General features: G+C 39.7%; 1 protein-coding gene across 2 annotated transcripts; it reads right to left on the bottom strand.

The window, feature by feature from the left end:
• Nucleotides 1-25,731: 25,731 nt before the first annotated feature.
• Nucleotides 25,732-56,678, bottom strand: SLC13A1 (solute carrier family 13 member 1). Of its 2 annotated transcripts, none has more exons than XM_075742995.1 (15): nucleotides 56,571-56,678; nucleotides 54,525-54,653; nucleotides 53,663-53,799; nucleotides 47,445-47,632; nucleotides 46,789-46,846; nucleotides 46,633-46,699; nucleotides 46,065-46,228; nucleotides 41,131-41,250; nucleotides 39,816-39,914; nucleotides 39,625-39,726; nucleotides 33,089-33,192; nucleotides 32,114-32,223; nucleotides 31,308-31,469; nucleotides 30,235-30,372; nucleotides 25,732-30,133 (listed from the first exon to the last, which is right to left on the bottom strand). In XM_075742995.1, exons 1-15 carry the CDS (start codon nucleotides 56,667-56,669, stop codon nucleotides 29,990-29,992), a joined length of 1,821 nt encoding a protein of 606 aa, XP_075599110.1. In that variant the 5' UTR covers nucleotides 56,670-56,678; the 3' UTR covers nucleotides 25,732-29,989. The 2 variants fall into 2 exon arrangements, with proteins under 2 accessions (XP_075599110.1, XP_010302062.2); XM_010303760.2 differs by having other exon boundaries at nucleotides 46,065-46,225.
• Nucleotides 56,679-72,089: the final 15,411 nt, after the last annotated feature.

The raw sequence follows: 72,089 nt of genomic DNA, 5'->3' as shown, positions 1-72,089 counted from the left end.
CTTTAAGTGGAGATCAGGGGTGTCAGCCCATTTGGATTATATGCGATGCACTCTGCTTTTCTTTTGGTGCTAGTTTCAAACAGCTGGATTCTGCATCTGGGAAGAAACAGAATTATTATTTTTTAAAACTACATATGCCTGTCACACTCTCTTTGAAATGCTAATGGCACTAGAACTAAGAACTCATTTTCTATTCTGACAGACAAATGATTAAATCAGCCTATCTATCCCTTTTCTGCCTCTATTTGAGCTGTCCAGTGGCCATGATGCTTTGGCAATGAAATCAGATTTTAGAGGAGACATCTGATCATGGGGGAGATTTCCTTTGTGCAGACACACATGTGAATCTTTATACAGAATAAAGAATTGGCTCTGGAGTACTACATGTAGCAAAGTAGGAGGCTGATTAAGTCTTCTGTGATAAAAGAGTTAAACTTCTCTAAATAAAGTGTTGTTTATTTTCTGTCAGGCATGAAAATATCACTCTGCCTTTTCTTTGTCAGGTCTGTGAACATGTATTTCCCAGTGTACATCAAATATGCAGTTCAGTGTGATCTAGGATTTTGGCTCAAAAGCCATATTTCCTCAGGATGGTAAACCTTTTCTACTGCTTTCTAAGAGGCTTTCCTTGCTTTTATATAATGCATGGAGTTCTGGAAACAGTCCTTGAAAACAAATTCATCTTTTAATGAGGAACATAGGTAGCTGATACAAAATTTCAAACAGAATATTGATAATTAAACTGTTCATAAGAATAAGAGTGAATTTCACCTATGGAGTGCCATATGAGACCATTTAAATTCCAAGCATAACTGCAGAACTAGAATTTGAACTGTGCCAGAACAGGGAATTCCCCCTCCTGTGAAGATCTGCAAGGGAAAAGAAGGAGCTTGTTTGAAAAACTGTCTCTAGTCCCTTTCAATATTAAGAGTAGTAATTCATAGAATCATAGAATGGTTTGGGTTGGAAGGTACCTTAAAGATCATCTAGTTCCAACCCCCATGCTGCGGGCAGGGACACCCTCCACTAGACCACATTGCCCAAAGCCTCATCCAACCTGGCCTTGAACACTTCCAGGGATGGGGCCTCCACAACCTCTCTGGGCAACCTGTTCCAGTGCCTCACCACCCTCACAGTAAAGAATTTCTTTCTAACATCTAATCTAAATCGACCCTCCTTCAGCTTAAACCCATTACCCCTTGTCCTGTCACTACACTCCCTGATAAACAGTCCCTCACCATCTTTCCTGTAGGCCCCTTCAGGTACTGGTAGGCCACAATTAGATCTCCCCGGAGCCGCCTTTTCTCCAGGCTGAACAACCCCAACTCTCTCAGCCTGTCCTCACAGGAGAGGTGCTCCAGCCCTCTGATCAGCTTCGTGGCCCTCCTCTGGACTCTCTCCAACACCCCTTGAAAATGTAAATTAATTTACGGCAGTTGCTATAAGTTTAGAAATGATCGGCAACAAGACGTGTGTGTGTGAGTGTATATGTGTAGGAGGCAGGCAGAAAGGGAGCAACAAGGTGTAATTCATACTCAGAAATGTAGGTCTGGAGTGCGCCAATTAGACTAATGAGTCTGACTCTCCCCTGTCATTTTCCCCTCTCCTTTCCCACTGCAAACCCACAAAAATTTCTCCAGTTCTATAACAATTTTAAGACTTCTAGTATAAAAGACATAAAATCTCAAAAATTTTGAGTGTGCTAGGGAAAGAGTGCAGGGGAGCTCAAGTACATTTCCAGTGTCACGTTAGTCTCCCATCATCTCAGTTTACTTGGCATATATCTGTTGGAAATATAAGTAACTATACTTTAACTACAGGGGGGTTTATTCTGCTTAAAATAAAATAGATCAGTAAGCATTTCTATGCATTTCTTGTAGACTATCATCTACAAGAAGCCATGCTTTATTTAGAAGTTTATAGGATTAGTCTTTTGATAGCACAAAGCTAGATATCTCAGCCATGGCACACGTAATTTTCTACAGAAACTTTTTGCAGGAAGCCTTTCAGCCTGGTGACTTATTTTGCACAAATTTTTAGCTGCCTGAAATCTTTTTTCAGTTGTGTCTCCTTAAAGCTTGCAAATACACAAAGTATTATGTCTGGAATATCTAGCGACTGATGCGTTGTATTTCCTCCAGCCCACCAGTGCCTTCATTTTCCAGTGCATCAGCTAGTTTCATTTAACTTTTCACAGTAAAAGGAAAACCCATTAAAAATGTTTTTATTGTTTGTAGCAGAGTCTGTTACCTAATTTCATCAGCCTTGATAATTCTGTCTACCTTATTAATCCAATCAGGATGTAGCCAATTTTTTCTCCTGTTTCATATGAGCTCTTAACTGTAAATATCAGTGAGGAGAGTGTTTAGCTAGTTCAGTTTTGCTCTAAAATTCTAAAAGTAAAAAAAAAAAATTATTTAAAATTAATCTATGTTATAGCTCTCTTCTTGATTTCAAATCTTGGCATTTAAAATCAATTTGATGTTTCATGCTTTTAAAAAGAGCATTATTATGAAACAAGGCAATAACTTCAAAGCTATTATGATAAGATCCATAATCCTGGGGCAATTTCAGTTTGCTTATGTTGGAAGCATTTTAGTACATTGCAAGTTCTAATAAAACTCTTGCATTTGTGATTTATCATACCTCGAGCTACATGAAGATCTAATAATTTCTCCAGAGATGATTAAGTAGTATACACAGTTGTGTTTAACCAGTTCCATGGGTAAAGCATGTACATGAGGAAGAGATATTTCGAACCATCATGACAATCTGAAAAAGGCATCATCATCTTGGTCATATATACTCTCAAAATAAAACAAAAACAGGCTTGAGAAATCATCCGTTTTTTTACTTAGGTACCCAAACCTTAGACCTTTAATTCTAAGCTAGATATCCTAGGCTGCCTTAACCATCTAGACACACAAATATGCAAGCAGCAGTCTAAGCTACATCTCTAGGATAAGCCCAATAAACCATCAACAGGAGGTGTCTCTTTTTATCTTTCAGTTAGAAACAGAGCACAATATCAGCTGAGACTTAGGTGTCTAACTTAGAGATGTCACAAATAAACTTTAAATAAAATAATAAAAATAAAATAAAATAAAATAAAATAAAATAAAATAAAATAAAATAAAATAAAATAAAATAAATGTTATCTTTACTGAACAGATTTATGAAAACTGCTTTTTACATCTGGGTCTCTGATACATCCTCCAAATCTAGATCTTCAAAGGGTCTTCTGAAGGTCAGAGGGGGAGTTCATCTTTAGTATCTTGGTCCATGAGTGGTTTAAATCACCATCTACTAAAGTATAAGTTTTTAAATTTAGAACTGATAAAGTCTTAAATTGCAAAGGTATTACTGATCTGTCTGGCATTCCTATTATTAGTCTGTTTGTCCTTTGGCTTATTTTTGAGAAAAAATACTGCCAAACTTTTCTTTCAACTTTTCCAGGAAGTAAGCTTTTTCATTCCAAGAATGTTTTTGTGACATCAAAAGAATTTCTTTTACAAGCTCAGGATAAACAGTTGATATCTTGAATTTTTTTGGCACAATGATAATCATATTTGTATTTGTTTGTTTGTTTGTGTCAATCAAAATATACCATTCCAGCTGACTCTGAATGGTTTTTAGATATTCGTTCATTTTTAACATCTCTCTTGTTAGCTTAAATTATGAAGCTAAATATAATTTCAAACTGGGAAACTGGACTTTGTATTTTTGTAGAAGAAATTGGATCGGTAAATGTCAATACTGCTCCTTTTCAATAAAATGCTATTTTTCTGAGAACAAAGCATATCATCCCCACAATACCCAACTTCTTTTACTATCTTGTTTTCCAGTACACAGGTGTGTGACATCCTATTCTTAGCTGGAAAGAATAAAAAAGCTCTGTCCTACTCCCCTGTCTTTGACAGTCCTAACAAAGGCTGTGTGATAGTAACAGACAGTGACTCTTTACGTGATGTCAATGATGTACCCTGTGAGGATGTACTGCCTGCTAATGAAAGGCAGAAAGGGAAACTAGAGTAGAAAATAACAATAATAGATCTTGCTAGATGCAGAAATGGAATCACACAGCAGAAATGCGCAGAGATCAAGGATCTTACAATCAGACACAAAATCTTTACTTTCATAACCACAGGTTGTTGCTTCTCCCATTCTCAAATAGGCAGATACATACAACAGACCTAGAGGAGCCGTAAATAAAGGATAAATCTAATCTAGCTAGGCTTCATTAGATAGGCAAGGAGACAGATTGTCTTATAAAGTCTCTGATTTCCTGAGATTTTTATAGACAAAACTGCTTGGGAAGTAACATGCATTCATGGCATTGATAGCTGCGGATTGAACTGTGGTCTCATGGATATCTGGAATGCATTTTTCATGGCCTGATGCTTGTACCTCACTGTACAACCTTAGGTTATCTAACAGCTTGACCTTAAAGAGAAATGGAGTTGATCCCTCATATACTACTCTCTGGGAAGTTTGCAAGAAATTTGTCAAAATGTAGTGATAAAGGCTTTATAAATGAAATTAGAGATAATGTAGATGAGATAGATAGACTGGGTTTAACTTTAGCAGATGCAATACGACATTCTCAAGGGCAGAAATAATAGTGTTTAAGCAATATCTGTGATTACCTATGCCGAGAGAAAAAGGATAAAGACCTGACAGGGAATATATTAGGTGAAGACTCTTATCATCAATTGACTCTTAAGAGTCAAAGTGAAGGTTTTGCACCTTGCAAAAATAGGCCTCTACCCTAAAGCTACCTTGGTATATTCAGGCTCAGATCTCATTTCAGGGTGAGGATCATTCAAGGGAAAAAAAATCAAAAAATCTTCAGAATACAAATATCACTTGCCAGTTTTTCACAGGGGAAAAACGCCTTCTTTAGTTCAGTAATCTGGGTAATTTCCTCCCTCTTCTCTCCTTACAAATTTTAGAAGAGCAAAAACTGTAAGCAACCTGGAAAACTCCCAAAACAAAAGAACGTCTGCAAAACTCCTTTGCTACTTGTTTCCTGGCTTATGCGAATTCTGAGGTTTGTTAATCATTAGCAAAGGTTAAGTATGTTTTTGTTACTTAGCAACCATGATTAGTTTTTAAAAGTTTTGTTTCAAATTTTATCATGTATTTATCCATGTTTTTCTCTGTTCCTTTGCTTCTCACTGGAATTCAAACTCAAGAAAGTTTGAATGCAGCCAGACATCTGAACTCACAAACTTTGCTCCTACCTGCTTGCAATAAACATGGAAAATCAGGACTAAAATACAAACCAGAGCAACAGAGCCATTGCTATCTCATGTAGAATCATAGAACCATAGAATCATCGAATGGTTTGGGTTGGAAGGGACCTTAAAGATCACATACTTCCAGCCCCCATCCATCTACATGAGGATCTACACTTAGCTGTTTTTCAGTGTGCACTCTTATGGCTTAGGCAGAGAAAATAACCTAGAGCAAATCACCACGGTATTTTCAGTCTTTGTTTTATTTGTTTTCCTTTTCAGTGTTTTGGTTGTGGTGGAGCTTGGTACTTTATCAGCTTCAACCTAAAAATGGAAGCCTGAAATGAGTGGTATTTTCAAAATTAATTCTGAAAAGTGTGATTAATTTGGGGATCAGTTACAATATTAGTCCTGCTCTATTTAGCTTATGTTTTTGTATATTTTATCTTCAGAACCTAGTGCAATATGAACTATAAAGCTTGTGTGCCCAAAGGCTTACCCGTTTTTTCCAAGTATGTCAGTTACTATAATAAAAGACGTTACTTGTGTCTAAAACCTTTGCTTTGCTTCCCATTTTAACATATTAAAAGTTGACATCCTAGCTTAGCTAAAATCAATAGGAACTTTCCTATTGAGTCTCCCAGGGTCAAAATTTTACTCTGTATGTGAAAAAAACAAAGGCAATTGTAAAAAACCTCATACCCTGAAGATATGAAATGCTAAAGTAGCCAGCTATCACAGCTGCTGAGCTCTTGTTTCTCCCTGGAAGCTGTGGAGCACAGCACGCACATGAGCTGCAAACTGCCAAGGCCTCTGGCTGCCCAGGAGCTCCGTTCTTGGGAGCTGGTAGAGCAGAATTTACCTGGAGGTCAGCAGTTCTCGTTGTTTGTACTTTTTAACTTCAGTGGTGTTCAGCAACCATTGTGAATGCAGTATGGTACAAGGCACTGCAAATGTACTGATGTAGTGAAATGGGTGCTTATTTTGGAATTTTCGCTGTGCTTGTAATGCATCTATTTCTGCTTATAGCAAGGAGGCAAGCCTGAAGAAATACTGGAAGCCAAGAAGCGCAATTTTGTGAGCGCTTTGGTATATGTCCTCAGTCTTGGTCTGTGCTGGAATGTATTGTTCTAACTAGAGTGAAGGTGAAATTTCAGATTCTCATGCAGCCAACACAGAAGTGGATTCCACTTGCCATGGCAAATAAACCAGTCTGTTTCAAACCCGCGTAGATATCTGGAAAGCTTTGGAACATAAGGTTATAGTCACAGGATGAGGAATATAAAAAAAGGTAGAACTAGAAGTACAGGAGGATCTTTTGCCAAACTTTTATTTCCCTCTCTTTTTGAGAAGATTTCTGTTCTTACTCAATTTACTATAAGCAAAAAGGACAGCTGCCTGAGCCTGACATCATGGGAAGCAACGGTGAAAATCCACAAATGTTGGTGTAGGCTGACAAGAGTGGATGTCTTGGCCTCTACCCGAGGCATTCAAGAGCCCAATTCGGGCCCTAATGATTGTGTCTTCAACCTTCCCACTCTAGAAATGGCTTTTAATTCTCCACTCCACCTTGGTTCAGAGTGTGATTTTTTTTTTTTCAAAGTGAAAAATCCTAGATGAAGCTCAGTGCAGAGGCACAGCGAAGAAGCAGCAGCAGCCTGCAGAAGGGCACTAGCATGGGGCAGCCAGCCTTCTGCTGCTTCCCAGCCACGGCCCTCTTGGCAAGAGCCCGCAGAGGCACCACTAGCATGCAAGCCTGCTTGCTCTGCAGAGTTTTGTACGCCTCACCTGGGTGTACTTGAAGACCAACTGCTGCCCTGCATCTCTTCTCAAAGCCTGGGAAGCGTCAGGCAGGCGTCCACACTTCTCACTCCTCCTTGAGCAGGACTGTACCTCCAGGAAAACAGAGAAATATCTAGGGTGTGGGACATATGCATGGGAGGTTCTTGCTTAACTCTAGGAGTGTTCCACGGATATGTCCCCAGATGGGTAACAACCTGCTGCATAAGCCACCCTAGTTTGTCGATCAATTTTTTTATCCCAGTATTCATTTGCATTGTCTTTGGATTAGTCAGACCCAGAAAACTGACTTAATGCTTTTAATGTGCTTGTGTTTTTCTTCTACACAAAAAAAAAAAATTATGACATTTTCTAGATTTAATCACCAGATTAAGTGCATTTTCCAGAGTTTCCCAAATTTACTTTCAGAAACAGCAACTGACATTTCCTTAAAAAAAAAATAATAAGGGGGAGGAGAAAGAAAACCATCCCTGAGCTGACAGAATGCAACAGTAGGAGGCAAGCATTCAGCTGGCAGTTACTTACTTCCTGGCATGCAATTTTAATTAAGGAGTCAGCATGTCTGCTACACAAGCCCACAGGAGGCAGTAACTAAAAATGACTGGGAAAATGTCCATGGATAAAAAGGTAGGAGAAAGAAACAATGACACTGTATTTCAGGAAGCTAATTGAATATGTTCATCCCTACTTTTCTCTAGATAAGACCTATTACCAAAGGAAAAGCAAGCACAATTTGCTGTATCACAGAATGCACAGGAATATCTATTTTGCAGTGTATAGTCAGAGATTCACTATTGATCAAAGATAATTCAAAGATAGCATCTTTTTTTTTTTTTTTTTTTTTTCCCCCCCAGGTAGGTCTGGATTTGCATCAGTTTTCAGATCTGTGCAATAAGGTTTTGTCTTTCTTTTTATGCTAGAGACATTGTATTCACAGCAATTATGCCTTTCACCAAGTAGTTAAACTGCCCAGTGCATAAGAAGCAGAAATGACCTGTTCAGGAGTCACGTTCTGAGTTATCAATTCATATTTTAAAATTGAAGCCACACCAGAGATCTTTCTTTCCTTAGACCATAGCTGTAGTGATTACCTAGCTAAGTAAGTCAGCAAGTACATTGCTTTAAATCACTTCCAGTAATTTTTCATAAATACATTTTTTTCCCTTGGTATGATGATTTCTTCTTCTCACAGAGCCAATCATCAGGACACAGAGGCTGATTCATATCCTGTACTTGCAACAACCATTATTAATCGTACAAATATCTTTCCAAAGAGGTACTGTGAAATCCTGCGCTGAAATCTCATTGTTGGCTCTTACTTTCTCTTCTGGTAAATATTCAAATGTAACACTGAGGAATAAAGAGGAGGGAGCTCATGTACCTGCCTTGTTTTATATCTATACACATCAGTCTGAAAGGGCTGGAACTAAAAATAATTTGTGCAGGAAAAGCAAATTAATATGATATGACTTAAAATTAGAGCTATGGGTTCTGTGGAGAAAAGAACTGGTCAGCTAATCTCAGTCTTTCTGTCTTTCTGTCACTTTCACTTATTAAGAGCTCTTCGGCTAGCAGGTATATAATTTGAGTTTATGGTTAAATAAATTGCTGGGTGAGTGTTAGAGAAGTGCAATGAAGTCAGGACGGAATGAAAAAATCTTTCAAACTTTTTTCGTGTTTTTTATAAGTGCCATTTAATTGGCTCATTATGGGTCAAAAAATTATTTCTGAGAGAATGTAACTTGGGATGAAACACTAAACAATCAGTAATGACTTTCTCACTCCTGTTGAACTGCCTTTATGACTCAGGATTGATAGGATAGCGTTCGGAGCAAGCTGGGACCACGGTGTGAGTTGTGTGAGGCTGTACACATCTCTGTCTGTTCTGTTTCTCTGCAACCCCGGAGACCAAAAAGATTCTAATGTCATTACTTAAGATTTTGATGTCTTGCTCATATGAACAAAATTCATGAGAAAGGATTTGGGTTTTTTTCCTTTTCTTTTTGTCTTAAGCTAACCTACAGGGAGAAATTTTCTTTTCCTTTTACTGAGCAGAGGAGAAAATATCCTTGACTTTTTCTTTTCTCATAACCCTGAGAAATCCAGACACTGATAGAGTAGCCTGAAGATTTCTGTAATTTAAACCAACTGACAATGATCACTTCAGGAGCCACAGGCTCCCTGAAAATTGCCATCATTTACTGACTGTCAGTTGCTTGTCCTACCAGTCTTAAGCTACAAAATGCCCTAAAGGAATTGTAGGAAGGGATGAATAAAGACCCAGTAATAAGCTCTGTATCACTGCGGTATTCCCAGGAGAGTATTTGTAGCCAAAAAAAAAAAAACAAACTGGAGAAGGCAATAACCGGTAGCCCTAGGGCTACTAAGTTTTGCTCCCAGACCACAGCTGTGCCTGTTAGTATTGACAGGTCAGGGTCTGCACAGCCTGGCCATCCCCTGCAACCTGCCGGCACCTGCAGGGAACTTGGGGTTGATGACATCTGCCACCAGGTTTAACCAACCGACGTTTCTTGGCTCTTTGTGATAAATAGCTTGAGGCACTATTTTGAAGCAGGCTAAACTTTTAGCCATTTTACTGTTAAACAGCTGTGGCATCCTCTTGCCAGTCTCTCTCCCTTGCCTCTGGAAGGAGCCATTTCAGAGTGCTGAAACTGTACTCTGTAGGACAGCTGCTAAGTCAAACGAATCTTCTGGGGGCATCTCTCTCTCCCTCTCAACCGGAAAGGGACTCCAGGCAAGTGAATCAATTGAAACACCTATACTGGAGTTGGCTAAAATGAAACATAGTGAGACGAATTTCATGCAGAGAAAAATATCACTACATTTCAATACTGGACTTTTATATATCTCAGTTCCTACTTCAGCCTGTACTTTTGCTTGGTGAACCTCAGATTTTGATTTCCTTTGAACAACAGCCGAGGCTTTAAAGGTGAATTATTTATCTTGTACATGTAAAGAAGGGGAAAATGACCAAAAGAGGCTATAAAACTGCTTTTAATAAACTCATTTAAAAGCCTATAGTCTCTCTATCATTTTATATGAAGACATGAAAAAGTTTTTTAGATGAAATAAAGCTGCCTTCAGGCAGTTTTAATTTGCAATGGAAGAACTGATTCAACTGATCATGATATTGCAGACAGCGTGTTTCCTTGCTGCATGGCAGGCATAATATTTTTATATGGATGAGCTGTTCTTGATTAATTTCTTTGTGATAGAAGTCTCAGGTAGACCTCTGTAGGCATCAGAGCATGGTTGCACTGCGATTGCCTAAACACATGCTCACATACATGCTCGTTTATTGCATTTAATTGACAGTAGCTCATGGACAATGCTTCCTCCTGCTGAGGGCTGCAGAAAGAGACCCAGGCCATGATGGGGCAGAGAAGAGGTCCTGGCCCCTCTCAGCTCCCAAGTGCTCCTCCCCTGCACTGCACACAGAGCTTGCATAGGGGAGACAAGCTGGGAAAGGGAAAAGAGATCAGGTCTTGTGATACCAGGGATGGAGAGAGGTGGATGAGAAAGAAAAGAAAATTTGGAGGATAGGAAGTCCATGAAACAAAAGCTGAGTGCTCTCTCCAAGTCGACGTTAGGAGTCTGCGGGAGCCTGGGAGCAGGAAGAGCGCCCAATTAAATGCATCACTGGTGATGGACGTCCAGCAGGCTTGAAGAGTTCCCAACAGTCTGTATATATTGATTATTTCTCTAAGGCATATTCACAATATTGATGAAATTGTAAGGAAAATACTTCTTGTCAAACACTAGCATTCTTTTGCACTTTTCTAATGGAAAAGCAATTTGGACTTTTAAATGTATAAAATTTCAAGTGAACGTGCAAGAGCTATTTGTTCCTCTTCCAAATCTGGTATCACCCTTATCTCCAATTTGACTCTGCTAGAATCCCTTTCCAAGGATATTCCACGATATTACACAAACTCCCCTGCTTATTTCAGATTGCTTCCTAAACTCCCTACAATGAAACATACTAATTTTGGGGTATATAGCAGCAACTCATATCTGCCTCTGGACCTAGGTCATTAAATATTTAAATATTAATTCAGGTTATTTTTGTTCTAGTGCATTGTTTGTACAAAGTGTGTAAGCAGCCTAGAGGCTGGCCAAGAACAGAAACAAAATCAAAACACACATGAGGAACAGGGAGTCAAAGAAATAGGAAAACAGGAGAATAATTGCCTCTGGCCATTATTTTACAGTTTTTAGATTAAATAAGTTTTGAAAAAAATACTAGCTCATTTTCCACCTTACTTATATAACTACAGTCTCCGTAACTGTGAGGAAAGCAAAAACAACTGCGTGAGATGGTCTTGGAGCTTAAAAATGTCCTCACTGCTACTGAAAGAGAATATCTCTTATTACAGGTACTTAGGTTTGGTTTCTTAAAGCATTCATCCTGTCAGGCAGCTGGATCCTCTACAGAACAGGTGGAATTTAAAGGAACAAATACAGTCTTCAGAGTAAATTTATTCATAATAAATAGAAAGGAAAACACTTGGATAGGTTCCTAAATATGATGAACAGATTAAGATACTCTTGGGTATATCCAATTTATGTTATCTGTAAATTTTAGCTAGACAACTGCAACATTAAAAGCTCAATGGGCTTTAACTTGCCTGGTATCATTGGCTGCTATCCAGTAAAGCACTTACACATTGCTTAGTTTTAAGGACACGATGCCCTGGTTTCAAGCCAGAGTACCCAGCAGCATGTTGGAACAAACCAGTGACAAGCAGTTTGACAAGCCCTGCAACAAATACTGACCTGCTGCTTCTTAAAGACACTTGTATGTAGTTGATTCAAAAATGCTATTTTACTGAAATGTATTGAAGAATCACATCAATTATTCTTTTTTCTTTTTTTTTTTTCAGTGCTAAACACAGTTAGCAGAATCGTTGCTCTCTCTGCAGTCTAACATCCAGATAAATAATAATTCACTTCTTTTGAATCTGTATTTGATAAAGAGAACAGAATAAAAGGGAGTGCTAATGTGCATTTCTGTGATGTCAATATTTCATTGCTGCTCTTGATGATATATAGCCATAGCTTGTCAGATTAGGATTCCTGGAGATTCTGTCTGTGAATATATGCTTAGTTCTTCCACTTTGTTATGAATGTTATTAGATTTTCACATCTGTCATTTGCTTACCATAAATGCCAGCAGTTGCTTTTTCTCCCCTCCACACACTTTTTTTGAAGTAAAACGATACTTTTCTCATCCAGCTTCAACCCAAATGACTAGAATAACAACAAAAATACACCCTGCCACAACATTTTAATTTATTTCCAGTAAAACTCACAATTTAGAATATCTTTCTTTAGGTGAACACAAAACAATGAAACAGCCGTGCTCTTTCCAACCACCACCCAACGCATTGATGATAAGGGTTGTTAGTGCTACATATATTAAAGGGTAAACTCCTCTCTCCAGAATTTTTAAGAGCAAACAAGACAGAATGTTTGACCAGAAGTCACCTTTGGGTTTTACGTTCTGTAAGTTGCATTAATAGTATTTCCTTTCAATAGCTGACCACACAGCACAATCTTAAATTCTCGGAGATCAGTAATTCTTCCTATAGTACAAAGACACTGATCTGTCACAAAATGGGACTATTCATTTAAACCATATTCTGTGAATAAAGTATTTATTCACAAAACTCTGTCTTAGCTGGCCACCTGTGAGACCCTTTCAGATGGTTATTTTTACAATGGCCAGCTTCTCCTGGTACAATGTCTTGAAGAGATGTTTCAAGAAGACAGTGTCTTAAATAAGTCATAACTCTTTCTTTTATCTCCACATGCTAGCACTCCCATCTGTGTGGGAGATTTGCCCTGATACCAGCTGGCATTATTGTGGGTCGCATCAAAGGAAAAACAATAATGACCAAACAATAGGGAAATTTGGGATTTTTTGACTGTATGGCATTTTTGTAAAGCGAAGCATTCCTACTGTTTTGTGAGCATTTGAACAAGACCAACCAAACCCTAATCCAGTCTCCTGAGGGATCTCTAGACAATTACCTCCTCCTTTGTCCATGTGCTTGAACATTTATTTCAGGATAAACAGAGTGTGACAATACAGAGGAGAAGAATTTTTTTTTTCATAAAGAGTAGCTGGAAACTGAACTAGCTAGGAAAGCCAGCCAGCCAGTAGGGAAGCTTAGAACATTCCTTAGTTTAGGTGCTAAAAGGGATTTGAGGGTTTCTTTATCTATAAGCTTCAAAATGTGAGGTTTAGGGGTCATGCCTGGTCCTATTGGGCTCTACTGTCTCAAGAGAAGGCTATCATCTCACCTACAGGTAGTTTTCAGTCTGGGGAACAGTTAACCTTAGTTGACTTTGTTATTGCTGGACCTGGAAAATATACAATAATACCACATCATCATTTTTTGAGCAGGATGATAATTGTTACACTACTCCGTTATCAGCAGGTGGTATGCTATATTTCTTTACAGCCACATTCATGTCACAGTGTACATTGGGGTTGGGTAAGCAACTTCATATAAATCAGTCTTATGATCAGGTCATCTAAAGCCTGTTTAAATGGTTGAACAATTTGGCTACGGCAGACAAATCCTGAACTGACCATTAGTATTTGTTGCTGATGCATTATGCAGGTGTGTGATTAATTGTGGTGGTCTGCTTATGTGGAATAAAGTGGTAACATTTTGAGCTACAGCTGGATAGTGCTGCATTATTTTTTCCTAATTTTTCTGTCTATTTGAACCATGCCATACTTCTCAATAATACCTGGCTCTGCATTTTTTCTAGGTATTGAGTCCTTCTGACCAGGTTAAGAAATAAGTGTTTCCCCCTTTACTACTGAAGAGCTTCCACATTTCATCCTGAAGCTGGCTGCATTTTGCTAAAGCTGGAAAGTGGTATGTGTACTGAGTTATATTATTTCTACAGGGGAGAATTTTTATTTTATGTATAGATTTAACAGTGAAAGTTTCAACACATTATGCACCTTCTTATGACGTTCATAAATATTGATTTTTCTCTGGCTTTTCTCCTTGTTCCAGTGAAAATACTAATTCTAACTCTAATAATATTGAGCAACTTTTTTTGAATGTGAGCGATCTCCTAGAAGAAAGTGAGGAGGGATTTTTTTTCCATCATCTTTGATAGTGTTGGTACAGCAAAAAAAAAAAAAAAAAAAAAGGGCATTTGAGCTACTGGTTAGCATGAAGCAAAAGCAAAACATTGAAGAGAGGCCCATGTCTCCCATGTCAGAGTCCTCTTTTAGCCACTACACTGAACTTCTGTACAAGAACTCTTGCAATGAGAGTTGAGTGGTGAGTGCCATGCTGCTACATGAATATAATTTATTATTTGGTCACAGATCCATTAAACAGCTTCTGATGCAAATATATTTATAGCTGAGTATGTAATGTTGCATATTCACTTCACTGTGATTAGCTGAGCAATGCCAATTAAAACTGATAAAGTGTGTTGATGATTTAGTTTCATCTTGTATTTTTCTAACTGCTGCCTGCAGTCCAATTAGTGGCACAGACCATTAATAAATTTGAGGTCAAGTTATATTACCTGTCTTAAAAATAAGAAGGAAATGAGTAGAGGAATTGGAAATATCAGCAAGGCAAAGCTCAAGGACCCTAACAGATTTACTGACCTTTATTCTTGAGATGGGTTAGTAGTCATTATAGTGCTGTGAATGTTTCCTTAAATAATTTAGATGCCATTGCTTGCTTCTTGGAGGCACTTCATCAAGGTTCTGTGAAGCCAGCAAAGCATGGATAAATATGGACACTCCTCAGAAATAAAATAGACAAAATTGTCACTCCATTACATCCCAGGTAGACACCTTTAAGTTTCTGCTCAGCTGTTTAAAGAACTTCCAACATGCCTCTGAATATTTAGTTCAATAACGAGGTGCATCCTGAAGCAGAAAAACATGAAGTGACAAAAAAGCCCATTTATGTGTCTCTTCACAATGAGAATGTTTCTTCTATTTTCATTTTAGCAAAATTCCTTTAGCATATGTAGCCCAAAGAGAAAGAAATCAGGTAAAGAAAAGCCATAGCTTAAACCACATGGTGGCCATATGTGAAGTAAAAACAAAACCATAGAACTTAAGGTAAAATATTGAACTTGTAATTAAACTGTATTAAAATAAGTACCTCCTGTCTCCCTTAAAAATGAGTGACGAATCACACTTTTGTGTACATTTGAGGAACAGACTCATAAAGGGTACTTTTGAGTACAACATCTGGGTTCCCGTGGCTTTTGCAATGACAGGGTCCTGAAGTCTAGATATCCGATAGCGCCCACATTTCTGCTGCCTGACATGCATGAAGACACCAAGCTGAGCAGAAGCCATGAACTAGAACTCCTTACTGGTAGCTACTTACTGGGTCCCGCCTTTTCAGAATCCTCCCCAGCCAATATTGAAAATGCATTTGTGGTGGGTTGACCCTGGCTGAGGGCCAGGTGCCCACCAGAGCCGCTCTGTCACTCCCCTCTTTCATTAGACAGGGGAGAAAAGGTACAATGAAAGAAAACTTACGGGTCGAGATAAGGACAGGGAGAGATCATTCTCTAATTATCATCACGAGCAAAACAGACCGAACTTAGAGAGGAAATTCATCTTATTTATTACTAAGCAAAACAGAGTAGAGGAATGAGAAATAAAACCAAATCTTAAAACACCTCCCCCCACCCCTCCCATCTTCCCGGGCTCAACTTCACTCCCGGCTTCAACCTCCACCCCCCCAGCAGCACAGGGGGACGGGGAGTGGGGGTTATGGTCAGTTCATCACGCGGTGTTTCTGCCGCTTCTTCATCCTCGGGGGAGGACTCCTCTCATCGTTCCCCCGCTCCAGCGTGGGGTCCCTCTCACGGGCTACAGTCCTTCACGACCTTCTCCAACGTGAGTCTCCTCCACGGGGTGCAGACCTTCAGGAGCAAACTGCTCCAGCCTGGGTCCCCCACGGGGTCACAAGTCCTGTCAGCAAACCTGCTCTGGCGTGGGCTCCTCTCTCCACAGGTCCACAGGTCCTGCCAGGAGCTTGCTCCAGCGCGGGCTTCCCACGGGGTCACAGCCTCCTTCAGGTGCCTCCACCTGCTCCGGCGTGGGGTCCTCCACGGGCTGCAGGTGGAATCGCTACACCCCTCATCCTCCCTCCATGGGCTGCAGGGGGACAGCCTGCTTCACCATGGTCTTCTCTATGGGCTGCAGGGGAATCTCTGCTCCGGCGCCTGGAGCACCTCCTCCCCCTCCTTCTGCACTGACCTTGGTGTCTGCAAAACCAACACAGCATTACCAATAGCAAAGGACATAAAATATAAGACAAAAAATTGCTTAACAAATTAATGAGAAGGGATATAAAGTGTAGGCAATAACTTACAGGGAAGAGGAGCAATTAATGATGTCACCGAGAAGACAAAATCTTCTGTACTTTTACTTTTCATAGAATCATAGAATCATAGAATGGTTTGGGTTGGAAGGGACCTCAAAGATCATCTAGTTCCAACCCCCCTGCCATGGGCAGGGACACCCTCCACTGGACCACATTGCCTAAAGCCCCATCCAACCTGGCCTTGAACACTTCCAGGGATGGGGCATCCACAACATTTTTGGGCAACCTGTTCCAGTACCTCACCATTCTAACAGTAAAGAATTTCTTTCTAACATCTAATCTAAATCGACCCTCCTTCAGCTTAAACCCATTACCCCTTGTCCTGTCACTACACTCCCTGATAAACAGTCCCTCACCATCTTTCCTGTAGGCCCCTTCAGGTACTGGTAGGCCGCAATTAGATCTCCCCGGAGCCTTCTTTTCTCCAGGCTGAACAACCCCAACTCTCTCAGCCTGTCCTCATAGCAGAGGTGCTCCAGCTCTCCAATCAGCTTCGTAGCCCTCCTCTGGACTCTCTCCAACAGCTCCAGGTCTCTCCTGTACTGGGGCCCCCAGAGCTGGACGCAGTACTCCAGGTGGGGTCTCACATGAGCGGAGTAGAGGGGCAGGATCACCTCCCTTGACCTGCTGGTCACACCTCTTTTGATGCAGCCCAGGACACGGTTGGCTTTCTGGGCTGCAAGCGCACACTGCTGGCTCATGTGGAGCTTCTCATCAATCAATACCCCCAAGTCCTTCTCCTCAGGGCTGCTTTCAATCCATTCCTCTCCCAGCCTATAGTCGTGCTTGGGATTGTGCTGACCCACGTGCAGGGCCTTGCACTTGGCCTTGTTCAACTTCATGAGGTTCACACGGGCCCACCTCTCCAGCCTGTCAAGGTCCCTCTGGATGGCATCCCTTCCCTCCAGCGTGTTGACCACACCACACAGCTTGGTGTCATCGGCAAACTTGCTGAGGGTGCACTCGATCCCACTGTCCATGTCACCGACAAAGATGTTGAACAGATGTTGAACTTTTGTTTTAATTTTCATACAAAAGGTCAGTTGTGATCAGATGCTCAATACATGGAAATTATTAGGGGTATAGGAAGCAAGCCAGAGTAGGAAAAGAACAGATGAAACAACATTTGGATAGGTACAATGTACTCAGACCAGGGTTAACTGATCAAATTTGCCCTCTTGAGTACTTAAGGAATTAACATGAAACAACTTCTGAATAATTAGCGCTTGTTTGTGAGACCTCATAGCAGATGGTGAGGTCTGCCAGGAGTAAAGAAAGATCAACTAAATGTGTCAAACTCACTCTGATATCCAGAAAGCTACTGAAACAAGTAATGAAATAGTTTTAAATATTAAGAGGATAATAACTTGGTAAGAAACAGCCAACACTAATTTGTCAGGAGAAGTCATGTCAAAGAAAGCAATTCCTTCTCTGACTACCTAGTGACTTTGGTTGAGTAGATGAAGAAGCAATAAAAGTAATGTATCTTGGTTTTAGAAAGGCTTTTGTTTCATTACCTTCTCCTAAGCAAATTAGGGTGATCTAATCTACAAGAAAAGTATATAGTGTGGGCATACAACTCTACTCAGAATCTGCATGCAAAAAACAATGGGCACTTGCCAAAAAAGTGGAGCCATATATCCAATAGGTTACGTTGGAGAATATTGTGGTTCCAGGGTTTCAGTAACGTTAGTGTAATCTGTGATTTAGATCATGTGTGAGGGATTTGTACAATAAAATCTGCAGGTAACAGAAATGTCTTATGGGTTGTGAACTTTTTGGAGACAGGTTTAGAATCCAAAATTGTATTGCTAAATTGGGTAAATGAACTGAAATAATTAAAAAAAAAATTAATTTAGTTAAGTGCAGAAAACTGTGTTTAGCAAGGCAACATCAACTGTAAAGATAAAAATTGGGGACTTAGAATCATAGCATGGTTTGAGTTGGAAGGGACCTTAAAGATCACCTAGTCCAACCCCCCTACCATGGGCAGACACATCTTTCAGTAGGTCAGGTTGCTCAAAGCCCCATCTAACTGGACCTTGAACACTTCCAGGGAAGGGGAAGCAACAACTTCTCTGGGCAACCTGTTCCAGTCCCTCACCACCCTCATCATAAAGAATTTCTTCTTTATATCCAATCTAAATCTACCCTGTTTCAGTTTAAAGCCATTACCCCTTGTCCTATTACTACAGGCCTTGGTAAATAGTTTCTCTCCATCTTTCTTCTAAGCCCCTTTTATATACTGAAAGGCTGCTATAAGGTCTTCCCAGAGCCTTCTCTTCTCCAGGCTGAACAACCCCAACTCTCTCAGCCTGTCCTCATAGGAGAGGTGCTCCAGCCCTCTATCATGCTCCATGTCCTTCTTATACTGGGGACCTCAGAGCTGGATGCAGTACTCCAGGTCTCCCAAAAGCAGAATAAAGAGGGCAAATCACCAGCCTCAGCCTGCTGGCCATGCTTCTTTTTATGCAGCCCAGGATAGGATTCGTTTTGTGGGCTGCAAGTGCACATTGCTGGCTCATGTCCGAATATTCATCCACTAGTATTTCAAAGTCCTTCTCCTCAGAGCTGCTCTCAATACATTCATCCCCCACTCTGTATTGATACTGGGGACTGCCCCAACCCAGGTGTAGGACCTTGCACTTGGCCTTGTGGAACTTCATGAGGTTAAAGACTTCATTAAATCCTTCACGAAGTTAAGCGCTTCTTAACTGGACAGCAGCAGGACAGAAAAAGTCCAAAATCTGTAGTGGATCACAAACAGGGCTAGATGTGCCAGGAGGGGTTTAGACTGGGCATTAGAGAGCATTTCATTAATGAGAGTGTAGTCACACACTGGAACAGGCTTCCTAGAGAGGTGACTGATGCCCCAAGCCTGTCAGTGTTTAAGAGGCATTTGGACAATGTCCTTAATGACATGCTGTCACTTTTGGTCAGCCCTGAATCAGTCAGGCAGTTGGACTAGATGATCGTTGTAGGTCCCATGCAACTTGAATTGTCTATTCTGTTCTGTTCTGTTCTGTTCTGTTCTGTCCTATCCTATCCTATCCTATCCTATCCTATCCTATCCTATCCTATCCTATCCTATTCTTCTCCAAAAAGAATAATAATAAAAAACAAATCTTCATTTTGGGATGTATGAACAGAGGTGTGAGATTTAAAATATTTATTGCATTGCACTCAGAACTGATGGGGCCTTATCTAGATTTATCAGGTATATCTGCCTGTATTATTGGAACCACAGGGATCCCTACCTCTATGGGCACCCCCATGTTCAGGACGGATGTGACTATACTGCACAGTGTCCAGAAGTGGACAAAAAAAAGGTAACATGTTTAGAAAACAATGATTATAAACTGGAAAAGAACTGAGGTGATTTAGCAATGCAAAATGGTCAAATGTTGAAAACCCCACCAGTCAGACATCCTACTGAAAGATTTCCTCTATCAGTTAAATACTTAGACCTTGCTTAAAACATACAGGGCTTTTCGCATACTTCTGTGTCTATTTTTCTGGGTACCCCAGACCTCAGGCTACTGAATTTCAAAAAGGAGCTATGGCTGCCATACACAGATAATGACATGAGCAGTATAGCTAATCAGACTCACACACTGAGTGAGGTATAGATTGTCTCTTTGCACATGCTTGTTTTCTCTACCCATGACTGGCCATTGGCATCACGCCCAAGAACATATGGAAATATATTAGCTGTTTAGGCTAGAAAGCAGAAGTCTGAGTAAGGGACAGAATGGCAGCTCTAAGTGTTAAAAACAGAAAAAAAAAAAAAAAAATCCTTTATGGGGAACAATGATCAGTTGGTCACCACATCCTCTGGTGCTAGCTGAGATGTGATTAATTTATGCGAGAAAAATTTAGATTATGCATCAGGGATTAGAATCTGTATTATACAACTTCCCGTAATGTACTATCCAAAGTCTACTTTGTTGAATGATTCAGTAGATGAACTTGGCATTTATCTGAATGCAGATGTCTTTTCTCATTAGCTATTAATTTCTAGCTGGAGTGGTACCTCCTGAAGTTAATAGCAGCTTTATCACCTGCGAATGCTTATATGTTAACCAAATTCAAACCATTTAATTATTTTACCAGACTTTTTGCATTTACAGGTATTGTTAATACAATTTCATTACTGTCTTGGCTATAATTAAAATTACAAAGAAATATTTCCCCTTTGAATTTGTAGTAAGTAGCTACAAAACCATTTTGCTATTTCTATGCTTTGAGGTCTTAGTAGCCACAGGAAAAAAACATGAAAAAAGCCCAAACAAATTCCTCATTCCAATCAATCTTTAGCAATTTTCACAATTAAGAAAGAAGCCAATATAATGCTGGCAATGAATTGCTTGGTCCTGCTGAGATTCATCATTTTATCCTGGGGGAGCACATATTTTGGGAAACAGTTCTATTTAATTTGCAACCATAATCAAATGATGTGATTTTATTTACGTAGGAAAAGTGTGTGAATTTTATTTACAAATGGATTTCAGCAGGTTGTGGCTCAGAACCTTGGGTAATCACACTGAAAGGGCTTACAACTACTCTTATGAGTAAAATGAGTGGGATTTTCTATAGCTCTGATCCACTGCTAAATAGCTCAAAACTTCCATTGATGTTGTCTGTCACCAGTTTCTCAGAAGATTTTTTACTTTCATTTTCTTTGCTAACCTAAAACACCGTCACAATTTTGCTAAGGCCCTACACAACAGAGTAGCTAGCAGTAATTAGTGCTATTGTTTTCTTAGTATTTTGTACTTTTCTGCTAGCGTTATCTACTTGTCAGGGAAACACCACAGTGCTTTCAAATCAGAGATAGCTTGACATTTCTCAGATGCAGACGACGAAGACCCAAGACAAGCTTAGGGGAGACTCATTCTGGAGCTTGTTGCAGAAGCTGAATCACGTTGAGGATGCCTCCTTGGACTGTAAGCTGCTTGTAGTGGTATCCACTGTTAGAAGACCATCTCCAGAGCTCTCCTGAGAGCTGTGCTCCCAGGTGACAGAGCAAGGTAAAGACCATGGCGAGAGGCTGGGCTAGGGTCCAGCTAACGTTAGCTAACTTGGGTTGTGACACAGTTTGAGGGAGCATTATGACAAAAGGGATGTTTGGCTGAACCAAGATCTGCTGTCCACTCCCATGCTTTGCTAGCTTTGAAGGGGAACCAAAGCAGATGGGAGTTTCTATCTCCCATTAGCTAGGAGGAGGTTTAGATTTCTTGTGATTTAGTCCCATCATGGCTGTAGCAGAAGAAGAAAATCATGCTCCTGGCAACTTCGTATACTAGCCTTCATTGACCTTGTCAGCATCATGTGTAACACAATGTATTTTATCCATGTGGTCCGTAAAACCATCCTGGAAGTGCAATACAATTTGAGAGTGAGGGAGTAAGTGGCTGCAGGAGAACGCTGGAAGTTTGGCTCTGATTATAAGGCTTTAGTCATAATCCACTATTACATGAAGGGTGCTCCACACCTAAGAATTTCAAGAGTTGTGTTCAAAAATATCACTCCTGAGATATTGCCTAAGCCATGAATTCTAGATTTGCTACACTGAAAATATGCAGTGCAACCAGGAAAGGGTTAATGGCTTGTTGGAATTGAAGAATTGCTCTTTATGGGTGCAAAACTCCATCTGCTTTCACAGTGTGAACAGGGAAAATTATGGTACTATCTATGCCATCCATTTCCTTCTCCTCTGATGCATTATAATAGCATCTAAAGAACTAGCCAGCACATGAGTTTCTATATTATGCAAACTGAACTTTTCAAATCCATGAAGGATGTCAGCAAAAGCTGTCAGTCTTTTATATGGATCATTACCAGTTTTGAAAGGTGAGACTCAGAATTGTAGGTTAGCTTCTCTCTCTCTCCCTCTATTCCTTCCTTTCCTTCTCCTCTCCTCCTTTGCCCTTCTCATTTCTTTTCCTTTTTCTTTTCTTCCTTTTATTTCTTTACAATAAGAAGCAGAGTTTTCAAGACAACATAAAAGTCTGATAAAGGGCAGTTCTTCAGAGAAATCATCTAGGAGAGCAGAAAATGCTTTTGCCGTTTGTTATGCACTCAAGCAAGGGCTACAATAAACAACGGAGCTTTTATTCTGTTCACTTGTGCTGAGCCAAGTAGTAAAACTTATCAAATGTTTGTGGCTTAGTTACACATGCCTGAAATGCTTATGTTATGTAGCTTTGGTGCCTATGCTTGCCACTTTATGTTTGCTTTGCTAGCTACACTGTGATGTGCACAGATGAAGATGCACATCATATAGCATGAATTACAATGTTCGAGGTGGAAAACAGCTTATCTCAGTGATGCTCTGTGTGCTGTAAAGGCTGAGCGCCTTAGCCTGATAAATCCTAGTGAATCTTGTGTTAAAATCCACTTATAATAAAAAGATTTTGTTTTATTTTTAGTTAAAGAAAATCTCCAGACCTGAAGGTCCAACTTTTGTATTTTAACATAGGCTTCAAACTTCCTTTTAATCCATGCTTGCTTACCCAAAGGCCTATACCTAAAGAAAAATCCACAAATCTGACTGCCTGCTTAGTCCTGGAAATATTAAATTACTCTCTCAAACTGTTCACATTGATTCCTACGTCAGGCTTCTCTGTCACTGTGCCTATGCCTCTCTGTGGGGTGCGGGACCACAATCCAGCTACAGCAAGACATTCTCACCCTCAGCTGCCCAGGGTGAAGGTCTCTCCCTGCTCCTTAGAGGGGTACCAGTGGGAGAGGGCAAAAGTGTGAGTGTGGTCCCACCTGCCAGACCCAGACCTTCCTCTCACAGCTGATTGTCCATGCTATGGGCTTCTAGCTATCCTTTAGGGGCTCATGAACTTTTCTCTGTTGGCTACACAGCTGGTCAGGAGGAGAATGTGTTTTATAGCCTGGTAACATTGGGCTGTCTTGTGGGATGTAAAAGCTGTGGATTAAATCACTCAGCATTTGAGAAGGGATCACAAAAGAAGTTTCCATGCTTCCTGTGTTGTTAGAGGGCATTGAAGGATGGAAATGGAAATCTCTAAGTGAAGGAAGCACGAAAACGCCCTGCAGCATTCTTGGATCGATGCCTGAGAACAGAGTTTCAGGCACGTGCTTTTCATTAGCATTTTATTTTGGATGGTTCGGGTGTATCAGCTTGCTGGATCTTCAGCCCTCATGTGGTAACTGTTTTTTCCCCATATCTTGTACAGGAGTTTTGAGAACTTAGGACAGCAATATGAAGCCCACTTTTGAAGCCTGACACCCAAGTTTCCACATTTGCTGCAACTGAATGCAGCAGAACCTGAGTCCCTTCATCGAAGGATGGCCAAATGAAATGCTTGGGAGCAACTCTTCCAGTCATATTTGTGAGTCTGCTCTAGCACTCTGACCTAAAATGATTCTTCCTGACTTCAAGGGGTACTGAATCTAGTACCAGGCACTCAGGGACTATTTTGCACAGATATATGCATTGGTTCCTGATTTTCTAATGAAGCACTAAGCAGTTAGAGACTCTGATATAATTATTCTATTTCTAGATGAACTTAGCAAAGAGCAGAATTTTTACCTTCACAGCTTTATAAAGCATTTAAAGGCCTTTCTCCTTTTTAAATTCTTTTAAAAGTGGACTTTTTTGGTATCCTGTAAGTTTAAATTACTCTGGGCAGGTATTCTTCTCTGCCATGTATATCAAGTGTTCAGATATTATAACAATAAAAAAGGTTTAAGAAATCTCAGGCACTTTTATTGAAGGATAACCTTTCTTCACAGATGTATTGGGTTTGCATGGCAAGGTTTTGGTAGTGGGGGGGGCTACAGGGGTGGCTTCTGTGAGAAGCTGCTGGAAGCTTCTCCTATGTCCGACAGAGCCAATGCCAGCCGGCTCCAAGACGGACCCGCCGCTGGCCAAGGCCAAGCCCATCAGTGATGGTGGTAGCACCTCTGGGATAACAGAGTTAAGAAGGGGGAGAGAACCCAACAAGGGCAATTGTAGCCAGAGAGAGGAGTGACAATGTCTGAGAAACAACCCTGCAGACACCAAGGTCAGTGCAGAAGGAGGGGCAGGAGGTGCTCCAGGTGCCGGAGCAGAGATTCCCCTGCAGCCCATAGAGAAGACCATGGTGAGGCAGGCTGTCCCCCTGCAGCCCATGGAGGTTGATGGTGGAGCAGATATCCACCTGCAGCCCATGGAAGACCCCACGCTGGAGCAAGTGGATGCCCAAAGGAGGCTGTGACCCCGTGGGAAGCCCACGCTGGAGCAGGCTCCTGGCAGGACCTGTGGACCCATGGAGAGAGAAGCCCACGCCAGAGCAGGTTTGCTGACAGGACTTGTGACCCCGTGGGGGACCCACGCTGGAGCAGTTTGCTCCTGAAGGTCTGCACCCCATGGAAGAGACCACGCTGGAGCAGTTCATGAAGTCTCCCGTGAGAGGGACTCCATGCTGGAGCGGGGCAAGAGTGTGAGGAGTCCTCCCCCTGAGGAGGAAGGAGAGGCAGAGACAACGTGTGATGAACTGACCACAACCCCCATTCCCCGTCCCCCTGTGCTGCTGGGGGGGAGGAGGTAGAGAAGTCAGGAGTGAAGTTGAGTCCGGGAAGATGGGAGGGGTAGGGGGAGGTGTTTTAAGATTTGGTTTTATTTCTCATTACCCTACTCTGATTTGATTGACTATAAATTAAATTAATTTTCCCCAAGTCAAGTCTGTTTTGCCTGTGACGGTAACTCCTGAGTGATCTCTCGCTGTCCTTATCTCATCCCAGGAGCCTTTCGTTGTATTTTCTCTCCCCTGCCCGGCTGAGGAGGGCAGTGACAGAGCAGCTTTGGGGGGCACCTGGCCTCCAGCCATGGTCAACCCACCACAACAGATCACAATTCTAGCTCTTGTTAATTTATCACTAAATACATGTTGGACTGTACAGCATTTGGGAAATATTTATTTTAAAGATAGTAGATCAGTATTGTAAAGGAAAGTTGTACAGAAATGGAACATCGTGCAGGTAAAGTAACATACAACAGCTTCCAAAAACACAAGGCAAAAGCATTAAGGAACACTGGCACAGTGTTCAGTAATTGTTAAAAAACAGAAATCATCAAATCAACTTTGCAGAGACAGAGAACTAAGCCAGTAACTGAAGTTAACGTTAATCACTAATAGCTGCAAAGCAATCTGAAATCTGTGCAGATCTGATCCCTGGGGAATATCCTCAGCCTTGGGAGCTCTGGGGCGGCAGGGCATCACCGTCAGGGCAGCATTCTCCCAGGGCTGCCAACAGGGGCAGGAATAGACTTCTGTGCATCTAAGGGGTCACTAGAAGCCTTCCAGTCCTGCCAGTAACTGCACATAACATACAACAGTCTTTTGATGGTTGTAATTAATACGGAAACTGGCTTGCTGTCTACACCTAGTCAAAAAGTTGTAAGGAATTTTTTTTCACTACTTTTCTTCCTGAGCTGCTGTGCTGCATTGCTCCTCAGCGAGCCCTCAGGCTATAGGCTGGTTGACTTTAAACAAGCAAGACTCTTGCAGTAAACAAACACAGATATTTCATTTTAAAAGTACATAAGGGGATTTACACCGCAAGAGTGATCTGGCTATCTGATCGTAGCAATAGAACAGTCAAGAAGCTTTTTCCAGGGTTCACTTGTTTTGTTGGTTTTGGTAATCTAAAAGCACATCTTCTGAAAGCAAAGTGAAAGTATATTAAATATAGCACAGCCATAGAAAAGGAGAACAAAGACCTGGCACATCTCCCCTAATGAAGTACATGGCAAAGGCTCCATTTAATTCAGCAGGAATGGAACCAGAAATAAATAGTAAGTCATAAATATTACTTACGTACTAATGCAGTAGGCTGATTAGACTCAGCTGAGACAAAGAAAAAACATACCATTTTATATGAAAATTATGCACAAAGCAATTTACAAACAGTGAAGGTAGTCATCATGTATTAATCAACTCAAAATAATCACAGATGCTTTTCCATCATTTGTCACAATACTCACAAACTCTGGACAAAGCAATGAATATAAAAGCCACATACGAAGAGCAAGTTTTCTGCTGGCAGGCAGCATGGTGCTCTGTGCCTGCAGTCAGAGCCAAATCCACCCATGGCGTACCCAGAGAGACAACATTTTGAAATTCTCTTTTTCCTCCATTTCAACTCAGGTGAGGAAGTTCTGGCAATATTAATCTCTGCACTGCAGAGTTGTTCATTTTGGTGTAAAAGGTTCTTAAAAGCTTTAAAAATAAGTCAGCAATAATAACAACTCAGCTCAAAGGTTGTGTCTGACTCGTTCCTTAAAGTTTTAGCAAAACAAAGGGAAAATATCCTGGTGAAACCCTACATTCTTGCCACTACCAACTCATTTATTCATGACTGGTTTACTTACAGGATACAATCTCTCAAAAACCTCATGCTTGATCATTTCGTTTTTGTCACTAATTTGTCACATTATGACAGTTAAGAAGCTGGTCACTGAAAGGTAATTTATTTATAATTCTCCATTTCATTTTGATAACTTATAAATACACATGGCCCAACAGATGAATAACTTTCTTTGCTTTACAAATCCGTCCCTTCTCCCTTTGCATATTGTTTGCTGTATACACAGATTGTAGTGAAAATATAGTTTTTAAAAGTGCATCCTTCATTAAACAATTTGAATCTTGTTTCTTCTTTACTAAGATACTTTATCACTTCTTTACTAAGATACTTTGTCCTGAAAAATAAGTTTAGGGAAGTTTTGTGGTCTGCATTATGTGAGGGTTCAGACACAATGGGCCTTTCTTATCGTATTGTCTATGATCCTATGAATAACCCAAAAATTAAAGCAAATGAACAGCTGAAAAATCACTTGGCACAAACTGAGCTTCAGCTTACACTGAAGACTGTATCATTCACTGCAGCTGACAACTTCCGAAGAGTTCTCTTAAATGGTGCAAAATAATTATTTTCTTCCATGAAGATACACAACTTGAAGAGAGAATGCAGATGTCAAAGCTGGATTTCATAGAGCAGTGCGTTCACTGACCTCTCTCGACCTCAATGTCATATTCAAGGCTGAGGTTACAACAGCCAGTTCTGTACTGTGAACATTAATAAAACTGGGGGACAGTTTTATAATAAGAGTGGTTAACAAATTTCCTCTGGCCGAATAACAGTTGCCACATGGTTGTAATACTGGTGATTCTTTGCAGAGCGGAACAGTGGAGATGATTGAAAATACCACATCCACTGGGAGTGGTGAACGTAAGGCTACAAAGACGACTGTCCTCTTTTTCATGTTTCTTTAAAAAATAAAAAAATCTCTTTTACATATAGAAAAAAAATCTATCCCAAATAAAAGGAAGAAAAATTAATTTATTCTACTAAAATCAATATATTTTTGTTCATTTGTTCATTTCTTTAAAGACAAAACATTTCACTACAAGGACAGTAAAGCACTGAAGAACGTTACTCAGGGAAGTTGTGCAGTCTGCGTCTTGGAGATTTTCAAGATGTGACTAGACAAATACCTCAGCAACCTGGTTTGAATTCAGTACTAACCTTGCTTTGAGCAAGAGATTGGACAAGGTGGTCTTCTGAGATCCCTTCCATTTGAATTATGCTATGATTCACTATTTCCACTGCTCTTGAATAATCTGGAAATTGCTGACGAAACTGGAAGGGTGATACCTGAGAACCTTAAAGTATGAGCACTCTCTTAGCTGGTTCTCCTCTCTGTGCCTGCAGGACCAAAGACCTATGCAAACCATGAGCTCCTTGCTTCTGTGTGGCACATCCTTCTGGAAGGACACCGTATGATATAATCCAAGACCTATGTCTTGCATTAGCTACTTGCATAAGTATTTCCCTGTAGTACCTGATGAGTTAAAGGCTTCATTTATCCAGGTGTTGTATTTCTGTAATCATAATCGTTACTGCGCGGGATCAGTTAACATTATTTGTATGTTGGCAGCTCCTGATTGACCTAGTCATGGACATAGCCCTGTTTTGCCAAGCACTGTATAAAAAATTAAAAAAAAAAAAAAAGAAAAGGGAGGTAGCCATCCTAAAGAGATAGCAGCCTCGGTCAGGCTGAGAAGTGTGGTGGCATGTACAGATAGCAATTACTTACACGAAAACATCATCATTAAGAAAAAGTGCTTCTTTAATAACTCATTGCAGCTGAATCTGCAACCAGTAGCTAATGGAATCAAACTACATATATAACAATACTATACACTGTGGTCTGTCATTATAGAAGTCGTGACTGACATCTCTACTCTAAACATGCACTATCAAAAATAGATGTAAACCATCTAATCAAAAAACAAAAGCGCTTTTTTGTTGTTGTTTTTAGGAAAAATGGGTAATTTACAGTATCTGTAAAAGACAGCTTAAGGTTTACAGCCATCACAGAGGTGCCCCAGGAGATTGACCCAAGCTAAATACATGCAGCTTTGATTCAGACTATTAACGAAACGCTCCTCACAAATTGTCACAGGTCTTCGCAACAGGTGAAAAGAACAACGCTGTAGACCTTACAGTGAAAAACATGTAACAACCATATAAAACATCATTATTTAGATGTCTCTGAACTCCAAACTTCCATTCTGACTACATTTCACTGTTTTGTGTGTACAGCTTTAACACAGTCTGAAACCTTAAATTGCAACCTGTCCTGTAGAGATCACGAGCCTCCTGGTGAAGATGCACTGTAGTCTTGATTGATGGATTGAGCGTCACATCTTCAGCACACTATCTTGTGCTTTCATTCCTCAAGGGGATATATCTCTACTTTTGGCAGAGAGGTATGATGATAATTTAATATCTATTCATGTAGATCAACTCCGACCTATCCAGAAAAATACTAAATGACAACAACAACATCATGTTTCAGTGAAGTCCTGGAAGGAGGTAGACTAAACATATGGTTAAGTATTTATTCTCCTTCCAAATTACAAGGTGCTTAGCATATAAAGTGCTGTGTAAGTGGTCGTGCTGCTCCTCTCCATTTTCTGTGCATTTTTGACAGCTCTGTAAACTATGCGTTCAAGACAATCCCCTGCCTGATCTTTTGTTTGTGATCAACACCATTTCGAACAGTGTTTGAATCTAGAAAACAGAAAACCAGTATGTTCTTGGAGGAACCCCAAATATCACCAAAGTAATAGTAAGAAAAGTTATTTGAAATAATAAAATCTAAACCTCATTATTCCACTACCCTGAGAACGGGAGCAAACTGCCAGTGATAATGGCTATGCACATTTACTTTTTCCTTCATAACATGAAGATATAAAAATTCAGACTAGCTGAACTAGATTAGAAACTTGATCTAACTTTATGATATTTAGAAAGTCTAGAGTTCTTCCTGATTAGACTCTTAGACTGGATCATCAGTCTCTGGGACTGTGAAATATGGCATTTATAGCAACGTGGATCCCTACTGTTGTGGTGACAAAAAGCATTTTAAGTGACTCACCACATGTTAATGGAAAAAAAAGAAACAAAACCAATCCAAAACAGGATTTTTTTTTTTTTTTTTTTTTTTTTTTACAACCCAGTGCTATTTGTAGAAGGAATGTTTGGTGCCCAACTTGGGTAAGTATAGAGATCGAATATAGGCACTATCCATGTCATAATTGCCAGCATAACTACAGCAACTCCGATGATGTTAATGCCCAAACCAGCTTTCACCTAAAAGAGAGGAAAAAGAAAAAAGAAACTCACATCAAGACACTGAAGAATGTTTTAAAAATGCTAAAAGTCCCCGTTAGGGAGTTTTGCTTAAAACTCACCATGTCCATAACAGTTAAATGACCGTATGAAAATACAATGGCGTTGGCTGGGTTTGCTACAGGAAGCAGGAATGCAAAGGAAGTGCACAAGGTAGCAGGTATCAGAATGAAAAGTGGGTTCACATGAATGGCTTCAGCCTATCATAAAATAAACGAGAGAGAACAGCTGTCAAGGGACACGTTTGCCAAAGGAAATAAATACAGAAACATAAACTTATTGTATTAACACAAGTAAACTGTGAACAGAACTGCCAGTTTAAATAGCAAGAAATAACCTTTTCTGCTAACTCATTTTTAAGATTATATCTGGGAATGCTTCAGAGGAGAAAAAGGTGATTCTAATACAGAATAGCTACTGAACTTTAAATTCATGCCTGATGTTTTCTAATTGTAGTTAAGTTCATAAAATAAGACTATTGCAAAACTTGCGCACAGTGCACAAGCACTAAAAGCAAAAACACTGCAAGAGAGATGATGAACTTGAATTTGTATATAATACATAGGAAGGATTCAATGAAGTGCGGACAAAGGTTTCTTTGTAAGAGAGGGAAAGGGCATTAGTATGTGTCTAGGCTGGCCAAGAGGAAGATCTGCAGACTAGAAGATCATCAGTAAGTTTTGAAGAAGAAAGAACTGGGTGTTTTGATAAAGATGATGATAAGAAAAGACACAACTGAGCTAAGCAGGGAAGAAATTAGAATTACATATAAAACACATCTACTAGCCCTCTCTTCTCTTTGATGACAGCTTGAAAGTTGCAGTGTTAACCATCTTCACTGAAGATGTGGTCCTGAAGAAACAGAGACCTGTCCTTTTTAAGTGTTTTGAGTATTTGCAAATAGGAATAACAGCATCAATTTTTGACTGTTGAACTTTTATCTGATTTTACTGATTTTTCAGCATCTCTTGTAAGAAAGCCCCAAAAATAACCAAGTATCTTATGCACAACACAGCACAGCAAAAAAATGCATCAAGTATTTTATGGAGACTTTAAAAAACTGCTTCTTTGAGCAGCTGTATTATTACATGGATGACAGAGCAGATTCTGATTAAAAACAACCTGTTGTACTCACCAAAGGAGATAGTATGGGCAAGAATATCGTAATGGTAGCTGGATTGCTGGCCACTTCTGTTACTGAAGTGACAATAAGGCATGATATCAGGATAACCGACCACAAGGGTAATGATCCTAGCGGAGTCAATTTACTTGCTACCCACTCAGAAAGTTTTGAAACCTGCATAAGGAATATGACAACATGATTATGTTTTACAAATCACTGAAAAGAAAATTTAATAAATGGTACAGAACAGGAATTTACTCTTCTGCTAATTGTGAAGTATTTGTGTAAAAGAGAAAACATTGGCAATATTTTCCATATTCCTATCACATGTTTTTAAGCAAATTTTTCTAATTCAATGGGAACCCATGCAAACTACATTCCATTTATTTATATTTGCACCTCTGAGATATTCAGAGGAGTCATAATCAGAAAAATATATCAGGCCTCATAACCAGAGTTTGGGCCCAAACGTCAATTTACTGGAGTAGCCACCACGACTCCACGTGGGAGGCGCCACAGTGACATGGGACATTAACCCTAAGACTTTGTCTGTGTGTCTGCACAACACCTACCACCGAAGTTTAAATTAAATAACAAACAGTGGTCATCATTGTGCATACTCTTCGAGGACAAAATAAACTCCTTTTTTTGTAACCCTGCTTTCTGAATATCTTGAATATTCATCACATTTATCATGTTCAATATCGCTACAGAATAACTTGCTAAAACAAGAGAATAACTGTGAGTTCACTACATGTCTGAATTGCTCCTGATATGGGTCATGCTAATTGTTCAGTATCTTCTATAAATTGCATTACCTCACAGCCGTCTGCCAGTGCAAATCCGCCACCAACAAGAATAGCTATTTCCCAGGGCATGCATGACTGAAATTCCTTCCAAGTAATCAGTGGAGTATAACCAAAAACAGCTAGAGAAAAAAAAAAAACAAACCTCAACATTTAAAAACATATTGAAAAACGTCTTGAAATAATCTGAGGAAGTACTTGGGAAATATTCAAAGGCAAAATCTCATCATTATAACATGACAAAAGTCTTTGACGTGAACAACTTGCACTTCCTGGGACAGATCCTTAGCTGGTGAAAACTGCCACAGCCTGAAGACAATAGAGCTGCAACAGTTCCCACCAGTGGAGCACTGACCCCTCTCCCCTCCTTCCCTGTGTGGAAGATAGCTGTGTGATATCAATGAATTTAATTTCCTCAATAAAACTACACTCTTCGGATTGCTGAGCGAATGCTGTTTCACTTAGACTCATTTACGTTCTGATTTTGCATTCTCTGTGAACCCCCAGATCTCACTGATTTCAGCATCAGAATTAAATGCATAAAGAGGACAAGCTAGAGGTATACTTTAATCAGGGTAAATTCCATTTTGAAGTGGAAAAATTAAATGAGAATGGACTCATTTACTATGCTGAATTTTACGGAGTACCTTAAAGAAGCAGTAACATTTTCAAAAAATAAACCCAACCCTGCCCCATGTGGTCCCATTCAATGCCCGTTGCAGTCAATGGAAAGGTGGTTTCCATTGGTGGTGGTGGGATGCAGGTAGCAGGTTCCTGCACAGCACCAGGTCCTGCTGCTCACTTTGCTTAATTGTTCGCACTGACTTCCAGGACAGGGATGCTTTATATGCCAGTAAGATATTATCTTGTATTAAGATTGTAATGTTAGCAGTTAACAACATTTCTATAACAAGTGCAATAAGTTTTATTTACGGTTGCATCTTAAATACCTTTTTGTAGTAAAATCCACATCAAAATATACTCAACTGTTTTCTCCATTTGAAGTCCTCGATAATGTTTTTGCTGGAATAATAAAGAACAGAAGGCCTATCACTAAGGCAGTTGTTGAATCCGTAGCATAGCCTTTATACCTAAGGAGAAGTTAACAAGAAAAAAATCCACATAAATATATACAGGGAGGAGGACCAGGGGAAAAGCGCGAGGAGAAGGATGGAGTGGCAGAAAGGAGCTCTTATGGACTGACCACAACCCCGCATTCCCCAGCCCCCGCACCACTTGGTGCAGTGGAAAGAATTAGAGGAGTCAGGAATGAGGGAGTGAAGTTGAGCCTGGAAAGAAAGGGGATGGGGGAAAGGTGTTTCAGTTTTTGTCTTTGTTTCTCACCATCCAACTCTATTATTAATTGGCAATTAAATTAAATTAGTTTTCCCCAAATGAAGCCTGTTTTGCACCTGATGGTGACTGGTAAGAAATGTCTGTGTCTGGATGGCCCATCCCTGGAAGTGTTCAAGGCCAGGTTGGATGGGGCTTTGGGCAACATGATCTAGTTGAGGGTGTCCCTGCCCATGGCAGGGGGGTTGGAAGTAGATGATCTTTGAGGTCCCTTCCAACCCAAACCATTCTTTGATTCTATGATTTATCTTGACCCACAAGATTTTGACCTTGCCTCACTCCTCTGTCCTGTTAGGGAGGGGGAGTGCGAGAGCAGCTGGGTGGGCTTCTGGCAGCCAACCAAGGTCAATTCACCACATCTGTAGAAATATTAAATGCAAGCCCTCTAAATTCATAAATAAGCATCTTGAGTAAGTGTGTGTTATTTTGTCACACAGAAATCATCTGGAGGAGGGGAATGTTTCAGACTAGCTGATGTTTAAACAACTAATTTTCACAGTTCAGTGATAAATTTAATAACTTTAATAAGCTCTGTAATAGATTTGGTCCAACAGGCCTTAAGAGCACTGTGCATACCCACAAAGGATGATGCTTTTATAGCTAAGAGAAGGCAGCAGAGCTTTATCATCCTTCTATGGCTGTTACTACTAGGGTCATAAACACAAAGGCTATGTTTGTTTTGGTCATTTCCAGTGCCTGAGAACTGCTCGCACTAGTGCTTCCTAAACTGATCTAATATCCTTCTCACTTGTACAGAGTAGCCCCAAGATCAGATAAAGTGCAAAGATGAGCTCTAAGGCCATTTTAACACATCCAGCTGATTCTGTTACATACTGTTAGATGGTGACATATCCCAGTCTGTCTTATTTCAGTCAAGATGGCCATTCAAATGAGTAAGAATTTTGCTGAAGAAAGTTAAAAGCAACATTTTCTTAAGCTTTGTTATTATTTTTTCTATATTCTGTAAGTTCTTCTGTAAGTTTTCCTGAACCAATATACCAATATATTTGTCCTCTCAGCTTCATACCATATGTTTTTCTGCATGTGCAGCTACAGCAGGTCAAAGCACAACTTCCTAGCAGATCTTCCCAGCAGCTTAAGTTTTTATACTAAACCAGGGCTTTTCATTGAAAGGGAAAAATTATCTCCCAGTTATATGTTACAAATGAATAATCTGGTAGATCCCTTTGCTTTAACAACAGTGTTAGGTGAGATTCAAAAAAACTTAATATGCATAGCACGCTGTCACCACAACCAGCATAGTTTTAGCTAACACTGTCACAAAATGAAGCTGTCATAGAAATTGAAGTGGTTCTTTAATATATTCTGTCTCCTGCTTACTATCGTCTGCTAGCACAGAAAACACCTTTAAAAAACAAGTTATTATTTTGTTACGGTTTCTTAAGGCAGGAGGTTCTGCCTATATATCACCTTTAGCCTAGGACCAGATACACTGGGTCTAAAGAGCAGAAAAGCTCTTCCTCTAGGATCCTATCCTGCACTCTCTTAAGAGTTGCTAGGAGTTTTGAAGGAAGATGAGATTTAGAATAAGAAGCCATTCATGCTGCCACTTTCTTCTAGGCAGCTGCTTCTTCACAGCATGGTTGAGGTTGGCAGAGACCTCTGGAGGTCACCTGGTCCAACTCCCCCTGCTGAAGCAGGGTCACCCAGAGCCAGTTGCCCAGGACCATGTCCAGGTAGCTTTTGTATATCTTCAAGGATGGAGACACCACAACCTCTGGACAACCTGTGCCAGTGCTTGGTCACCCTCACAGGTAAAAAGTGTTTCCTGATGTTCAGGAAGAACCCCCTATGTTTCACTTTGTGCCCATTGCCTCCTATACTCTCAGTGGGCACCACTGAGAAGAGCCTGGCTCTGTCTTCTTTGCACCCTCCCAGGTATTTTTAAACATTGACAAAATGCCCCTGCAGCCTTCCCTTCTCTGGGATAACCAGTCCCAGCTCTCTCATCCCCTCCTCACAGGAGAGAGATACTCCAGTCCCCTAATCATCTTTGCGGCCCTTTGTTGGACTCTCTCCAGTATATCCATGTCTTGTACTGGAGAGCCCAGAACTGGATGCAGACTCCAGGTGTGGCCTCACCAGTGATGAGCAGAGGGGAAGGATCACCTCCTCCGATCTCCTGGCAACACTCCTAACACAGCCCAGGATACCATTTGCCTTATTTGCAGTAAGGTGGCTCGTGTTCAACTTGGTGTTCATAAGGTCCTTTTTCACTAAGCTGCATTCCAACTGGGTAGCCCCAAGTGTGTACAGGTGCCTGGGGTTGTTCCTCCTCAGGTGCAGGACTTTGCACTTGCTTTTTTTGAACTAGGGAGGTGCAATTTTTTGCTCACAAAAACTTGGTGTTCCTGATGCAAAACACTAATCTCAGAAAACCTGCTTGGGGGACACGTAACATCTTACAGTTAGTCATACTATTATGAAGACACAGATGGCACCATTCCAAACAGAAGCTTTACAATAATTATCACATTTTGAGATAAACATTTTTCAAAGCCCATTTATCCAAGCTGTAATACAATTGCATATAAAGCATCTACCTGCTTGTAACATTGCAAATCTGATTGATTGTCCTATAAGGAAGCAAAAAAGTCATTGATTAAGGAAATCTTACAACGACTCCAACGGAGATCATTGTAGAGAACAGGGCTGTGGGCAAGAGTACATAGTGCCCTTGTATTGGCAATAAAGAAAGGAATAAATCATGCAGAAAAAAGAAAGAATACACTCAGGCAATAATCTGAGGACGTGTGAGGGAAGCCCCCCTTGCATACATCAGCTGTAATCAGCTGCAGCCTAGTGTTGAACTTTCTGTTTCTTATGAGGTTCATAAAGTCCTGGCCAAAGGCCAACTTGAAACTCCTCTAATTGAACCTAATACCCTACAGCCTGGAATCAGGCCAGGACATGGAAGGAAACTGCTGTAGCAGAAATGATGTGTGATCCTGTGCTGTCAGCAGATGGGGAAGAAACAGGCGTTTTTACCCTGTGCTGCTCTCTGTAGGCTTATACGACATTTATTAAAACATCCTGCTGTCTGCCTCCAGAGGGAGGTAACAGGGACTCAGGGCAAGACAGTAAAGGATTAGTCTTTAATAGATTTACAAAATTTTCTTCAGAAAAAATAACTGGTAATGTATATTTGAAAGACATCTGATAATGCTGCTTAAAAATGAGCTCTACTCAATACCTATATAGCACAAATATGGATTAAAAATTGGCTGACATTTCAAAAAGTAGCCCTCAAAAAGTGGGGAGGTATCATTAAATACCAATATTTCTGCTGGGATTTCAAAAAAGCCCCCAATGTATTTTAAAGTGGTATTCAGTAACTTGTGAGGATGCACACAAGGGGCTGAGAACATAAACATGGGTGGTGAGAGTGATGGGAATTTGTTTCTTGAAGCAAAACTTTGAGCATTCCATTTAGTTTGTCAAAACAAAGCTTATAAAGTGATATAATTAAACCAGATATGTATATCCTTAAAGCACCTATCACAGAAAAGGTTGTAATCCAGCAATGAAAGACGAAAACAGATGGCTGAAAGCTATATTCAGACAGAAAAGGTGTGAGTTTATCTTGTTTAGTTTCACAACAGAGGTGATTATCTACAAAGACAGACTATCAAGGAAAATGGTAAATTCCAAAATCTGAGGAACCTGTGCTTTGCGACCCTGAAATCAAGCCTGGTTGCCCTCTGGGAATTCATGCTCTAATAAAATAAACCTGTACTGGGCTTAACACAGAGAACAATGTAGCTCTTCTGATCTTCAGCACGTTAGAATAAATAAACTGACAGTCCTGTCTGGTTTCAGACCCTGGGAATGGTGTGATTCCCACCTAATAGGACCCTCTCATTGGTTCGGGGGGGTCTCAAGGTTACTTATAGCTCTGATATTGTGGCTTTTCATAAGGACAAAGCTCATCTGTGTGGGTGACAGAAGTTCCCCAAGGCTGGCTTGAGGCTGTGGGATAAGATACTGTGGAAAGTAAGTTCTATCAGATCTCTGATAAGAAATCAGATTTCTAAGGGCAGAGAATATTTCCTTACATTTCTTTCCTGTAACATAAGCTTAAGGCAGTTGTGCACATGCCTATTGGTATACTTAAATCCAAAACACTGAACAATTTTGTATGCAGATGCATTAGGGAACAAGTGCATGAGAGATGTAAGCTGCAGTTCACGTACTGCTAGAAGCCTCTAGGACATCACGGTGATGAGTGAAATGTAACCATTGATAGAACCACAGTTCCTGGGTTTGGAGTTACTTTTCCTGTTTCTTTGTTTTCTTTAACGTAGATGCCTTATTACTACTCCCGGCTGTACCTGCGCTGGTTCCTTGCCCCACTCATGTATCTTGGCTGAGAAGTTTTCTTTGCTCACAAAAGTAAAAACCTAATTGCCTGGTTTTATACCTGTTAATGCAATTGATTGATTGATAAATGAAAGCTATCTAGAAATAAGTAAGGTCTGAATAGTAAGAAATGCTTTCTTTCCTCTTAAAGGTTTGTTAGGGAGTAGCACAAGCTTTGTTTCTCTTCAGATTACCTCACCCGAATTATAACATGATTCAGCCTAATGTGACATGACACGTGCTTGCATTCCCTTCCAAGGAAAACATTGGAGGGCATCCACAAAGTAACATCCCTGTGCAGAACCTGTAACCACACTTACTATGAGAATATCCTGCTTTTCCCTGCCAGTGAACAAAATCCTCAGACAGTGGTAACCAGACAACTTCAAATAGGAAAATGTGGATCTCTGGACTGAAATAATTCATTTGAGCCATAAGTCCCGTATTTGAAAAGTTGTTTACAATGTCTGTTTTTCTGTTTCAGATGTACCTCCTTAAACGGTGCTCGATGAGCACTGACTGTTAATGTGAAAGAGAAAGAGAAGTAAAGTCAGTCTGATTGCTTAGCTAGCTGATTGCTTGATTAGGTCAACACTCCAAAACCCTTTCAAGAATGCGGTGTTTCACACGAAACAATGACCACCTCTGCTGTTATTATAAGGGAAAAAGTGTTCTTTTGCATTTTTTTATAATTAAAAAGTAAATAATTTTAAAACAATCTTAGTTTTTACTACACTTTTTAATGCTATTTTTACACAAAATAATTTTACTTTGCACTTTAAATCTTCAAAGGGCTACAATTATTCCTTGTACCACCCCTTACCAGATGTTCTGGCAGAGCGCTGGAGAGGATGTGCAAGTGTATGACTGGTGGGAATATATTTTAAAAAAGGAGGCATGATGGAGCTTGTTTACATGTCATTTATGATGGACACACAGGAAAACAAAATGGAAAATTACCATCCAAGTCCAGCACTGGCCTTTGACCAATCCAGTAATAAATGTTAAATCAAGAAAGACCTAAACAGCACAAAGTCCTGCTCCTCCCAATCCTGCAACTACTTCCCAGTACCCCAGAGCAAAATTCAGACCTTTATCACAGAAGAACAGAGCTGAAATTACAGTAATTACAGCAAGAGAACAGGAGATAGCACAGTATTATAAATTCTTGCAAGAGTGACCGATTTCTTAGAGGAAAAAGTCTAAGTGATCCTGGGGAACGGACTGCATAACCAAGCTGCAGCAGAAGGCAAAAAAATGTAATAGTTCCTGAATTGTTCCTGGCTTTTTGGTGGTTAGTTGAACTGTGACATTGAGAGAATGATGTATGAACAGATAGTAATTTATATCATTAATTAGAGCTGTCAAAGTAGGGGATGTTGACCTGTATGCATACAAGTGTGGCTGTCACTAAGGCCAGTAGATCAAAAAATTCTAACCACAGATTTATTCTTGAAATTACAGATTTGATGAGAAAATAGGATACATCAATCATTATGCATTCTTCCTCACTGGATCAAGTCTAAAAACTAGGCATAAACCCTCTTAGGAGGCACTTTATTTTATCCTGGGTAATGGATTTAGCACATTTGAGATACTGCACACATACATCTATGAAATTCCTGGAGTTTCCCTATTCTGTATACACTACAAAGGTTTTCAACAACTTCAGGCCAGAATATTTCTGAAATATTGAAATAATTTATTTTAAAAAAAAAAAAGAGAGAGAAAGAAGGTATGTAGTTAAGACACAGTACAGTTCTTGTTGGTGTATCAAAAAGATTACTTACTTCGGGAAAAGTGAAGACCATCCTGGGATGAAGCCAGGCTCTCTGGTGAACCACAGCAGGGTCATTAGAATGAATAGGACAAATGTAACAATTTCTGGGTAGCTATAGCAGAAACAGAATGGGTTATACATTTTCCTGAATTCACACTTGGATTTACTCGCTCTTGTTGGCAGATTTATAGTTTGACATACCTCATTGGTCCAAGCTTCTTGTACTCGTTCTGAATCACCTGTGCTGAGGCCTCTTCTCTAGCTGTTTTCTTCTTGCCACACTTGAACATGTTTTTAAAACTGAAATGTAAATCAGCAATATTGAATGATGAATTAACAGTGTATACAGAAAAAAAAAAATTCCAATCTTTCCAGTTACCAATAGCACCTTACAAAAATAAAATTTTCACTTTACAGTGCTGTATCTCCCATTTAATTATTGCACACCAAACTGAGCATATTGGAATTAATTGACAAAGCCCAGTGGGAGATTGACAGAGGTAGCAACAAAATGTGTCCTGTTATTGACTAGGTCATTTGGCCACAGGAAGGATGAAACTTTAATCATGGGAACTAATTGAAGCAATCAAATAAATAACCTGCCTATTTAATGAAAGTCATCTATGACTTTGCTTTACTTTGTTTTGTAATGAAAAAGTTTGTATTGAATGAGTAGCCTGCATACTGATCAGCAGACTATTTGCTATGAGCTAGGTTTTCATTCCTGGATAAGACCCTTACACAATGTTAAAAGGAACGCTATTGAAACAATCAAGAAAACTGAAACAATAAATATTCGCATATAGAGTGGTAAGCATGGGATTAAGTCTGTTTAAGAGTAGACAGTCTCACTCTTCATCTCTTGCAACAAAAGTAGCCATGTAATTGCGGAAGACAGGTGTCCCCATTGTTATCTCTGCATGTGTTAGTGAACTCATGGAGAACAAGGCTTTGAAGAATCAGCCCGAAAGAAGTATTTTCCTCTCCAAAACCTTAAAAGCACAAGCTCTGACAGAAAAAAAAAAAAACAAACCACCATACCACCACATATAAATTTAGGAAAAATTGAAGTTTTTTACTTCATATTTACAAATATAGTCATCCAGTTTATAACACAGATATTGCTCAAGTATTCAAGCCAATCTCTGACTCCAGTGAAGGGCAACATCCTGACTATAAATATTCCAGTCTTAGACTAAAATGTATACAATTTCACTATTCTTCTCTCTTGTGCACATGTGCTGTTTAACAATGATCTGTGTATATTCTAAAGGAATGGGTATCATCATTTGTGATATGGACTTTTCACACTGGGCTGAGTAGTCAAGGATCCTTGTTTTAGAAAATTCTTGTCCCATCCAGAGGCTCAACCATACTAATCAAGGAAGCAAAATCACTCTTGCTGCACTGCATTATCTTCCTGTTGAGACTGTTAAACTTAGATGCAATATTTACTCTTGAACAAAGTATCTCTTATATCATCAATCTAGTTTTATCGATTACAACATTTACTTACTCAAACCCAAGGAAAAGCCACTGGAGCCAGACCCAGGAGAGCAGCAGAATAACAACTGTGATGGGTATGGAGAGGATAAACCAGGATCCAAAATTGATGCACTGGCAAGCTGGGTAACGTCTGGATGAAAGTAAAAAAACTGTTCAGTTTGAGCTTTGCAAAGGAATGAGGACTTGTGAGAAGTGCCAGACTTGTGAGAAGTGCAAGAGAATGCTTCTGGCTGGCAGCTGACTTCAGCTTGAGGCGGCCACTGGTGTCCTCTTTCCTCACCCTCCCATCCTGTTCCTGATCATCGTGAATGACCACTACCCATCTGGTTCCTGATCATCATGACCACTACGGGAACTAGCTGTGCCAGTTATTTGAACACTGGATCAACAACAGATCTGGGGATGTGACACCGATCTACGTGTGTCTAACCCAAGTTCAGGAGGGAAGAAAAGCCCACTCACAGTGTTAAGGACCATTAGGACTACAAAGAAATAGAACTTGAAGAAAAACAGTTCTTTGAGAGGACACTTTAGCACAAGAAAATATACTCAAATGAACAAGCTTCAGTGAACTTAGAAGACAACAATAGAGAAAACATTGAGACTTGTATTGTTTAAGGTTCCATACGGGATTCAAAACTGATTAAAACCAAAATTATTACTAACTCCCAGGAAAGGCAGGAATGTCCATTTGTGAGGTGGATTGTCTCTCCAGTTACCTTGTCTCTTTGAGGCTGTCTTAATCTACTGTTTATAGATGTGGGCCATTCAACCAGAGCTCTCCCTGCCATGTGCATTTAAGAAAAGGAGAAATGGACTTTGGTTTTCTGACAGAAATGAATTTACCATTGAATGAGATAGATGCCAGATAGGCAAAAAGGCCAGGTAAGTGAATCCTGTTTTCCAATTTCCAGCTCTACTGAGAGAGCATTTAATCCTAAAAGTAAGAAAATTCTAGTCTTCTTGAACAGCCTTCCTCCTTGTTGCAAAAATCAGATGGAAGGGAACTCTCAATGTCCAGACAGAGGCTGTAGTGACTATTTCCAATTATTAGCCAATCTTTTGGATTTTGGGCCTTGCTAGAAGAAAAGGAATTGTGATGGTTGCATAGGTCTTTGAGGCAATAAATGCTTATAATAAATGCTTTCTCAAGTACTGTGCAGATATTAGGACTGCTATATATTTATTATGATGCTTACATATATTGCAATTAAAGTGCCAGCAGGGACTGAACCAAAAGCCCTACCCACTTCATGAGGTGATGCTCTAAATTGTAACTGTACATAGTGGTGAGACAGTGAAACTGGAACAATAAAAGGCATTGTGTTATTATATGTAATTTATTATGTGGTTATTTAGCTTTTATTACATGATTAGTCACATCAATTTTTGAATGTACGAATTCCAAGATAGGAAAAAACTGACGTCAGCATAGCCATGACTTAGCATTTCATTATTTGCTAAAGTGTTTATAATCTTTCCTGAATTATGTGTGATAATTCCTTACTAAGCAACAAAACAAGCTCTTGAAAACGTTATACTAAAGAGTCAATTCTGTTATAAAAATGTTAATTTATTGTGGTCAGATTTCACAGTACATTTGTGCAGGGATGAATACATATGTAAGTATTTCTAGTAATCTTAATATTAAAGGTAGGTATTATTCATCTCCAGAGTAAATATTCCTCAGGTAGACTGGATGATCAAATTAAATGATTTAAAAAATGATCTATTATATAGTGCTGGTTGGATTATCTGCTATTGTTGGATTATCTACTACGGGTCTTGCCTGAGGCAAGGATGGACAGGACACACTGAACTATTTAGTTTCTAGATCTACTTCGTTTGGAAAATGAAAAAGTGTGATTGATTTTAATAATCCTCATTTTACAGTGATTCTGTGCCAATAACAATAAACTCTTTCCTGGCGAACACTACAAATGTCAACAAATTTGGTTCATAGAACAAATCCAGATAAGATTATTCCTTTTATGGCTTTTATAAAATTGCTTAAGTTGAAAATAATGTAATGCTGGCAAAGTTTGATTCTTCGTGTTGGAAGGTCAAAGTCAGTAACCAGAGTAGGATTCAGAAAATTGAGTAACCTGTCAGTGAGCCCGACTGGAGAGTGAGAGGTTTTATCGTAGGATTTGCTCTTCCCCAAGCACAGGAGGACTCAGTTTTCTCCCTGACACAGTGTTGCCTGGTAGCCCTTTCCCTCTCTAACCTCTCCACAGCCTTCCCCTCACCCTGGGCTGCAGCTGCCTGTGCTTCTAGGATCCACGGCCCGGCTCTGAACCTTGCCTTGCACTGCGGAGGAAACTGCTTCGTGCGGGGAAGATCTGTGAGAAAGTCTCTACAGCAGAGCTATGTAAGATTAGATAGGTAAAACTGCAGATGTGAGATAACTGACGTGGGGATCTGGAACAGCCTGAAGGATTCAAGAGGGAAAAAAAAAACATTTTGAGAGAAACAGATAAAATAGCAATGGAAAAACTTATGGAGTCAGAAGAAAGGGACCCAGCATCACTGAGGATCTGATCCAGGGAGCAGTGAGGACCATCTCATCCTCACTGACGCCTCCCTGGCCAGTAAAGGCTTCTGGGTTTCTTATGGGCAGTGGTGAACAGAATAATGCTTAGCCTACTAGGTGGTTATACAACCTCTTGGTGTGTTAACCAACACTTTTCTCTTTTCCTTTTTTTTCTTTTTTTTTCTTTCTTCCTTTTCAGTTGGATATACAGATGTTATATTGTAGTGTCTCTTTGCATACAATTAAAGAATGAATGGAGTGACCCTGAGAGGATCAGTAACAAATCTATCTTGAAAAGGAGCCCTTACGGAAGTTGGTCTCACTGGCAGGGATGCTTAGCATTGCATCAACATTTCTACTGTTTGCGTCTGCCCTGTGGAACACAGCATAACTGCATGTCCTATATCAACAGCAGGCTGAGGATTCCCAGCAACACGCAGGCTCCAATGCTAACACAGATACACTGGTTTCCTCTTCATGTGACAAATGAAAAGGAGGGAAGCAGAAAACAAGTAAACACTACTTCCAACTTATTTAATACTAAAATTGGAAAGATATGATGAACACGGAATTTTGCAGTGCCATTTTAAGTGTTTTGTCACTAAGTGGGAAAACCAAGAATATGCTGTATGTACAGCTGTTTCGATGACTTATTCTACTTCAGATTCTTAGGATACATGTAGGTAGACTGCAAATGTGTCCAAGTCATGCTAACAGGTCAATTCCCACTTGAGACAGGGCATAAATACAAACGAGGCCTCTAAGGAGAAGGGGAGCAAGACAGTTAAAGATAAAAATATTTGCACAGTTAGGTGGTAGATTCAGCTTAAGTTAAGGATTAGGCTCAGTGGTTGTGTAAAGATTAAACAAAATCCTGGTGGGGTATAAAACTGGATTACACATGCAGTACTCCATGTACAGCCCATGCTCCTAGCAGAGGGTGAAGACCCAGGGAGGGAACAACAATCTGCTTATGCATTCTTGAAGAGATTGTTAACAGCTAAGGCAAACTGAAAAACCAGCTGCAAGCCAGTTTTCTTCAAGTTTCCTACAACTTCAGGGAAATGATCAAGAACAGTTGTTAACCCTAGTAATCAATCTTGGATTCTTCTAGGCTCCTGAGTGTGAAGCCTGCTTGAACCAGAAATGCTTATATGTCTAAAAGTCTGAAGGATTTATAATGCCACAGTCTCCCCTGTGTAGTTCTTTGGCCCCAGTAACAGGCACTCATAATTTCCATACTGTTTGCATTGTTGCTATGCTCTTAGCACCGGCTTACTTACAGACTGTGCCACTTCAGTTCTCTTTAGCAGCATGCTGAAGCCAAATTTTATCCATTCATGGAACACAGTTTGGAAGGAAGTCTATCACTAACTGGTCTTTCACTATTTTGCCATGTGCAATACAGAATAGTGGGCAGACGGCATGAAAAAGATTGTACTTTATTTTATTCCATTTTAAAATGAGAGTTGGAATATTTCTGACAATGAGTAGTTTGCTGAAGAAAAAAAGTTCAGCGAGAACTATTGGTTTTTCAAAAGCTTTGGAATGAAATTGGCCAATTTTCTTTTTTAAAGTAGTTCTACTTAGAAAAGAAAAGGAACATTAAAGAATGTTTTTCACGACCTTTCCACTGAATGCAAAGTTTCTGATTGGTTTGAAATTATTTGCTTTTTCTTGATTAAAGGACCTAAATTCCTCATTTCAACAATGCACTAAGCAGAGTGTCCTGAAAGTCTCCTGGTGGTCTTTGCTAAGCAGACCTGAACTTAGCTCCTGCTGTACTTAGAAATGAATAACAGTCCTTTAAGGCCAGATAGTGTCTGTCATATTCACGCTAAGTAGTGTCTTCCTCCTCAGACAGGCTTCAAGCTGCTCCGAGGGAGGGTTAAATTGGATGTTAGGAAAAATTTCTTCACCAGAAGGGTTGTCAAGCACTGGAACAGGCTGCCCAGGGAAGTGGTTGAGTCACCATCCCAGAGGTATTTAAAACACGTGTAGATGTGGTGCTTAGGGACATGGTTTAGTGGTGGGCTTGGCAGCGCTAGGTTAATGGTTGAACTTGATGATCTTAAAGGTCTTTTCCAACCTACACGATACTGTGATTCTATATGATCTTTTTCCATGCAGCTATTCAAAGAGTAAAGTACTACTTAACCAAAGAATGGTCATCTTGTTGCATGTGTTGGATGATCACTTACAGCCTTTCCCACTGTAAGGCAAATACATCCATGCAATTTCATTTTATCTCTTTAATAAAAAATAACAAAAATAAAGAAATAGAATCAAACAACATCAGATCAAAGGGTAAGGTTTCTAAAGCATTTTAGGCGAGCCATGTAAGAGCTCAAGAACAAACAGTTAAAATTCTGGATTAAGAAGAATACAAATAATTTAATATAGTCTCTTACGTATTGAAGTGCTCAGCAAAAATCAGATTAGTTGATGTTCCTGTGATTGTAGTCAGCCCTCCAATGGTAGCAGAATAAGCAACACATAAGCACATCACTTTGAAAACCCCACTGTATTTGTCCTCTCTGCTTTTTGTCTCTGTTTCAGCAGGTGGTAGGTTCTGCTTAGAAAGAATATATACGAATTAAAATATAAGAAGGGCTCACCATCAAGCACAAAAATAGGAATCAAGGATGTCCCAGAAGAGTCGGACAATTTGCTGGTAATATAGCTGCATGCAGGCTGGTTTGGTTTGCTGTTACCATGGTACAATTTTTCGTGCAAAGGAAAAGGAAGGAGAGTCAAAGTCCTTTTCTTGAGCTGTCCCAGTCTTTACACAAGAACTTCCTTTATATATACTGATATATATACACACCTGATATATAGAGTTTGTACTCTGGTAAGATTGGTTTAACTTGTGTAAAAGCTAGTGCTAGCTGTGCCATGTTAGGTGTTACAGAGAACTGAGATTCAGGTTAAAACTAAGTTACACACATTTGCTGCATAATAAAAAGACACCTTAAGTACCTGTTCCTTTTCTTTTTCATTTTCCTTTTCGATTGTGCACATAGTACTACCCACGTCATTGTCATATCTGGAAAAACAACGGTATGTATTGTAATAAACAGATATTCTATTCTGATGAATTCTTAGAACAGAATTTAGTAAATGAATAACTATTACCCATTAACTTGTTTTTCTTTTTCTTTCCAGTCACTGCTTTCACATTCTCCTGTATTTTCTGTAAGACATGGATGCAAAGATAGAGAAGTATTTAATGGAGCAAAACTGGAAAGTCTCCATCAGCATGTCCCGTTCCATGTGATCCCATCATCCCATGAATACATTTATAAGTGCCAATCTTAAAACCAGCAGAGTTGTACCCTACTCCTTCATGACTCCTATTCCCCAGAGTCTGAATCTTTCTAATTTATAATCCAACTGTGTATGAACCAGTTTAGATTCCTTTGTTCTCCCAACATCACCCTAGAGCTTAACGAGCTCTTTTCTCTTGCTAATGTTTAACCCCCAGTGAAATTATAGCTTGTAGTCATATTTCTTTTCAGACATTTTACTAGGCTCAACAAGCCAGCCTCTTCTCTTTTCTCTTCTCTTCTCTTCTGCCCTCCTCTCATATAACTGCCGTATTCTGCACCTGTTCAGTTTTAATCAGTCTTTGTGGACACGAGAGACCTCACACACAGTAATCCAAGAGAAGTCTCACAATGAAGCATGTAATGCTGCTAGTACTTCCCTAGCCATTCATCTTTATTTTATGTGGTGTTTACTCTGCTGCAGAGTGAGGGTGGGCAAAGACAGAAACTGCACTGCGTGCCTACCGTCCAGCTCCAGTGCCGGGTTGATGGAGCCGTTAGAGCAAGACATCTCCAGCGCATCAGCTTCTCCTTCAGCTCTGATGATCTGCTGAGCTACAGCCTCTACAATTGGCATCACCATGGCAGCAGCAGAGGTGTTGCTGAGCCACATTGACAAGAAAGCACAGCTAACCATGAAACCCAGCGTAAGCCTGGAACAGGAGAGAAGAGTCTGTGGCTGCTACAGCAACACCTCCTATCACCACTCGATTTAATACAAATGGAAAGAGTTTTCAACAGAAAACCTGCATGTAGGAAACACTGAAAATTTAAAGCTTGTAATTGACCTCTGAGGAAGTTCATGAATTAAAATTATCTTGTTCAAAGACACTGAAATTATCATAGTTTAAAGGATTCAACCTATTATAAATCAAAATAGAAACAATACTGTTTATTTACAGAATGATACTGTATTTGTATCATCTTTGAAGAAAGTTCACAAGCTCAAATGAGAATTAAAATGGCTATACTGCTAATTATATTAATCTTCTATTATACAAACTAGGTCAAACCCCTGGACTTATCACTTAGGCTGCAAGTCCTCTAGATACCAGTCCCGGAAGAAATATTAACAATTCAGTAAGTGGTACTTAACTTAATTCTTAATCAGAGCCCCAAGACAGGTGTAGGGATTATTTGTGCTTCAATTAAAATATTTGATATTAAATGGGAAAGTGAAGGTCACTACAATGTCTTAGTCTGGTTTTGGCACAGCTTATGCTAAGTTTACTACAAATAGGAATTGCATCTGTGCGATTCCTGATTGCACTGATGCAATGCACTTAATTGCATCAGTGACTGGAGTCATTCTAGTTTTACACTAAATAAATCAAATATTCCATGTCATATCTGATCAAGTTGGACAGTAAACTTAGAATACAGGCCACATCATTGTCATTTTTAATGCATCTCTTGGAGTTTTAAATGAGAGTAGTCCTCTTGACTTCCTGTTCCCAAGGTGTTGGCAGCGTCATTAAACACCTGCCGTGCGTCACCGTAGCAAGAGAACAACCGTGAGTGAAGGGACTGTGGTGCAGCATTTTATGAGAAATCATTTGTGCAATTTGTGAAGCTCTATGCCTAGCCTTGATCAAAAGCTTCACAAAAATTGTAAGGATTACTTAGCACACAAAGACAAGATTTTATACAAAATTAATGTAAGCAATATTTTATGACATTAAAATACCATTCAAAGTGCCTCTCATAGCCTTTCATTTCAGCTAATAGCAACAACATTTCAAACTTGATTTTTTCTCAATAGGGGCACCTTGTCTTTTCTCTGTGCACTTTTAATTGCATGATTAAATCATCTGCAGACCTGCAAGTAGTGGACCTGATTCAACACAAATTGTCATCAGTAGTATAAAACCCACTAATTTTATGCAGTTTTCGATTAGGTCCTCAGATGGAAGTTCAGGAAGAATTGTATTTTCAGGAGAAAATTTTATGCAGAAAATACTGGTAAGGCTAAGCACACCAAATATCATAGAATCCTAGAATGGTTTGGCTTGGAAGAGACCTTTGAAGATCTTCTAGTTCCAACCCCCCTGCCATGGGCAGGGACACCCTCCACTAGACCAGGTTGCCCAAAGCCCCATCCAACCTGGCCTTGAACACTTCCAGGGATGGGGCATCCACAACTTCTCTGGGAAATCTGTTCCAGTGCCTCACCACCCGCATAGTAAAGAATTTCTTCCTAATATCCAATCCAAATCTACCCTCTTTCAGTTTAAAGCCATTACCCCTTGTCCTATCACTCCATCCTGTTGTAAACAGTCCCTCTCCAGCTTTCCTGGAGGCCCCCTTTAGGTACTAGAAGGCTGCTGTAAGGCCTCCCTGAAGCCTTCTCTTCTCCAGGCTGAACAACCCCAACTCTCTCAGCCTGTCTTCATAGGAGAGGTGCTCCAGCCCTCTGATCATCTTTGTGGTCCTCCTCTGGACTCGCTCCAACAGCTCCATGTCCTTCTTATGTTGGGGATCCCAGAGCTGGATGCAGTACTGCAGGTGGTGTCTCATGAGAGTGGAGTAGAGGGGGAGAATCACCTCCCTTGACCTGCTAGTGACACTTCTGATGCAGCCCAGGACATGATTGGCTTTCTGGGCTGCAAGCACACACTGCTGGCTCACGCTGAGCATTTCATCGACCAACACCCCCAAGTCCTTCACCTCAGCGTTGCTCTCAATCAGTTCTCTGCCCAGCTTGTATTTTTGCTTGGCATTGTCCCAAATCATGTGCAGGATCTTGCACTTCGCCTTGTGGAACTTCATGAGGTTTGCATGGGCCCATGTCTCAAGCCTGTCAAGGTCTCTTTGGATGGCATCCCTTCCCTCCAGTATGTCAACTGCATCACACAGCTTGGGGTCATTGGAAAACCTGCTGAGGGTGCACTCGATCACACTGTCCATGTTGCCAACAAAGATGTTAAACAGTGCCAGTCCCAATATCGACCCCTGAGAAATGTCACTCGACACTGGTCTCCACTTGGATATTGAGCCATTGACCACAACTCTTTGAGTTGACCATCCAGCCAATTCCTTATCCACTGAGTCATCCATCCATTGAATCCATGTCTCTCCAATTTAGAGACAAGGATGTCATGCAGGACAGTGTCAAATGCCTTGCACAAGTCCAGGTAGATGATGTTAGTTGCTCTTCCCTTATCCACCAACGCTGTAACCCTGTTGTAGAAGGCCACCAGATTTGTCAGGCACAATTTGCCCTTAGTGAAGCCATGTTGGCTGTCACCAGTCACCTCCTTATTTTCCACGTACCTTAGCATGGTTTTGAGGAGGATCTGCTCCATGCTCTTGCCAGGCACAGAGGTGAGACTGACCAGCCTGTAGTTCCCCAAGTCTTCTTTTTTTGTTTTCCTTTTTAAAAATGATGGTTATATTTCCCCTTTTCCAGCCAGTGGGAACTTCGCTGGACTTCCAGAACTTCTCAAATATGCCTGACTTCCTCTTTGCTGGTATGCATCACTCCTGAGCTTGGACCTTGAATACTAACCAGCTTTCTTGGTCTCCTCTTTCCTCCAGGGCTTTGTCCCATGATACCAAGCAGATCCCTGAAGAGGCCAAAGTCTGCTCTCCTGAGTTTCAGGGTAGTGAGCTTTCTGTGTGCCCTTCTTGCTGCCCTAAGGATCTTGAACTCCATCATTTCATCGTCAGTGCAGCCGAGGCTGCCCTTGAGCTTCACATACCCACCAGCCCCTCCTTGTTGGTGAGAACAAGGTCCAGCGTGGCACTTCTCTTCGTTGGCTCCTCTGTCACGTGGAGTATGAAGTTACCATCAACGCATTCGAGGAACCTCCTGGATTGCTTATGCCTTGATGTGTTGTCCCTCCAACAGACATCAAGATGGTTGAAGTCCCCCATGAGGACCACGGCTCGCGAATGTGAGGCTGCTCCTATCTGTCTATAGAGGTCCTCATCTGCTCAGTCTTCCTGATTGGGTGGCCTGTAGCAGACCCACAATATAACATCACCTGTCCCTGCCCTCTCTTTAATCCCGACCCATAAGCTGTGAATGTTCACGTTGTAAAGAAATATATTTTTAGTACAACTTGCAAGAGGATTTTAAACCAAAGCAAATCAAGACATTCATGAACACATTTCAAAACTCTTCATCATAGATTTCCAGCATTTGATAGACTGATGGTCAAGGGACCATTTAGTGTATTGTGGTGTACTCTAATGAGTGACTCTAAAACTGATTTTAGAAATAATAAAATAGATCCTAACCTGTTCAGCACCAGTTTTTCTGCATTATTCTCTCTGTGGTGGTGTTAAAAAAAATTCTGAATGGAACCTTGGATGATAACTTTGTCAACTATAAAGTCATTCTTTGCTACATAATGCACCATAAATATTTTATTACTCATTCTAGTCCTTGTAAGTTCCATAGACATATTCACCTTTCCTTGATAGTCTGCAGACCAGACTGCATAGCTCGAATGATGGGAGGCCTTTAGGGACTCATAGAATCATAGAATCATTTAGGTTGGAAAAGACCTTTAAGATTATCAAGTTCAACCATTAACCTAGCACTGCCTAGTCCACCACTAAACCACGTCCCTAAGCGCCACATCTACACGTCTTTTAAATACCTCCAGGGATGGTGACTCAACCACTTCCCTGGGCAGCCTGTTCCAATGATTCATAACCCTTTTGGTGAAGAAATTTTTTTCTAATATCCAATCTAAACCTTCCCTGGCACAACTTGAGGCCATTTCCTCTTGTCCTATCACTTGTTACTTGGGAGAAGAGACCAACAGCCACCTGGTTACAATCTTCTTTCAAGTAGTTGTAGAGAGCAATAGTCTCCCCTCAGCCTCCTTTTCTCCAGGCTAAACAACCCCAATTCCCTCAGCTGTTCCTCAAAAGGCTTGTGCTCTAGACCCTTCACCAGCTTCGTTGGTCTTCTTTGGATACGCTCCAGCACCTCAGTGTCTTTCTTGTAGCAAGGGGCCCTAAACTGAAGACAGTACTTGAGGTGTGGCCTCACCAGTGCCAGGGGGGACGATTATTTCTCTAGTCCTGCTGGCCACACTATTTCTGATACCACCCAATTTCTCTAGAAGACTACAGAATCTAGAATCCAGAAGATTCCTGCTATTCTACTTCCACTGAAGCATCACACATGTCCTCTAAAGCAGCAACTTCCTACAATGATATGTCTACTTTGGGCTATATAAGAATCCAATGTGCACAGGCTGGCTGGGGACTCCAGGAGGAGGAGGAGGAGGGCTATGCACAGAGGAGGGCTATGCACAGAGAACAGCACGCATCACTCTGCAACGGGCACAGCTAACGAGCAGTAGATGCTGGTAGGTGGGAGGATCCTCTACTTCACAGATCATCTTATGATAAACTTATCATCCTTTTGTCATGATCAGGAAATGTGATAGAGCTGAGATAGTTATAACGCTTCCTCAGGGTTACAAAGCTGTCTGTGGAGTTGCTGTAGGTATCCTCAGCAGCTGGCTGTGGATTCCCCAGCAGTGTTCATCTTAGCACAACATGCCATGCACTTGTGGTCTCCCTTTCCAAATTTCAGCCAAAAGGTTAGGATTTAAGATTGATTGAAAAAAAAAGAGAAGTTGAAATAACCAAACTCACATAGCTCATAAAAATAGCTAAAGATAATGGGAGGCAGTAGAACAAGAATATAAGGACCATTTGGTCAAAACCCGAAAGTTATCATCTGTCAAAAAAAGGTAGCCACCAGCTATCAACAGATGCAGGAAAAATCAAAATACATGTGATATTTGAAATTAGGACAGACAAATCACTGAGGAATACAAATAATCCAGCATTCCATGAGTTGTTATTAGTTAGATGACCTAAGAGGCATCTCATTTTTTACACCCGGAGTTTCTGTTTTTCTGACTTTTTACTTCCTGTCACTGTCTGCTTCCTGACAAGGAGTCATAAGCGTCACGTATTCTGGGAAGCCAGACTTGCTCTACAGATCTTACCTGCAGCCTTACTGGTGTGCTGACGAATGAATCTGTGGGCCTAAACCTTTTCTGCAAGCTTGTAAAGCAAGCAAAGAAAAGAGTTTTCACTTAATAAGATATATGCTGATACTGAGTAAGTAGGGAGTGTGTGATTTCATTTCCCTCATCACCTCAACCAGCTGGGGAAGTACCTATTCCTTTGATATTTCCTTCATAGGTAGACAAAGAAAATAACATAAATAAAGACACTGTGTTTGATGTGTTTTTCCTGCCCCATCACATCTTTAGTTTTGTGACTTTTTTTCCTCACTGTGTATTTGAATTCTTCTTGTATTTTTGGGAGATGTCCAGAATTTTGCGAACAGTATTGAAATACAAATTAATAATAAGCATAGCACAGATTTTCAGTTTCAGACATCAGATATGTAATGTACTAACGACCATTAAGAAATAGGACCCCTACATTATTCACAAATTTATCAGTTTTTTGTTCAGAAGGATCCTTATTATGAACAGAATTGCTGCAGGAAACTTTCAGTTAGGATCTCAGCAAAATAATAAAGTGTCACCTACAAATCAATCATATCATTTCAAATATCTACTTTGTTTCAGTAGAAAAGAAAGGCTGGATTCCTACTACAGGAAAAGCAGTAGGCAATTATTTCTGGAATACATAATGTTCCACAAGTATTACTGTCCTTCAAGATAGTGTTTAGCACATACCATGCAGGGTTGACACCCACCAGCATCACCATTCTTAAAGCCACTCTTTTATGGAAATTCCATTTTTCTATTGATGTTGCCAAACAAATTACTCCAATCAGCAGCAGATGAAAGTCTTTAAAATAAGCAGATGCTACCTGAAATAAAAACAAAAAATATTTTGTTAACTAAATGGTAACTTTCTAACAGTATTTGGTATTATCAGTTTAATGAAAAAAAAAAAAAATCAGTAAGTGCATATATTGAAATAAATATTGAGAAATATTTTTGGCTTAAGTTTAGACTGTTAATTTCATTGAAACTGTTAATTTCATTTAATCAAATGATGCAAACATAACTGCACTAAAGTGCATAATGTTAAAACAAAACGAAAAATAAGACTTATGATATGAACAACCTAAGATCATCAGTCACATCTCATAGATGAACTAAATCACCAATGAAATGCTGCTTTTATTAATTTAGTCACCTATCTGACAGAGAAAAGAACAACTTTAAACATAGAGTATGATCATCTGTAGTGTCCTCTCTTTGACATGAACATGTATACTCAACATTTTGCACTTGAGGTCTTTAGTATGTCATCTCGCCTCTGTAACATTAAGGATATTTTATATCTACCTAACATTTTCCCACTGACTGGCATCTAAGCACTGAATCACAATCTAGGAAAAAAAAAAAAAAATAGATATGAACAAGTCCTGAGGACAAAACATGTAAGGAAGTCTTGAGGCAGACCTACTGTGATTGGCACTCAGCAAATCCATGGATTAGCCTATCAGTTTTCAACATAATGTGGTTCTGTCTTTGGAGCTTTTACCATTTAAACCCATACTATGATAGAGAGGAAAAAAATGGTTACCTCCTTGGATTCCATTATACCAAATAACGGGAACATAAAGGCAGGGAGCAAAGCTGAAACAGCCAGTGGTAAAGCTTCTGTGAGCCAAAAGATGGCAACTACAAACAATGTGTATGCACATTCTGCTTCCTAGAATACAAAAGACACCAACAAAAATATGCGTGGATCATCCAGGAAAAAAATCACAATTGCAAAAAGTCCAGCTATGTCAGTAGAGAGATTCCTCCCAGCTGGAACAAGTAGGAGTCAAGGGACCTCAATTTAGGGTACTTATTGTCTGCTATTGATAACCTTGCTAAGATATGAAACATAATCTGTAAAATAGTTTTTGGTTTTTTTGTTTGTTTTTTTTTTTTTCCCCCAGAGATAGTAAAATTACTTAAATTCTACCGCTTATGAAAGGTAGAAAAAAAGACAACTGCCTTTTCTTTCAAGCACAATTAATCATATACATCACTCTGGAGCATTCTCAGACCATGAATTAACATAAATCACATTCTGCAGCTGCAAGCAACCTTTAAACCTCTGGGAGTACTCACAGTCGATAATAGGTCAAATTTTGTCTCTTCTATAATCAATGAAGTTTTGTAGTCAGCATCGATAAGGCAAGGATATCATCCAATATAAAAAGTGTTATGCAAGACTGGCAAGAAACATTGTTGTTGTTTCTAAGACTTGTAATTTTAGTGAGCGTCTTTTATTTAAACTCATGTAAAGCAGGAGGTTTTTCAGGGTTTTTTCAGGAGAATTTACTTCAATGCTGCCCATAAAATGCAGTCACAGCCAAATATAAAGAGATTAAGTGAAACTACTTTCTTCTAGAATCCTAGAAACCTCTTTTGTGTAGTTTTGATTTATATTTACGCTCTTGAGGAAAATGGTTTAAATCTTTCAATGCCACTGGTTAGGGCATGAAACTACTCAACAACAGCAGAGATGGTTTGTATTGGGAAAGGAATAACTTAATTACATGGCTCTGGGAACCTCTGACTGGAAAACAACAATGTTAAATCCAAGTCAGTCAGTTATGGTTAGCATTTACTTTTTGGGGGGGAAGCTTGTGTTATGTATGAAATAATTTGATAATGTCAATTAATTTATCACCCAGCAAATGTTCATCTCACTTAAGTCCTATTGCATTAAGAATTTCTCAAGAATTTCCTCTCAGACAGGAAACTGAAATATTGAAACTGTGATGTGAGACAGTGTGAAGCATGTTGCTCTGTCACCACTATCTATCTGTGATGCAAGAACTTCTGAACTGGACTTTCATGTATTGTTACACATGATATGTATAATGCATGTGTGATAATGACAGGAGAATTCCATTTCATTCTGCTGATATCAGAGTTGTACCAAAGAGAATCACTACTAAAATTTTTAGGCAGCTGTTTCATCAGCCTGGAGTTGTCACAAGAATTATTGAATGGCAGAAGAATTTATTTCAAAATAAAACTAAGGTGTCCTGCTATAACCTTTGCTGTATTTAGGAACCAGAGGCAATTTCTGAGATCTTTGATTGCAGTCATTTGCTATCAGACAACACAATGTATGATGAACTTAACAAAATCCATTATTAAATAAAAAGGTAATTGCAGCTGTCTTCCTGACAATTCATCTCCATTGTCAATCATACAGAGCTGTTTAAAAGTGGCCAAAATGTAATAGTAAAGACAGGATTTTCAAGGCAGTCTAGATCATGCTGTATGAGAAAAACATTTCCTGAACAAGAAACCAAATATATAATTCAGAACTTCATGCGACCAGCACAGAATCTTACATAGAAGCTGTTGTCTTCTCTACATTTCTATGCAAATACTTTAAGTTGAAAAAAAAAAAAAAAAAAAAAAAAAAGGAAAGAAAAAGAAAAGAAAAAAAGAAGAAGAAACAAAAAAGAAAGAAAATCTATAATGCAAACATCATGAAGTCATTCAAGGGCCCTTGCAACCCAAACCATTCTATGGTTCAATGGTTCTGAAAAGATCTGGGAATCTCAGGCTTGACATACAGGTGCAAAATAATTACCTCTCAAAGCAGGTCACTTACTTTGGTTTTGATGATAAGTGGAAGTGGAAGTAAAAGCAGTGGGGTGAGGACAATGAGCAGGAACCTTCGGTAAGCCAGGAGGTAGCTAAGAATCTTCATGGCTGATGGCTGGTAGATGAACTTTCCTGTAGAAACTGCCAAAAAATAAGTCTGACTTTAAATAGCTGACTCTGATTAATATTTTTCCAAGCTATCACCTTTAGCCATTGCTAAAGCAGGCCAGTAAACCAAGTTAAAATTAAATCTTGCTCTTTATTGTTTTAGTGAGTTTATTAACAGTAGGTTGATAAGATAAGTGTTCATCATAAACCAAGGCTAGATGTCAGCCTCCTCATGACTTTCTCTCCCTGCCCTTCCTCATAACAAGTTTATGTAATTAGAGCAGGTTTTAGACAACCAGATAACCCAAAATTTCAAGTGCTCTCCCAGTCACTGTTGGCTTCAGTAGGAAATCAAAACATCTAATATACATAGAATATATATTCAAAACCAATTATGACAGTATGTGAAAACTTATGCAAAATCATTTTACTGAACAGAATTGAAAATTTTTCATCTTCATCTTCATCTGTGGAGATATTCAAAACTTGATAGAACAAGGTCCTGTGCAACCTGACCTAGCTCTGAACTTTGCTCTGCTTTGAGCAAAAGGTTGGACTAGATGACCCACAGAATTCCCTTCCAGTCTTAGTCTTTCTACTGATTCTGTCTGTCTAGAATTTGAAATACAGGACAAAACCAGTTTTTTTTTCTGTCTTCCTTGGCAGGGAGTGTATGATAGTTCATTTTCTCTTCTCGTGCAGGCACAGGATAAGGTGTTCTATGTACATCATATAAAGCTTTGAGAAAGGCTAAGAGTAGGAGAGTTTTTGAGACCAAAGTGAAAAATAAATAAATCCTTTTGCCTGAATTTTCCTGTTTTCAATAAAAGAAAACTTGGTACAGACTTTGTAATACAGCAGAATAGCATCAAATAAAGAAGAGGAAAATGTAGGAAAGAGGCTTGTACACTGTCTGTGGGTGAAGATCAAAAGGAGAAAGAACACACTGTTTCATGCTCAGGATCTTACATGAAGCAGAAAATTGGAAGAGGAGACAGATGAAGGAGTCTTCAAGCTACCATCAGAACCATCCAAAGGCCAGGTAATAATGCAGATTTTTATTATCCATACAACTTTTTGATTATAAGGATCCCATGTATCAGAGTACAGACAAACCAAGTGATCAGATTGCCAGTGTTGAGGACAAACTTTTGGTTTCAGGAAGGTAAGACTTTGGTTTTACTAGGGAAAGCAGTATTTCAAATCTAACTGACAGGAAGGAATTGATTGAAAACCCAAAGGTGGGAAATATTTTGGGGATGAAAGTAATAATGAAATAACAGTCTTTGCTACTGCACAGAAAGAATTGGGAAAACAGTTTTGACACAACCTAGGGAGCTGAGACTGAGACCTCCTGAGAAGATAATGTAAGTGATAAAGAAGTTCAAGTGAACTGGTAGCTTTTGAAAGAGGCTATTCTAAATATATAATGACAAACCTGGCTTAAAGAATTCAAAGACAGTGACCAGAGAGGGACATTATGGTTCCTGCATCAGGAAATCTTCAAATATCCAAAATGAAAAAGGAATTGAGATCTAGAAAAATTGGCATGTGCCTGAGGACTGCTATAAAGGAACATGAAAAATAGATGAATAAATTCAGGAAGATTGTCATGCGAAATATATTTCAGTTGGAGAAGTCAGAAAATTTCTGTTAAAATGTCAGAAGTAAGAAGAAAACAGAGAAGAGTAGAGGGATTTAGTAAACAGAAGGGAAGACAAGCTGCAGACAGTGCTGGAGTATTCAACTCTGTCTTTGCTTGAGTCTTTTCAAAGGTAAATGGCAGTCAATTCTCTAAATTAATTTTAACATGGAAAAGGGAATGCACTATGGGCACGGTGCTGGTGGGATTGCTGAATATTTAGATTTAATATATGTATTCAAGTCAACAGTTCCAGATGAAATTCACCCATAATTCGTGGGTGAGAATTTATGCAGTAATCTGAGAACTATTTTAGAATATATTTGAATATATTCTGATATACCATATATTTGAAAAACTGTGGAGGATTACAAGCTCCTAGAGAATTGGTCATGCATACATGGAAATGAAATATGGCTAATATGTCATGTGAACACAATCTAATTTTCTTCTTTTATGGGGCAACTAGCTTAGTGATTGAAGATTTAAAATATAGGCATTTTATTTTATTTTAATACACTTTTTAGATGAACTAAGAGCAATTCAGAAGTAAATACAGAAGAAATGCTCTAGGGGAAATTATGTTTAGGTGCACAACTGGTAAAAAAAGTTGTTCTTGAAGAGCAGTTACAAATATTTCACATTCATACTTAGATGACATTTCAAATGAGGTCCTGAAGGGGTCTATTCTGATTAACTTTCTAGCCCGTATTTTCATTAGTGGCTTGAATCATGCACTAGCAATGGGCAGGACAAAGATAATAATACCTTCTAGCTGATATTAGACCATAAAGGCTATTTTTTCAGCATTCTCAGGCCATCATTGCTATAGCAAAATGCTTCTGTGGAGATAGGCATACACATTTCAGAACAAAAGAGAAAAGGGAAAGAGATTTCCAGTATTAATGCGAGCAAATTTTTTCTGATGAGGCAGTAGAAATAAGCCTGCAGAATTAGCACTGAAATTCTCAAGCCTGTCTGCAGGGCCCTGGTCTCAGACCTGTAATCAGCCACCAGAGATGGCCAGGGCAAAACTAGAAGCTAAAAGGAAAAGGTTTCCTTCCAAACTTGTGCTGAGATGTTTCTGGAGAAGTCAAGCTTTTACAGATAACTAGAGAATGGATCAACAGATAGATGCTCAGCTAGATAATGAGTCATAGAATCACAGAATCTTTTTGGTTGGAAAAGACCTTTAAGATCATCAAGTCCAACTGTAATTTGTAGTGGAGTAGGTTTAGCGGAGGGAGGCTTTCAGAGAGGCCATGGAATTTGGCACAAAACTTTCCTTATAGGCAGGGACCAGGAACAAGCAAGGGTATGGAAAGCTGCTTAAAAGGACCTTAAAGATACAGCTCTGCGTGTGAAGAGGAAAGGGGTTCTAATGTGATTTGACATATTACTGAATGATTAGGGAAAAACTGATAAATTCAGTTTGAAAAATATGGGTGTGTTTGCAACAATGAAAAAAAGTAGAAAAGAAGTGAAGTTTGTAGGGAAAAAGAATATTTTTCGTTATGCCAGCCACTGTTAGCTGATCTGGGTCAGTATTGATCCCTCACTCCCTAGCCTACTTGGAATGCTTTGTTTATTTTTGTTATGTCTTGAGTTAACTGTGGACAACTCTTGTGTGTTTTCTCAGTAGCTGAAGAGAGTTTTGTGGTTCATCCTTCCAGGCCTCAGGAAAGCCTGTGGGGATGATCCTTTTATGCTGAAGCTTTATCCAGATAGCTGTATTTGCAACTTGGTTGAGGACTACTATTTCTCTTTCATACTTGAGAAGGGCTTGTGTGCTCAGAAGCTCACCATTGTGTGGGGCAACACAGCAGGGGAAGTGTTTGAGAAAGAGAAAAGTAAAATTCAGATTCTTCCAAAAGCTGACTTTGCCATAAAACAAAACGAGATCAAGGGACTTGCATGAAACATCCAGTTATGGGGAATGAAATGGCAAGATAGGCATCGTCACATCCCAATAGATATGATCAATAAGGTAACAGTCATGCCCTCACCAGTTAGCAAAAAAAGAAATTCAAACTTTTCTAGGCATTATGGAATTCTAGGGAATGCATATTCCAAGTTACATTCAGCTTGCGAGTCATCTTTTTGAGGAACCCAAAAGAACTATTTTGACTAAGGCCCTGAGCAACAAGTTGTTGAACAGGTCAAACAGTTCATGCAGTAGCCCATGGGCCAGTCCAAACAGGACCAGATGTGAGAAATGCTGTCTATGCTGCTGCCAGGGAGCATGACCTCAACTGGAGCCTCTTGCAGAGAGCACCTGGAGAGACCTAAGGTCAGCTTCTAGGTTTTGGAGCTAGGCATATAGGGCATTTCACTCAAAGACCTGGGTACAGTTGATGGGTAATGTGGAAGAATGCAAAATCTAGTGCGTACCGCAAGGAGATTAACCATTGGGGGAAAATAACATGTGATTTCAGTTGCATATAATAGAAAGTACTACATCAAGAATTACCCGAGCCTCACAAGAAGCTGGGCAAGTACAGCAGTGATCCAACCTGAGCCAATAATTTAACACAATATGCCATCTCTCCTGTCCTGAGCAACCACCATAACACATGAAGCCCAAGTTATGAGCTCAACGGGTACTTTATGAACATGGGGGTCGCACATAGACTAAGGGAATGATAGCTATATATGTATATCACATGACAGGAAGGAGGCTGGTGCTTAATGGGGGTGTATTGGATACTGTAAGACCTGAGAATGACATAAATGACACAGAATAAGGGGTGGAAATTGCACTGGGTTTGGCTGGGATGGATGGATTTTGTTCATAGCAGCCCATATGGTGCTGGTTTGGATCTTGTGATGTTCTGGATTTGTTTCTAAAGTGTAGATAACACATCAGTGTTTTGGTTATTGCTGAGCAGTCTTCCACAGTATCAAGACATTCCCACTCTGCCCTCCCAGTGAATAGGTTGGGGAGGGGACACAGCAAAGGCAGCTGACCCAAACTGACCAAAGGGATATTTTGTGTCATATAAAATCATGCTCAGCAATAAAAACTGTGGGGAAGAGGTGTTTTGGGAAGGGAGGCATTGCTTGGAGGCTGGCTGGGCATTGGTCTGCTTGTTGGAGGTGGTCAGTGATTGCCTTTGTGTCAATTTTGTTTTTTATCTTCCACTTTCCTTCGCTTATTAAACTATCTCAATGCACAGGTTTTCTCACTTGAGCTCTTCCTATTCTCTCCCCTGTCTTGTTGGGGACAGAGCAGAAGAGTAGCTGGGTGGCGCTTAGCTGCTGAAATGGGTCAAGCCACCACACCTTGTCAATGGCCTTGTAAGTTGCATTGCCACCTTACCATGCATTTCTCTTTTGACCATCACAGATGCAATGATAATGCTACTGTACAAAACTAAGAGGAACACTTTAGTTAAGTGATACTTCCTGGGAAATTCAAAAGCATACAAAATGTTAGTATGCTGGTCAGCAGGGCAGGATCCTTGGAAATATGGAGAAAAAAATAAATAGATCAGTATTTCCTTGTCAAAGGTTGATCATATGGGATTAGCAAGATACCTTTATAGAACAAGATAAGCAACATTTTAGAGCAGCAAAGTATTTGTTATACCAATATATGACTAATTACTGTAACAGAAAGCCTATACATAACTACAAGAACTGTAAGATGGGTAAGGTACTGCCCAAAGGGAAGACATCAGTGGAAGAACAGTCAAAGCAAAGGAATGTTATAAAAGCAACTTCTCAAAGATATTTCAGGGACTTATACTTGTACAAAATTTTATTAGTGATTCTCAATATTATACTTATTGATAACAAAATTTAGAGGTATTATCAACAAAGTTAAGTTTTTTATATAAGTACTTGAGAACTTGAATTCTGAAGTTACCATGTTCTAAAACATGTAGTGGGCTACATGCAAGAAAAGCTTCTGGAGCAAGAAAGCTCCAGAATGGCCTGAGTAAGCACTGTGGTGGGATTCATTTCTAATTTTACACATCCATATCTAAACTGGTCACCATAACCTTTTTTCACGTTCTACAGAGAGATATAAGTACTTCCACCCTGCTTAACGGAGATGCTTATACCAGGCAGAGGTGAATTATACTCTAAAGATGAATGTTTCTTTTCACTGACCACAAAAAACCCTAGGCAAATGGGTTGGAGCAAGATGTCCAACTTTTAGATGTCTGTGCTAGGACAGATGTGTTCTATCCACCACCTGTTTGGGAGAGAAATCTTAAGAAGCTCTCTGAACTCAAGAATGGCTGCAAGAGACCTGGAACACTGGGCAAAGAAACAACTCTATTCCTTGGGTCTTAGACCTTAAGCAAACAGGCTATAGCATGCACCCATCAATAAACAAGATTGCATCAGAATTATAAACTTCATCATTATTATTGAATAATTAGCTTTCACTCCCTCCTCATCATTGCAAAAAAGTGGAAAACATCTCTAATTTAATTGTGTATTAATTTACCAGTGGTTAGGATCAAGGGATTTCTTTATTAAAAGAGAAAAATTAAATATCTTTAGTATGAATCCAACATTGATTGCCACCTTTTGAAAGATGACATTGAGAATAAATGTTTACTAAATGGAAAACATGGAAATTAAATCACAAGCACTAATTCCCCAAGATCTGGCGTATTCTGCAAGGCTTTTAACCAGCTCGGGAAATTTTGCCTGGCTGGTTCCCATTGTCACCATTCATTATTTTTCCTCAAAAGCATAACAGCTTTCAGGACTGAAAATTCTATTTACATTCCTAGAAAACACATTTGAAGAGAATGAAACTCTCCTCCCTCCCTTTCTCCCTGTTCCAGATGTGACAGCAGTCAGAATTAAATTGAGGATCAGTGGTGGAATTGGGTGTGTAGCCACAGGTGTGTCCCACCAGAGACAGTGTCTCCCACTGAAGCAGTGGTGAAGAAAAATGATGATATGAAAATGCTGGGCCTTGATCAAGATTTGCTTCTCTAAAAACCACAAGAGAATCAAAGCAACAGATGTTGGGAAAATGTAATAACAAATCTAAGATTTAGGACTTAAGGGTGTTGGATGAAATCCCATCTTCAAGTGCACCCACTTCTAAGTACATATCCAACATGATGACAGACAACTACTCCAACAACTCTAAATGCTCTAAAAACTGAGTTAGTAAATCTTTATGGAAATGAGATTTGATGCATTTTTAAACTATGTTTTCTTCATTTTCCATTGGTCTTTTTTTAAACTGTCTCCTAAGGAACAGTCTCTTCTAAGCTTAGCAGAATGCTATCAGGGACAATGAGATTTGTATGGAAGAGGAGGTAAACTGACACGCAGAGCAATCGGGAAAAAAAATACCTTTTTGGAATTTTAATAGCATGAGATTCAAGGCTCTGGACAATATGTGAGCTTTATCTCCAGACTGAGGACAGAAACTTCTGAAATAATTTGGATGTTGTATTCCTATGATCCTGGCCTGATTTGCTGAAGAGTGGTAGTTAAAAAACCCATACAAACCACTATTTCTTTCCAATTTACCTTGCATCTCTGTTTCTAAACTACAGAACTGATAGAAAAGTGTTGTTTGGAAGAGATTATTGACAACTTTTGGAGAAGCAGTTCACAGAAACTAGATGAAATCTATTATCAGCATAGGATGACAGAAGAAGAAACACATTTCATACCTACATACAGGCGGTATTTCTGAATGGACAGAACCTGACACGTTGAATACATTTCCAGACACCTTACTGTGTAAAAACAAACAAACTGAAAAGAAACAAAACCCAATGACTTGACTTCAAAATTTTTAAAGATTAAAAAGTTCACTATTCATTGTCAGCACATTATATCATTCCTTTTAGTTTTGAATAGAAACCCACTGTGCCTGAAGGACATTAATGCCATGATTTTTGAAGAAGACCTGTACTTACAGCCTTTTTCTTTGAATCAGTTCAAGTACTTCAGCAATTACAATATAATCTTCCATCTTTCTGAAGCAGAATCCTCTCTTCTAATGACACTAGATAGCACAGAGCTCCTCCAATATATTCATTATCCATCCCAGGTGCTCTATTCCTGTGAGTCTTCCCATCGGAATCACTGGCCAGTGTCACAAAGCAGTATTTCCAAGATGTAAACTACATATAAACTTCCTGTAGAAATGTAAAATACAAATGAATAATGGGATTTTAAAACAATAAAGAGCCCGGATATTGGTCTCTTATACCTGAAGCACACCCTGAAATCTTAAAAAGGCCCAGTTACTTGAGACTCATTATACTAAGTCTGTCTCTACATCAATCTGCTTCTCCCAAACAGCTCCTTGATAACGCTTCTCTTTCACCTCTGAACTAGCTGTAAGCAAGTAAACTTCAGAACTGGAAGCAATTTAGCTTCATCAATGCAATATTGTGCCCATAGTAAATAAGTTCTGCTGAGAGTGTTACCTGCGTAGAGCATGACATTAACCAGGTGAGTCCAATTCCCCATAATGGAACCCATCCTGGAAACCTGCCTGGGGAATCTGCCACTCACCTTCCACAGCATAAGTTATTTATTTGGCCAGGACCTTTCTGTTCAGGTCAGCATGGTCCACTTGATGAAGGAAATGCTATACTTCCACTTTGTCCAATGTTTTGCTCCACCCTCAGTGAAAGGCTTCACCGACTGCCTCAACTTCCTTACATGTTGTCCAATGTGCTCCTTTTAAAGACAACAGTCATTCTGCCTTTGGGCAACTAATACCTGTGCTCCTAAGTTCTAGCAAACTTCCTTTGTCAATTATCAGTATGTGATGAAAAAAACCCAAGCCTTCAAAAACTTTCCATCTTCCTGCATATCCTGCTCACTGACTGAACAGGCAATAATATCATTCTTTAGAGACACATCCTCCGGGCTGCTGTCACATGGCTCTGGCACAAAACCAGAACATCAGCCTTGAATCATTTATAGGCCTAATTCACAATTTAACAAATTTTTGCCTCCTTAAAATATGGCCTCCATGTTTATTCTTGTTGCATGATGGCCATGTAGTTGGTGCTGTGTGAATCCAAGACTGCTGTGTGCACTAAAGCATTTAACCTGTAGTGGACCTGCATGGACAAGTCTTCTTACCAGAAGAGACACTCCCAAAGCCAGGGCGAGTCTGTATGTGCACCAGAGTGGCTATATGGGCACATCATTTTGCCATGCACCATGGTCTAATGCTCTCCTGGAGTTTTTAGCACAGACTTTTCAGGCTTCTTCCCACTGGCATGTGTACATTCCTCATATAACAAGGTGATAGAGACTGTGCTAGAATAAACATAGATTTGTAAGCCTCTTCATTTCATGAAGCGCTAATAATGTTCCTCAAACTTACAAAACACAAGCTTGGCAGTGAATTAAAAAAAATATTTCTGAAAATAGTGCAAAATTTTCAGCAAACAATATCTGAGCTACAAAAAAGCAGATGCCACCTGATTAAGCACCGTATTATGCTTTTGAATTTTATCATTTTGGAGGAGGAATTTTGCTTTTAAATGAATTACACAATTTGACTCCCAGATCAGGGTTTTCATTTTTGGAAAACTACATATTCAAGGTCAGGTTGAGGAACCTGATCTAGTGAAAGATGTCCCTGACCACAGCAGGGTGGGGGACTAGTTGATCTCTAAAGGTCCTTTCCAACACAAACCATTCTATGTTTAGCCTCATACAGAATGCAAAAGCAACAAGAAAAAAAGTCTACCTAGAATGGCACTATAAAATGTGACTTTGTTTGCAGGGGGCTTCCCTTCATGACAGCAAAATCTATTTTACGTGGTCTTTTATCAGCTAAAATTTGAGTCAATAGTACCATAATGATGTCCATTGAGAAGCAACATGAGAAGGAAAAATATTTAAATCATTTCATCAATTATTTGCTAGCTTAAGAGCTTTTTGTTGTTTAATTATTTCAGGTGATGACAGCTGGAAGTGATATAATTGTACTTTTTGCAATTGATGTTGTCTGTGTGTTGATGACATGCTAATGTCATCAGCAATGCTGGCTTTTGTCTAAGATGTTTGGTCACTTGTGTTATTGTTGAGGAAAGATGTTAATCAGCCAAACCCATTAACTATTATCTTTGATTTATACTCAGAACAAAGTTCAACTTCCACTTCCTTGGAAGCCACAGAGGATAAATCATTGTAAAGAAGAGTAATAAATTTATTCTGCTGAAAGACAAAATTGAATAAAGATAGTTTGTCAAAAATATGTAGGAAGTTTTAACTGATCGATGTCACTACATGAAATTTCTCCATGGTATAATTATTCTAAACTGATCATTCCTAGACTTAATCTTAGTTTTTCATTTCATAGTTACTAATAACTTTAACAGTTTACTTTCAGTAAAAGATATTTTTATTTCCATTTTATTAATACACTTTAAAAGTCCTTACATTTATTTAATATTCCTCCATCACATTTAACTTTGTGGGAAAAGAAATACCTTTTTTTTTTCCCCCAGGTGGCATATTACTGATCAAGTTTCTTTTATATTAACTATATGCTCTCCACATTCAAGCCATAGGAGTATAATTCCATTTTCTCTTCTTGGTAGAGATTTTTAGAATTCTTTAGTAAATCTTCTCCTGCCCTGGCCCCAAAACTTCACATTAATACTTTATTCTCCAAAATGGTATCTATTTTTCGTAAATGTCCACATGTAAAAACACGTGAAAAAATACATCTTTTAATGGTTAGTTATGTGTAAAGGTTGGACTTTGTAATACTTTTGAGTTTGGAGGTATATATTGTCTGTCAATATTCTTATGTACTTTTTGTCTTTATAAAGTTTACCAAACTGCTAGATGAGCTCATCCAGAGCCCTCTCATTGTCAGGCATATATTTTAGCTAATCTCCAGTCCCATTTTCCTTGTTCCTTCCTTCAATTTTCAGTAATCCTTTGTCTCTCTTTCAGTGACCAGGTTATTATCAACAATAAAATTGTGGCAGTCATTTGTGTTTATAATGTCCTGAGAATATTTCATAGCCAGATCAAAGCTGAGTTTATCTTAATTAAGATCTTACTTCCTAATCTTTCACTAATTTTGGACAATAAACACACAGATATATTTACTCAGGGATTCTTTGTAATCTAGACTCTCTCAGAAAAAACTTCTACAACATTTACTAGGAAAACAAATCACACAAGTGGTTGTAGAAGAAATGGTTTCCCACGCAAACTCAACTTGCAATAAAATTGACTCGTGAAGTCTTGGAGCCAGCTGAACTGAGTGAGTTTTTACTCACTCAGTGGGAACTCTGTCAACACCTAGTAAACACTGTACAAGCTCGGCTTGGCAGAGTGTCTCCTGTGCTGCCAGGAGGCTGAGCGCCATGCTTATAGTACGTGTAGGCTCGTAGCGTGTCCCATCTCAGCCAGTCCCAGCGGAGTGCACCAGGCTCATGGAGCAAGCCACTGTTTGAACAAGGGAGTGAGGTACTAGCACACAGGTCATATCACCAGCCCCATTCAGCACGGTCAAGGAATTTTCCTATTCATGAAGTTTAAATTTCAGGCTGAAACTGCAGCGGTGAGCAGAGGCTACAGCCACACAACTTCCACCAGGGTGGCGTAGAAGTGAGCGGAGACAATCTCTACTCCCGTCTTCATGCCCATGTGTGCATGTACTAATTTTACTATTGACTGAAAATAATTACAGAAAATTAAGGTAGCTATGTCGTTAATAATGTCTTAAAAATAGTCCAAAATACAGATGCAATGCTGGGATGTCTGCATCTACATCCGCATTGTCCCAGTGTTTACACTGTCCACATCAAAAGCACTCTGGCTTGCAGTCACAGCAAGACCTGCTGCTGTCATGTTAAAGAAAGGCAGCTCAACTTTGAAGAGTAAATTCCGCTTGATAAGAATATATTTTCATAGATTATTTTTTCAGCATTATCACAGAGATTCACTGAAGGAGTAATGGAGTGGCAGGAAAAAAATCACCTGATAAGTTATTGTTTAAAAGATTAACGCTTCTAAGACGAAGACTAACCAAATGTAAATTCTCTTAGATCCACAGAATTAATCTGCATGAATTAGCAAGTGTCTACCTTAACTCAGATAAACAGTGTATTTGTAACTTACTACCTTACAGGAAGTTTCACTGAGTTTGGCAGTAATCCTCCTAATGTGTCATGAGAGAGGTAACATGAGACTTCATACGCCATGCTCCAAAAGGCTTTTTCTTTCAAGAAAATTGTTTCTTGTGGGATACAAGTGCAGTCTCATAACAAGAGAGCATATTTGTATCAATGTTATTTAATCAACAGTGAAGGAAAACATGCATTTCAATGAAAACAGGCATTTCAGGGAAAACATACCCCGATGATTAAAGACTAAAATTCAGATGTGAAATCACACTATAAATCTCACTTCGAATCCTGTAATCTGTTTATTAAAGTAATACAGAATAAACGCAGAACAGAAAAATATTAATCAGTAATTGCTTAACCATTAGTATTTTCCTTTAAAATAGACCAAGTTCAGAGATCAGGTCCAGAGTTGCACTGAACCAGACTTTAAGGCTCTTTCAATTTGCCTCATTTGAATTTGAAACAGTATTGAACTCTAACAGCCTGAAAGATCAGGGGGCACTAACCATGAGGTTTGTCTAGCACCCATCCCCTTCTCCCTTATTCTGAAATAATTACTTATTTCAGATTAAAAGCAAGCTGTAAATTAATATCGTAGGGCCAAACCATTTTTGTGGAAAGATTCAGAACTCTTCTTAATTGTACCTAAGAGGATATATAAAAACCACTGAAAAATGTTATTACTTTGTTGTTAGAAGTAATTCTGACCCCTTTCTTAGGATCTTAAGATATTTTAAGAGGATTTTTTCCCCTGTGTGTGCATTCCATAATTGTTCATTTAAAGCCCATACGTGTCATCCTTTGAAGCCACCAGGAGTTCTCAGTACACAGTGGGCACCTAATAAATAACAAAACTGTTCAGTTATACTGCAGTCTGGAGGAATATTCACATTCCCTCAGGAGCTGACCGTGATGGAAGAAAGAATAGAAGCCATGGTGATTCTCCACAGAAATGGCTAAGTGTAAGAGAAGGAGCAGGGCTAGGACTTCTGAAATGTACTGTTTTATTGGACATCTCAGATCCAACACCTGGAAACATTCTGCAGCAGCCACTCAGTCCTGATGATGAATTTTCATTGAGCCTCCAGCAGAATTCTGCGGACATTGGTCCCCTAAGGGAGCCTTGGAGCTCCCGGCTCCTTGCCAGCTCAGTCACGTGAGGCTGAGCCTCCAGCCTCCGGGGTCAACGAGCTCACACAAGTTTACATCAGTGGTGGGCAAGGCTTCTTCAACAAGTGATTTCAACAAAATTTAGGAGGTGGAGTTACAGCATGTCAGCTATTAACTTTGTGCAGCAGATATGAACCAGGAATGAATGACTGTACACTCTAGATCTTGCCATATCACAGTGATGCATGGAAACTTTTTCAGGTAGCCAGGCTACATTTCCAGCAGTAGCTGCCAATGCCAGCTGGACAATTTAATTTTGGAAACACCTCATGTCATAGAAAGATTTGTTCTTCCTCTCTTAAATTTCTAACCTGCAAGGTTTGGGGTTTTTTTCTTTTAATCTAGTTTCAATCTAATTCAAAACAAAGGTAAGTTTTTATATTAACAGCTCCTTTGAACTGGAAACACCCTGCCTTCACTGGCTCTACTGATCCACTCCAACAAGCTGCTTGCCTGAAGGATCTGCTTAGGTCAGGGAAGTCAAATCACCAGTGCCAGTGGGTGTAAATCACGAAGTGACACAAAATATACTTTACAGGTCAGAAAACAGAAATGTCTTTTATGACTTACAAATCAACAGTATTTCTTTAGATTTACATGAAAGGCTTCATTAGCCGTATATTTCCAATTCCCAAGAAAATATGAAGGAGAAGGAGGAGATATATACAACTGAAAAATATGTAAAATATGGTAGTCTGGAATTCCTTACTGAAATTAGTTATGGAGAGACGTTAATCACTGTACCTTCTAATCGGGCTTCAGGTCACTACCTTTACTCTTAATCTTTGCAAAGATTAACAATCAGCCACTTTACATACATAGCTCTGTAAAAGATTTACAGATTCGGACTGTAGGAATGAGCTCCAGATATCCCTGCAAGCTTCCTGTCTTTCTGGTTCTTCCAAATTAAATCCTGGATTATGTTCTCTTCCCACTCTCCCCCTTGTCCCTCAAAAAATAAAAATTCATCCAGCCGTAGTGGAACAATAATTTAAAAAACATACAAACGTTTTGCATTTTGTTCTGACTTTTTCAGAACAGAGTCATTTTTGCTAAAACACATCCTGAGTAATTATAACTTTACTCATGAAGAAGGCAGAAGCAAATAGTTCAGGGAAAAAGACTGTGTTTTAGTGTGCTGCTGGGTAGCAAGACACAGCAGCTCTGAGCTCTCAAGGACTGGATTCTTACAAAGCAAACTAAACAGCAGTAGCTGGAATGAACTTCTTGGCCAACTGTTGGATACACTTTAAACAAATTGTCAGCATTTCAATGAAATTAACCTTTTCTTTCCTGTTGTATGACACAGTAACTTTCATGGAAAAAAACCACTCCTAGAATCCTTGGTCAACTTCCCTTATGTTATGAAAAATATTGTTTCCTACCTGACTCAACAGTTTAAAAATTCACTATAACACACCTACTTGTTCAATACAAAGAAAATACTTCTTGAAAACAAGAATTACATTCCCTGCTCTGGTACTCAAGGCCAGATTGACACGGTACCAACTTTCCGGTTCTCTATGTTTAACCCCTTGACAGGGGCAATACACCTCCCTTTTTTCTTCTACTGTATTGAGATTGGCACAGCCCAACGCTGGCTCATCCTGCACCACAGCTTGTCCTACGGGACGCCGCCACAGGGCTTGCTGCTTTTCCCTGAGAAGGGGCAACTGCTGGTTAACAGCAACCATTGCCCAACAGCCAAATTCCTCCTGCCTGCCCACAGCTGCCAGCGGGGAGCAGAGGTCGACTGCAGCCCCGGTCCAGAGGAAGGATGGTAGCCTGACCTATGGTTTCCGAAACCAGATCTGTCTCTTCCGACTGCTGAGGCCGAGTCAGTTTGCAATAGAGATTTCTGCCATGTGTGTTAACAACATCCCCCAAATGTGCTCCTATTTCATTTAGGGTCCTTGTGCTCTAGCTATGGACAATAAGCACTGCTAACCCACCGTAGCCAAGTACGTTAAGAGTGCTCATGACAGCTCTCCCCTACAGGATATATGTGTTGTGTGTTTATGCAGACACACACCCCTTTCCCTAGGTATTCTGAAAAACTACAATAGGGGGTTACTGGAGTTTCCGTCAGATTCTGGAAACTCTCTCCTGGCTAATCAAGCAGTCTGCAAATTCCTCTGTCACAAGGTTCAATGCCTCCACATTCCTTTGCAGAGTGTCAGGGTGATCTAACAACAGGAAACCTGCTGCTGCTGGTTGCAGAGCAACCAGGGAGAGAAATTCTCTGTATTATAACAATTTGGTCTTCAGCCAGGCTCAAGTTCGTGTTGTCGGGGCTTGGGAATAGCTGACCACAGCCAGGTGGTGAGACAAAGCTGTCCACAGCTTTGAAGTTTCCTCCCTAGACCACTTCCTTACAGGGCTCCTCAAAGGGAACCAAGTGGCATTAAAGCATTAAAAAAACCCCAAAACAAACCACAACAAAAAACACAACAAAAAAAACCCCAAAAAGCCAAACAAGCTTTATTATAATATAAAGTCAGTC

The sequence above is a fragment of the Balearica regulorum genome, chromosome 1, assembly GCF_011004875.1.
Source record: "Balearica regulorum gibbericeps isolate bBalReg1 chromosome 1, bBalReg1.pri, whole genome shotgun sequence".
NCBI classification, from domain to species: domain Eukaryota; kingdom Metazoa; phylum Chordata; class Aves; order Gruiformes; family Gruidae; genus Balearica; species Balearica regulorum.
The sequence above is the reverse complement of the archived record's forward strand: the minus strand, read 5'-3'. Positions and strand labels throughout refer to the sequence as shown.

What these genes read in the sequence shown, in the direction of transcription:
- SLC13A1 (XM_075742995.1), bottom strand. Translation starts at nt 56,669, where the DNA reads ATGAAGATTCTTAGCTACCTCCTGGCTTACCGAAGGTTCCTGCTCATT. An exon ending in GTGGGTGTCAACCCTGCATG is followed by an intron (nt 47,633 to 53,662) that starts GTATGTGCTAAA and finishes CTCCTGTTCCAG; the next exon opens with GCTTACGCTGGGTTTCATGG. An exon ending in TGCCCATACTATCTCCTTTG is followed by an intron (nt 30,373 to 31,307) that starts GTGAGTACAACA and finishes ATTTTATGATAG; the next exon opens with GCTGAAGCCATTCATGTGAA.